The sequence below is a fragment of the Trichomycterus rosablanca genome, chromosome 5 (genome assembly GCF_030014385.1).
Source record: "Trichomycterus rosablanca isolate fTriRos1 chromosome 5, fTriRos1.hap1, whole genome shotgun sequence".
Lineage (NCBI taxonomy): Eukaryota > Metazoa > Chordata > Actinopteri > Siluriformes > Trichomycteridae > Trichomycterus > Trichomycterus rosablanca.
This window is the reverse complement of record NC_085992.1, coordinates 50,898,495-50,970,583: the sequence shown is the minus strand read 5'-3', so window position 1 is coordinate 50,970,583 and position 72,089 is coordinate 50,898,495.

Sequence of the window (72,089 nt, the reverse complement as noted above, 5' to 3'; positions counted from 1 at the left end):
TAGGAAACTGATCATACAAACTGTTGCATTTGAGAAATTACAATTTTTATTCCGGCCTGTTATGGCAGTCAAACAGAGAGTCTCAGAGAGAAGCAGCACTTTTTCTATGTTTATGAATTCAAAAATAGTAAGTAATACATGGGGAACATTAAAAACGCTTTGCTTTTGCTGGATTTCTATGTGTATCTCCTGGTCCTGGGTCAGGTCTCTATTTCCTCTGATTTAAGCATCTCAACATCACCTTGTTGTAAATTTTCAACAATGGTGTGATAATCAGACTGAAATTGCTGGTAGAAACCAAAATTGGACCCAAAACACAATAAAATGAAACCAATTTGTCATTTATTACATAACATACAGTAAATACTAACATAGGAACGAAAGTAAACAACACTATAAGCAAAGTTGTAAAAATGATATTAAAAGCTTTCTTCTTTTGCTGATTTTCTTCCTCTTGACCTGTCGGTCTATTGCCGTGTTTATCTCCTGGTCCTGTTTTTTTCAGAGCACACAGTACAGACACACAGCAAAATATAATTGCAATCACAGCTATGAAGTAAATAGAGTCGAAAATGGGTTCAGGAAAATTCCAGTAGGTGATCTCATATACACCATAACCAGAGGAAATCAGGTAAACCATTACTACTGCTGCAAGCTTGTACTTCATAGCTTTATATTTCAGAAACGTGACTGGATGGATCACTGCAACGTACCGTTCAATACAAATACAGGTTTGTATCAGCGGCCGTCCGGTCCAAGACACACCAAAGATTAAATTATTCACGATATACATAGTTTTATTTTTAAAAACAAATTCATTCAATATTTGAACAGCATTTCCAACACATGCGATGAGCTCTATTATAATGTGATGGACAAGAAACATCTGGTTTGCTTTGATTCTCCAGCCGCCACGTAGATACAACCAGAGACACCACGAATGGGCCGGAGTTCCAACCAGGAAGCAAAGTGACATGATGCTGTAGAGGTAAATAACTCCATAATCTGTATCTGCAAAGCATTCTTTATAGGCATAACCAAAAGAAGTGGAAACATTAGACTGGTTAGTCACAATTATTTTTACCATTGTGGAATCTCTGTTCTGCAAAGAGACAATAAGACAAAGTGTAAATGATAAATATAAAAATTATAATGCTTTTCTTCATTTTATCAAAGTAAATTATTACACGCATTTGCATTTTATTTAGAAACGTTAGTAATATTAAAACAACTCAAAACAAATTTACTGCATAACTGAAACATGACAAATACAGAATAAAGGCATTTTTTACGAATAAGCAGCACTGTGTTGCTACAAACGCTACTAGTTTGTTAAATTGGCTAATTGAGTAAGTAAGAAGGTATTTTTTATTTCTGATGCAAAACTGAATTTGACCAGGACTGTCCACAGGCTGAAGCTTAGCTAGTAACATTTTAAAAGTATCTTTAATAAGGATTATTGGTAAAAGAGATATAATAATCATTGTCTCTTACCTGTAGAATAATGGAAGGCTTTGAACTGCTAATCATTTCTGCTAAATAGCCATATTTCAATGACAGTGGGTCCCATTTGTTATTCAAATAGTGCTTTTTTAAAATAAACATTCTGTTTTTGTTTTGAACAGGTACAATTTAACACCCCATACAAATAAAATAATAAAAATGCAAATTGCTATGAGCTGATTTATTTAGCAAATATCCAAGAGCTAACACCCAGTACGTGTGAACACAATGAAAACACTGAGGTATGAACGTACACGTTTATCTGTTCACATTTAGATTTAGAACATTCAGAGTGACTTACAGAAGTGTTTCTTCAGTAAATATTTTCTTAGTCTTGTACAAAATTCAAACACAAAACATCCTGAAATTCATAATTATTTTAATACTGACGATTTAATGTGAATTAAATTAAATGTCAAATTACTGATATGTTTCAGAAACAGATATTGAACGTTTTATAATGAGACCTCAGCTGTCTTAAATAAATACAGCCTCTGATTTCTAACAAAGGATGTTTTAATTTTTGACCCACTAGGAAGTCGATGGAATTTAGATTAGTTATTATTAGAAAAAATAATTAATTAAGTAAGGCTTGAGGTGTGTCTTGGGCAATTTAGCATCTGTAGCTTTAATTGATTCATTTTTTTTTTCACTTGCTTTCTTTAGGCCAACCAGTCGGGGTGACGGTCACACTTTGAGATTCAGGTAGGCCTGTAATAAAGTTTAGTGAGATGTGGGACCAAGAATGCCCAGGGACAGGGAGGGTCTGCAACAGGCCTGCAGGGGACTGGTGAGAGACCTTGCTTTGAGCACATGTATGGCACGTGGCCACAAACTCCCTTGTGTCCACTTCCAGCAAAGGCCACCAGAACTGTCGTCTCAGGGAGTCTGTTTGGTTGGCCCCTGGGTGGCAGGCAAATTTGGAGCAATGGGCCCCCTTAAGAACAGGTTAACTCACTGCTGTGGGTACAAAGAGGCTGTTGTGGGGTCCATTCCCAAGGTCCGGTTCTCGTTGCTGGGCTTCCTGTATGGTCTTTTTGATCTCCCTGGTGACACTGGCTATGGCATGATCGGAAAGCAGGACTGGGTCAGAGGAGAAAGGGGAGTCCTCAGAGGACGGCTGGTGAGAGAGTGCATTTGGCTTGGGGACTGAGGCTGGGTGGATGGCACCAGAACCAGAGATGCAAATCCGGAGTCCAGGTGAGCCCCACCAGGGATGTGGGGAGTGGTGCTTGGGGCAGAGGCAGGGATGGGTTGTACGGAGGTCAGGGTGGCTACCTGTCTGGAGACGTTCCCCAGCTGAAGACCAGTTGGCGATTACTTTTGTTCAGGGACTTCAGCAGCCGATCATGCTGGTCCAGCTGGGTGGCTTGGTGGTAAAGGATGGTCTCCAGGGACCTCTGATCTTTTGTGGGTGAGTTTGCGGGTTCCATGTGGCCAGATCATACTGTTAAGAGTGGCACTAAGCCAATATGAGTTTTTTTGGAACGACAAAGCAAACACCACACGGAGGACTGAGAATTACTTTAACAGGTTTTTAACACTTATATTAACAGGTTTATTAAAAACAACAAAACAAAAGACTCAGGGCAGGAATAACAGAGGAGGTGCAATGAAGGTACCAGGAGGCTGGGCTAAAGGCAGGTGGAACTGGTGGGAACAATGGACACTGAAGAGGAGGATGGAGGCGTGGAAATGGAGATCCAGGTGAGGGGAAGAAGCTTGGCGTCCACGAAAAAAAGAGGAAGTTTTGTGTTCAGGGAAAAAAAAGGAAAAACTTGGCGCTCAGGAATTAAGAGAGCTGATCTCTGTTGGTAGTGGTGTCAATGGACAATCTGGAGAACCAGAGGCTTTTAAATGTTATGTGATGAGGTGAAGATTAGTGATAGCTCAGTGGTTAAGGTACTGGACTAGTAAACAGAAGGTTGCTGGTTCAAGCCCCGCCACCACCAAGTTGCCACTGTTGGGTCCCTGAGCAAGGCCCTTAACCCTCAATTGCTCATCGTGTTCTGCTCACTGTGTAAGTCGCTTTGGATAAAAGCGTCTGCTAAAATGCTGAAAATGAAAATGTAAGATTAGAAGCAGGTGTGCAGGATCAGCAACACAGAAAATCTATTGGTTATTATTCAGGTTAAATAGGGGCAAATCCCTTCAAAAGCTTCCCTGAGCAGAGCAGAATGAACACACATACACAGATGGGGCTCCTGACAGAGTTGAGTGTGAAAGTGAAATCTGTGCTAAAAACACTTTTGGATTTATATTTTTGATAAAATAAAAATAAACATAAAAAAATCAGAACATCAGCTGGTTTGTTTCTAAAATGTATAAATATTTTAAGATATTTGAATACTATTGATTTAATTAATTAAACAAATTACATTAAAGGTCAAAGCATTGATACGTTTCACAAATATATAATGTACGTTTCATAATGAGACCTCAGCTGTCTGAAATAAATACAACTTCTGATTTCTAACAAAGGATGTTTAATTTTAGACCCACTAAGAAATTGTTGTGTTTAGCATCTGTAGCATTTTTGTAGATTTAATAGTCCTTTTTCTTAATTTGGGGGGGGGGGGGGGGGTGGTCAAATGTTCCAGAGTAGACATATGTAATTGTGAAATGCATTTAAAATCTCCCTGTTATACCAGCCCTTGCTGGCCCAGGACGGCTGGAGGCGTGAGTCTTCTTATTCACTTGCTGCTGTTTCTTTGCACTAGATAGCTACAGATTCTTGTAGAGAAATCTAACATGCACACACACCAGGATCTCTGTTTTCACCCACTGCGGTTATTTAATGTATTTTGTAACGTAATCTGTTCTTTTTGACTGTATTTGTAAATGTTATTTGTTTCTGACTGCATTGTCTGTCACCTTTTCCATATCAGCCTATATAAATTGTTTTTCACATATTGACTCAGATGTTACTTATAAACCTTGTTTTCACATATTTGTATGGTCAAGTGCGCTTTGGACAAATGGCCACATGTCATTACTTTGTACAATAAGGAGATGTGTCTGCATCAATAGGGTGGGGGCAGCTGACCAGCACAACGTTTTTGCTGGCGTGGACACCGAGGTTGGTATTAAAGTAGGGTCTCTTCTTGACTTGGCAGAAGCTTATCTGGGAGCGAATGTGCGGCCCAGGATCAGTTGAGCTCTTGGCAAGATGGTAGTGGCTTCCCAGTCTAAGAGGTGGTGGCACAGCAGGTTGTCTCTCAGGACTCTGTCTGTAATGATTCTGACATTTTGAGCATGTGTGGGTGTGTTCGAAAACCTAGTGATCTCTCTACATAGACACATTTTACGTCAGCCTATGCGTGCTCCCGAGAAGGAGGTTGTTTGAAATCCTAGATGCCTTAAAATGTTGTCTATTAAGGCAACTAGGGCAGCTGTAACCTAGTGGTTAAGGTACTGGACTAGTAATCAGAGGGTTGCCGGTTCAAGCCTCACCTCTGCCAGGTTGCAACTGTTGTGGCAAGGCCCCTAACCCTCAATTGCTTAGACTGTATACCGTCGCTTTGGATAAAAGTGTCTGCTAAATGCTGAAAATGTAAACTAAGGTATCTTAAAATATCAATGTTATTTTGACTCAAGAACATCTGATGCTTTCTTAAAGGCCAAGGCAATCCCAGCATTCAATGCGGCACATTGAATCTCACAGAAAAATAAAAAACATGGCAGACGGTGCGGAGAAATTAACGGAGTTATTTTCAAATGTAAATAAATTATTATTGATCTTTAATTCGTATAAACGTGTACAAGTGTATTTATTTGTCAGCAAATTTAACCGTTTTCGGTACACAGAGGGAGATGTTATTTGACATGCTAGTGCATTGTGCCACCTCATCCCATTGGTTTGAATGGCATGATGCTAACTGTGTTAGCTTAGTAAGCAAAACCCGAGGTTATCGCTGTCTACGTAGTGCCTTATAAGTCAATGGGTGTGTTCGAAAATAGGGTCTACATAGGCAGCATTTTACGTCATCCTATGCGTGCTCCAGAGAAGGAGGCTGTTCGAAATCCTAGATGCCTTAAAATCCACACTACTGAGGCATCTTAACATTTCAATGTTATTTTGACTCAAGAACGAGTGAGCATCCGACGCTGCCTTAGTGATCAAGGCAATCCCAGAATTCATTGCGGGTCGGGTGCTCTTCTCTCACAGAAAAATAAACATGGCTGACGGGGCAGAGAAACGAAGTTTTTTTCAAACGTAAATAAAATATTACTGATTTTTAACTTGTATAAACTTGTACAGAGTAATGTAACCGTTATCGGTACATGAAAGGAGGCTATATTGACATGTTAGCGTGCTGTGCTACCTCAATCCATTGGTTTTAATGGCAAGATGCTAAATGCGAAACCCGATGTTATCGCTGTCTAAGTAGTGCGTTCGAATAACCTGCCTTATAAATCAATGACTTATTAGAATCCTCTCTACTGAGGCAACTGCCTATGTAGGCAGTAAGACAGCAAAGCAGCTCACTAGGTTTTCGAACAGACCCTGTGTTTACTAAAGATACAGAAATAAGTAAAGTCCACATTGTAAAGAAGCATTATGTTTTATTTTAATAAAGTCTTCAGAAAAGCACAGCTCTGTTAAACTGTTAGTATTTTACTGCTTACATTATATTATTCATTATTACAATTTGCTTATCATACAATTTTAGAACAAGTACATAAGACATTTTTTATATATATACAACTTATATACAAAAAAGTTAAGAGTAAGAACAGTAAAAAAATCTAAATTTAGAACAGCCATGCCCCTTGAACAGTACAGCACAAGCAATGTTTACAATACAAGCTACCTTATCTATGTCTTTTACCTTGGTCTTTAGTTCTTTACTTATGCCTCTTGTTTAATTGTGTTAAGAGGTTTGAAATTGGAACCACAATGCGAACTCAACCACAGAGACTGAAACAGGGTTTAAATGGTTTATTAAGAATCGCAGTCCAAACAGAGAACCAGGGAACGCGGGTGAAGGCGAGGGTACCAGCGGCAGTTTAGAGGGTTGAAGGGTGACAGGAACCCCAGGTGGCAGGTGGATGAGGGATCCAGGGACCAGGCAGAGAAGGCAGGAACACAGGAACAGAGAGCCGGCGGGGGATCCAGGAACCAGGCAGAGAAGGCAGGAACACAGGAACAGAGAGCCGGCGAGGGATCCAGGAACCAGGCAGAGAAGGCAGGAACACAGGAACAGAGAGCCGGCGGGGGATCCAGGAACCAGCCAGAGAAGGCAGGAACACAGGAACAGAGAGCCGGCGGGGGATCCAGGAACCAGGCAGAGAAGGCAGGAACACAGGAACAGAGAGCAGGTGCAAAGGGAACCAGGCAGTGTGCAGAGCAAACAGCAACTGACAATCTGGTGGTGACTGGGAAGAAACCAAGGGTTTAAAACAGTAGGCTGATGAGGAGTAGATTGGAGACAGGTGTGCCTAATTAGGCAGAGGAGAGATCTATTGGCTGGAAAATGGAGGTGAAGTGCCTCCAGCCACCACCAGATGTCGCCAAAACTGCCCACAAAGGGAGTCTAGGGAACAACAGCCCCTGAGAAACTCCTAACAGTACCCCCCCCTTTAACGGGCGCCTCTAGGCGACCTACCCGGCTTGTCAGGGTTGTCCCGGTGAAAGTCCTGGATGAGGTGGGGGTCCAAAATGGCAGAGCGGGGAACCCAGGACCGTTCCTCTGGACCGTAACCCTCCCAGTCCACCAGGTATTGGAGGCCCCGGCCCCGGTGCCTGGAATCCAGGAGACGGCGGACTGTGGAGGCCGGGTGTCCTTCGATGAGTCGGGCGGGTGGAGGGGGTTCGGACGGAGGGCACAGGTCGGAAAGGTGGACAGGTTTCAACTGAGAGACGTGGAAAGTGGGGTGAATGCGCATATGTCGGGGCAGGTTGAGTCGGACTGCAGTGGGGCTGATGATACCTTGTACGGTGTAGGGGCCAATATAACGGGGCGCCAGCTTTCGGGATTCAGAGCGTAGGGGGATGTTTTTGGAGGACAACCAAACCGACTGACCAAGAAGGTATTGAGGACTGGGTTTCCGGTGGCGGTTGGCCGAACGTTGGGCGGCGGTCTGAGATCTAAGTAAAGCGGCCCTTACGAATTTCCAGACCTTCTTGCAGCGGCGGATGTGGTGGTCGACTGAGGGTACTGCCAACTCAACCTCTTGTTCAGACAACAGTGGTGGTAGGTAGCCCAGGGAGGCCTCGAACGGGGATCGACCAGTAGCCGAGCAGGTGAGGGTGTTGTGAGCGTATTCCGCCCAGGCGAGGTGAGTGCTCCAGAGAGAGGGGTCTTTGGCCGTCATACAGCGCAGGGCAGCCTCCACTTCTTGATTTGCCCTTTCAGCTTGTCCGTTGGACTGGGGGTGGAACCCGGACGAAAGGCTGACGGTAGCTCCCAGGGACTTACAAAAGGCACGCCAGACTTGAGACACAAACTGGGGACCGCGGTCTGAGACAATGTCCAAGGGAATTCCATGGATCTTAAAGACTTGGTCAAATAAAAGTTGAGCCGTCTCCAGGGCTGAGGGCAGCTTGGGTAGAGCAATCAGTCGGACAGCCTTGGAAAAACGGTCCACAACCGTCAGGATGACAGTCATACCCTTAGATTCTGGAAGACCAGTAATAAAGTCTAGGGCGATGTGGGACCAGGGACGACCAGGGATGGACAGGGGCTGTAGTAGGCCAGCTGAAGGCGCGTGGGTGGCTTTGTTACGGGCGCAGGTGGCGCAGGCAGCCACAAACTCCCTAGTGTCTGCCTCGAGGGAGGGCCACCAAAAATGACGTCTGAGGAGAGATTCGGTGCGGTTCGCTCCGGGGTGACCAGCGAAATTGGAACTGTGGGACCACTTGAGGACAGCAGGCCTTACAGCGGTCGGGACGAACAGACGGTTGGGGGGTCCATCCCCAGGGTCAGGTTCCTGTTCTTGGGCTTCTCTTATAGCTTCCTGGATCTCCCAGGTAACTCCAGCTAGCACACAATTAGAGGGCAAGATGGAATCGGAGGAGGGTGGAGAGTCCTCTGCACTGAACTGACGTGAAAGCGCATCGGGTTTGGTGTTGCGGGTGCCTGGGCGGTACGTCAGCGTGAAGTTGAATCGGCTGAAGAATAAGGCCCATCTGGCCTGACGGGAATTCAGTCGTTTAGCCGTCTGGACATAGGAAAGGTTCTTGTGATCTGTCCAAACCACGAATGGCTGGCTAGCGCCCTCCAGCCAGTGCCTCCACTCTTCAAGGGCTAATTTGACAGCCAAGAGCTCTCGATTACCTACGTCGTAATTGGCTTCCGAAGGGGTGAGCCGTCGGGAGAAAAAGGCACAGGGATGGAGCCTATTGTCAGAGCTGGAGCGTTGGGAGAGGACCGCTCCGACTCCACTAGAAGACGCATCCACCTCCACGAAGAACTGCCTTGAGGGGTCTGGTTGAGAGAGAACAGGTGCCGAGGTGAATAGGGCCTTAAGACGGTCGAAAGCGGCCTGAGCCTCTAGGGACCAAGAGAAGGGGACTTTGGTGGACGTCAGACTGGTGAGGGGGGCCGCTACCTTGCTGTAGTTGCGGATGAATATCCTGTAGAAGTTGGCAAACCCCAGGAAGCGCTGCAATGCCTTACGGCAGGATGGGGTCGGCCACTCCTTCACAGCTCGAAGCTTCTCGAGGTCAGCCCTAATTTGTCCAGGCTGGATGACGAAACCTAGAAAGGCGATGGTGCGAGCATGGAATTCACATTTTTCGGCTTTAACGTATAGTCGGTTTTCCAACAGGCGGGTAAGAACCCGCCGGACGTGAACAACATGCTCCTCAGAAGACCGGGAAAAGATCAGGATGTCATCCAGGTAAACAAAGACAAAACGGTAAAGGAAATCTCGTAGAACATCATTTGCCAGGGCCTGGAAGACGGCGGGGGCGTTGGTCAGGCCAAAGGGCATCACCTGATATTCGAAATGACCTAGGGGAGTGTTGAAGGCCGTCTTCCACTCATCACCTTCACGGATACGCACCAGGTGATAGGCATTGCGGAGGTCAAGTTTGCTAAAGATAGAAGCACCTTGCAACGACTCGAACACGGAAGACGAGAGGGGAAGGGGATACTTGTTCCTGACAGTGATCTGGTTCAGCCCTCGGTAGTCTATGCAGGGCCTCAAGGACTTATCCTTCTTTTCCACAAAAAAGAACCCTGCACCAAGGGGAGAGGAGGAAGGACGGATGAGACCCGTTTCAAGACTCTCAGAGATATAATTTTCCATGGCTTCACGCTCAGGACGAGACAGATGGTAAAGGCGGCTGGTGGGAAGTGCGGCCCCGGGGAGGAGATCAATAACGCAGTCGTAGGGCCGGTGTGGAGGAAGAGATCGAGCTCGGTCCTTACTAAATACTTCCCTGAGATCATGATACTCGGAGGGGACCTGGGAGAGGTCAACATGGTCAGGAGAGGTTGAGGGAGGAGGGTCGGCACGAGGGCTAGAGGGATGGACTGCAGACTGTAAACACCGGGAGTGGCAAAGATCACTCCAAGCAGTGATCTTTCCTAGCTGCCAATCAAGATGGGGATTATGGGTGGAGAGCCATGGGAAACCCAAAACCAGAGGGGACTTGGGGGTCTTGACAACCGAGAAACGGAGGGACTCGCGATGATTGCCAGAAAGAACGAGGGTCACTGGAGCAGTGCGGTGAGTAATGCGAGCGAGCATGCGCCCATCCAGAGCGAAAGCGGTTACGGGGGTGTCGAGAGCCTCCAAGACGCACCCCTTCTTGGTGGCAAAACCCTCATCGATGAGATTGTCTTCTGACCCAGAATCGATGAGTGCCAGGAGGGACACTGGATTCCCAGGGAAGCATAGGGTAGCAGGGACCTGGAGGCGAGGACGAAGAGGTGGGGTTGTGGGTCTTGAGCTCGTCAGAGTCCCCACTCCTACTGGCGAGCTCCACCTTTTGGGCGTATGGGGCATGAAGCGAGAAGGTGCCCGGTTTGGCCACAATAGAGGCATTCGCCCGAACGCAATCTTCTGAGACGTTCTTCCGGGGCGAGCCGGGCTCGTCCAAGCTGCATGGGTTCGGCACCCTCCGCAGTGGGGAAAGCTAGACACGGAACAGGCGTTTCATGAAGAGAGGATCTAGGAAAAACTGGTTTCGGGGTCGGAGCAGGGCGTGACGACCGCTCCCGGCGGCGCTCCCGGAGCCGGCCGTCCAGACGGATAGCCAGGTCAATGAGACCCTGAAGACTAGAAGGTTCATCCCGGGCTGCCAACTCATCTTTAAGGCATTCTTCTAGGCCACGACGGAAAGCTCCCCGGAGGGCGGCGTCATTCCAGCCGGCATCAGCCGCAAGCGTCCAGAACTCCACGGCGTACTCAGCAACAGACCGGGAGCCCTGGTGTAGCCCCAACAGTCGACTGGCCGCATCCCCGGCATGATCAGGGTGATCAAACACCGCCTGAAACTGGCAGAGGAAGTCCTCATAATTACCCGCCTGTGGACCCACAGAAGACTGGGCAGCTTCGGCCCAAGTTAAGGCTCTTCCCCTGAGAAGTCCAATCATATAGACTATCTTGCTGGCGTCGGTGGCAAAGGTGATGGGTCGCTGGCTAAAGACCAGGCCGCACTGGTACAGGAAACCCCGGCACTTATCCAACTCACCATGGTAAGGTTCCGGATGGGTGGTGAGTCCCTCAGCCATGGACGGCGCAGGGGGACCCAACTCGGCAACAGGAACGTGTGGCACGGCGCTGGGGTTCGGGGACGAGATAGGTTGGGCGAAGGTAAGGGCTTCAACTTGCCGGAAGACCTGGCCTAATTGCTGCACAAGCTGGCGGTTGCTCTCAATGAGAGACCTGAGCAATTGGTCGTGCTGAATCAGCTGAGTGGCTTGGCGGCTCAGCAGGGACTCAATGGACTCCTGCCCATCTGTGGAGGGGTTCGCGGGTTCCATGGTAGACCAGATTGTACTGTTAAGAGGTTTGAAATTGGAACCACAATGCGAACTCAACCACAGAGACTGAAACAGGGTTTAAATGGTTTATTAAGAATCGCAGTCCAAACAGAGAACCAGGGAACGAGGGTGAAGGCGAGGGTACCAGCGGCAGTTTAGAGGGTTGAAGGGTGACAGGAACCCCAGGTGGCAGGTGGATGAGGGATCCAGGGACCAGGCAGAGAAGGCAGGAACACAGGAACAGAGAGCCGGCGGGGGATCCAGGAACCAGGCAGAGAAGGCAGGAACACAGGAACAGAGAGCCGGCGAGGGATCCAGGAACCAGGCAGAGAAGGCAGGAACACAGGAACAGAGAGCCGGCGGGGGATCCAGGAACCAGGCAGAGAAGGCAGGAACACAGGAACAGAGAGCCGGCGGGGGATCCAGGAACCAGGCAGAGAAGGCAGGAACACAGGAACAGAGAGCAGGTGCAAAGGGAACCAGGCAGTGTGCAGAGCAAACAGCAACTGACAATCTGGTGGTGACTGGGAAGAAACCAAGGGTTTAAAACAGTAGGCTGATGAGGAGTAGATTGGAGACAGGTGTGCCTAATTAGGCAGAGGAGAGATCTATTGGCTGGAAAATGGAGGTGAAGTGCCTCCAGCCACCACCAGATGTCGCCAAAACTGCCCACAAAGGGAGTCTAGGGAACAACAGCCCCTGAGAAACTCCTAACAAATTGTGCTTATAGTTTTAGAACATCAAAGTAAGCGCTAGTTTTAGAACATCAATTAATCTTGGTGCTCAGATCTTCTACTCCAGCGTCATTTGCTGCTATGAGTCTGAGAGAAAGAGTCCTGCACACAGGAAGAAACTTATCACACAAAGTCAGATTAAACTTCAGTTTTATTACAGGGAGGATGGAGTTTATATAGAGGAGATAACTATGGAATAGTCGAATTTTACTGAAATTAGCACCGCTGTTACCAAAGGTTTATGGACACCTTGATATTTTAACTAACAATAAGAACTTCATTGTACAGTTTAACTGCCTGTTTACTGTTCATATGACAATAAAACATCTAAATTAATCTCAGCAATAATTTGCAAATCCCTTTGGGCTTAAATCAGCTAAACAGTTTAAAGACAAAATGTTTGAAATAAACACTTTATTTTGTTTTCTATGATCGTTTTATGGCTTTTGCTTTGTGTTGTAGTAATAAACTGCATCTTGTAGATGCTGAGATTAACTTTTAGTACTGATAAGAGTTCATAAGAGTTTGATTTCACAGCTCATGTGGTTATATTTAGTACAGACGCCTGCCGATTTATAATGCTGAAAAACAATACATTTCTTAGGATAATTAAGTTTTATTTGAATCTGTGTTGTACTTTGTAAATTGTGTAATGTAAACAAAAACTTTATAATAAATGACCTCAAACCTAAATCTCTGTTTGGTGATCTTTTGCCTATTATTTGTAATATTAAAATTCTTTGTAGAAAATGATTAAAAGCTCGCATGAGTTCTCGTACATTTTTCTTTGATAGTATGTGACCCTCCTTAATTTTTTTACAGAGGTTCAACCATCACAGCAGCACTGTTTAAGAAAGGTTAAAAATGGAACAGTATTACAATCCAGCATTTTTTTTAGACATTTATAATTTAAAAATGCGTTAGTAACATAATTAAACACGTTTATCTGTCTACATTTATATTTAAAACATTCAGAGTGACTTACAGACGTGTTTCTTTAGGAAATATTAAATAAATATTGTATGATTGCATTTATTTAAGATAAGAGGGTTTAATATTTCCGACATTTGCAACTGTATTTTGTAATGGTTGCTGTTCAAACTAGTCCTGTTGAACTGGACAAAAAGTCATTATTTTACTCATTAAGTATTAATTTAATGTTAAAAATTAGAATTTAAGTTAAAGCTCTAAAGTTAATTGTAGAATGTTTTTACAATTCTAAATAAGTAATCTAAGTTGGTGTATGGACTTATGATGGATGTATGATTTTAATGCAGATTTTGCCATATTTTTTAGAATATTCACAATAAACTTTTTACAATTTTTCATCGAAAAAATCAGAAATCATTGAAATCCAAAGACACAAGTGTATGAAAACATTAAACTTTATTAATAAAGTAAATGAAGACAATTTCATGTCAGATACATGCAGATTGCAGGTTTAATAAAAGGATTGGTTTATAGTAATCGAAACAGTAATGAAATTTAGCAAATGCTTCTTTAAATTTAAAGCAGCTTATAGTTGTAACCAACTATAATTCAAGCACTTGGGGGGTAAGGGCCTTGATCAAGGTCACAAAAATGTTAAACTGGATGTAGTTAATCTTAAACCAGTAATGTTCTGATTACTAGTCCAGTACCTCAACACCACACCAACACCATCACTTCTCATTTTGCTCTCGTGGAAGACGGTCGCACTTCTCCCTCCTCCCTTGTCTTTCCTGCTTGGCTTCTCCTGTATCGTCTTGTCTCATCTACTCTACTCTACAGAGATTCTCTTAGCACTGCTCTTCAAAGAACAAATTATGGAATTGGTTAAATGGTCTCTGAATGCTATTGACACCATCTTCTCATCGAGAAGTTCGGGTTCGGGGGAACCCACATGCCCCGGCGGAACGCAGATGGTGGGACATGCGATGGACTCGTGGGAGAAGTGGAGGGTCGTGTGCCTGGCACCTCTTTCGTTAGAGGACATAGAGGATGTTTACCTATTCGGAACTTTGATTGTGGGGTTTTTGCTGATTGGATTAGGCTTTACCCTGCTGTATCGGGAAATTAAAAGAGTTGGGTCAGTTGTCAAAGGTCCCAGAAACTGCCCAATTTGAATTTGATTTGATTGATATGATGGGCAGAGCCGTTGGAACTCAGACTGTGACTATAAATCGCAATATGGAATCCATCTTGGAGAAACTAACGGACATGAAAAATGGTTTGAACCAGAGACTGACTCAATCTGAGAGCATGTGTTAAGAAATTTTACTCGTGCTCAGATTAAAAAACAAGTCATTTCTGCTCTTTGGCTTCCCCTGTTATCAGCATCGGCCTTGCTGTTAAGGAACTTCCTCCAGAAGATCTGTTTCTATGGGTCATCTCGTCCCTACCCTTCCCTGCTCTCCTGATATTGCTGGCTGTTTTTCATTCTGGGTAGCAACTGCTGTAATCGCCATCTTATCGCGAACTTTGTACAGACGCCGGTATATGGCTGCGAACCGCGGGATGGCTGCTTGTCGTAGTTGGTTACTTTTCATCAATCCCCACATCCCTAACCCGTGGCTGGTTGTGTGACTATGTTATGTTTTTATGTTTACATGTGCTTGTGTGCTGTAAGGGGCTTTTTTTCGTGTTACCATAGTGTGCTCCTCAAGGGAGCACAATCTGGTTGCAGGGTTTTTTTTTTATCTCCTACTCTCTCAATGTGTTCATTATTTCTTGTTTCTTATCCTGTCTTCCTGTCCTGTCTCCCCCCCTTGTCATATTGAATGTTTTGGACGGGTTGATGGCTAATTTCACTGTAATTGTACCTGTTGCAATTTATAGTGACAATAAAGTTCTACTAGACTTTTTGTAGCTCTTCTATTTTCTGTATTTTCACAGTAGTTCTTTCCACCTCTGCTGCTCCTTCTCGTATCATTTTATTTGTCTTCTATTATATTTATGAGAATGTGTCTCCACATCATTTTAGATAAGGTGCACACAAGGAGAGATAACCAGTATCAAAATTTACATTTAAACATCATGTTCAAACAAATCAGTGTTTAATCAGTGCATCTCGTCTGAGGATGACGTATGGTAGAACGTTCATGACTCTCCTGACACTTTCCATTCGTCTCTTTTGGCTCCCTAATTCCTCTGGTTTAAGCATCTCAGATAAGCCTCTTTGTAAATATTCAACAGTGGTGTGATTATCAGACTGAAAATGCTTATAGAGCCCAAAATGGGACCCAAAACACAATAAAACAAAACCCAGTCGTTCTTTATTACATAACACGCAGTGAGTACTAACATAGGAATGTAATTCAACAACATTATAAGAAAATTTGTAAAAATGATATTAAAAGCTTTCTTCTTTTGCTGATTTGCTTCCTCTTGACCTGTCTGTCTATTGCCATGTTTATCTCCTGGTCCCATTTTATTTAGAGCACAAAGTACAGACACACAGCAAAATAACATTACAATCACAGCTAAAAAGTAAACAGAGTTAAAAACAGGATCAGGAAAATCGTAATAATTGATCTCATACAGACCATAACCAGAGGAAATCAGATAAATCATTGCTAACCCTGCAAGCTTGTACTTTAAATCTTTATATTTTAAAAATGTGAGTGGATAAATCACTGCAACGTACTGTTCAATACAAATACAGGTTTGAATCAGCGGCCTTCCGGTCCAGGACGCGCCAAACATGAAATTGTCCACGTAAAACACAGTTTCATCTTGGAAGACAAATTCATTCAATATTTGAATAGCGTTTTTGATGCACCCGATGAGCTCTATTATAATATGATGGACGAGAAACATCTGGTTCGCTTTGATCCTCTAGCCACCACGTAGATAGAACCAGAGACACCACGAATGGGCCGGAGTTCCAACCAGGAAGCAAAGTGACATGATGCTGTAGAAGAAAATAATTCCATAATCTGCAGTTGCAAAGCAATGCGCACTACTAAGGTATCTTAATATTCCAATGTTATTTTGACTCAAGAACGAGTGAGCACCCGACGCTGCCTCAGCGGTGGAGGCAATCCCAGCATTCAATGCAACATAACTTTTCTGATGAAAACGGACAAGTATGGCGGACAGGAGTGAAACAGCGAGCAGTACGGCCAGTGAAGTTATTTTTAAATGTAAGTAATTCTCATTCATTTTTAATTTTCAAAATGTGTACAGGTGTATTTTATTTGCAGTTTTGTGTTTGTTAGTGAATTTAACCGTGTTCGGTACACGGAGATGTTAGTTGGCATGCCGCCTCGTCCCGTTGGTTTGAATGACCTAATGCTATCTCTGTTAGCTTAGTTAGCGAGTGATATAGGTTTTTTCCTTTAACATAACAGTTATAACCACAGTTATAAGGTTTTTAAAACTTAACTACTTTACTTTCAGGGAACAGATCAGCCATCGAAGCCTTTATTAGGGCTCGAATTGAAAAAGAGCCTCTGTTCACAGGAAGGAAAAACTCTGCTGTGTCAGCTTGGAAGTAAGATAGTGGTCCATTTACCAGATAAACAGTCATTTATAGTACAAAGTGATATTTAAAGAAGTGTTATTTATTACAGTATCATATTTATTACAGTATTTCTTTATATTTTATTTGTAATTTAAGAATATTCCTAATCTGATTTAAACTTCACATAATTTCATATTCAAATAACACTGAGGGAACTTTTTTGTTTATTTGTTTGTTCTTAGAACTATTCTTATAGAACTGGGGCTGGAGGACAAGGTGTCCCCACAGCAAGCCCGCAAAAAGTGGGACAATCTGAAAAAGAAATACAAAGTTCCAAAACAGACATTTAATAGATTACTTGAGAAAGTACTGATTAATAGTATTTGTTTGAGTGTTAAACTGACTGAAGCTTAAGTTTAATTACATTTTTATTGACTTTAGGAACTAAAGTGTCCACCATGAGGGAGTGGAACAGACAACAGGGAAGTCACTGCAGCAACATGGCCCTGGTTCAGTCTCATGGATGAAGCCCTAGGTAGCCGCCCATCTATTTCACCTCCTGTGCTAATTGCTTCTTCTACTGAGGAAGAACCAGGGCCATCTTCTGCTGTGACTTCCCAGCTGTCTGAGGAGAGAGGAAGGAAGAGGCAGGCAAGTTTGTTAGAACTCCTTAGAGAGGACATGGAGAGGGAGAGAGAGAGAGAAGACAGGATAGAACAGGCAGAACAGGAGCGGTCTGAACGCTTGTTCAGTCTTCTTGAAAGACTTGTCAATAAAATAAATTAGATTTGTTATTGAAATAAAGGTTTTTTTAAAAGTAAAACTGTACTCTGGTTTTGTTGACAGAAAATGCTTGTTATCTTAAATTTAATCTATGCAATAGTTCAGTTTTCTAGTTTTAAATAGCTATATAACATTTTCTTTGATAAAAGTCACTGTTGTCTTTAAAATAATTTTATTTAGTTTTGGAATATCACAACGACAGAACAAAACTTAAATAATTTCAATAGCAGAACTACACAACTGCATTAGTATATACATACAACATATTCAATATATACAATTTGTTTAATATTTACAATTTATTTAGGTTCCTGGACCATCAGCAATGGTGGCACAAAGTTGCTTCGTTAACTGACGACCACTTGTTGCTTCTGTGCTTGTGCTGTCTTCATCCTGAGCATCCTCTTCCTCTTCAACATCTGCTTCCCCATCAGGCTGAACAATATCCCCTGCTCTCATACAGATATTGTGCAGAGTAACGCAGGCAGCAATCACCTCTGGCACAAAACTTGGGTGGACTTCGAGAGCATGTAGAAAGATGGACCTCCACCTGGTCTTCAGCATCCCAAAAGCACGTTCATTTACACAGCGTGCTTTTGCATGATGCCTGTTGAAGGCTACATGCTCCTTAATTCTTACAGGCTTTTTAAAGGGTGTTGTAAGGGCAATAGGGTGTGTGATACAGGGGTATCCACCATCACCAAGAATCATGTAGCCTCTTGGTGGGAATATAGCCTGCTGGTAAAGAGTGCTTTGTCAAAGCACCCGTGCATCATGCACTGACCCAGGAAAACCAATAAAAACATCTAAAAACTTGCCTTGGTGGTCACACACAGCTTGCAGGTGTATAGATGTATAGAGCTTCCGGTTCCTGTAGCACTGTGCATATGGTTCTCCTGGAGCTTTGATTCTAATGTGGCACCCATCTATGGCACCAACTACAGATCGAAAAGCTACATGATTGGCCAGTTTTACAAATCCCTTGGCGATTCTCTGTAAGTCCTCTTGTTTTGGGTAGCAAATGATTTGGGGAAGATTTCGCCTTATTTCTCTGGCCACCCGGTGAATCACGTCATGGACTGTAGTACAGGGCATGGAAAATGCACGGGAAACAACAAGATATGATGTGCCACATGCCAGCCAAAATAAAAAACCCAAAACTTCAATGGTTTTCCCCCAGCAATGAGTGCTTTCATTATGGACCAGCTGGAAAAGCACTTTCAGGGATTCTCTGTTTAGACAGAAGTCAGGCTTGATGTCTTGTGCATCATCAAAAAATAACTTTAACAGAGGCAAGTTTACAGCCAGAGGGCAGTTTTTAGTTGGCCTTTCTCCCTGTGAGAAATAGAAGTTGAACATACAGGGGTTGGACAAAATAACTGAAACACCTGGTTTTAGACCACAATAATTTATTAGTATGGTGTAGGGCCTCCTTTTGCGGCCAATACAGCGTCAATTCGTCTTGGAAATGACATATACAAGTCCTGCACAGTGGTCAGAGGGATTTTAAGCCATTCTTCTTGCAGGATAGTGGCCAGGTCACTACGTGATGCTGGTGGAGGAAAACGTTTCCTGACTCGCTTCTCCAAAACACCCCAAAGTGGCTCAATAATATTTAGATCTGGTGACTGTGCAGGCCATGGGAGATGTTCAACTTCACTTTCATGTTCATCAAACCAATCTTTCACCAGTCTTGCTGTGTGTATTGGTGCATTGTCATCCTGATACACGGCACCGCCATTGGATGCACATGGTCCTCCAGAATGGTTCGGTAGTCCTTGGCAGTGACGCGCCCATCTAGCACAAGTATTGGGCCAAGGGAATGCCATGATATGGCAGCCCAAACCATCACTGATCCACCCCCATGCTTCACTCTGGGCATGCAACAGTCTGGGTGGTACGCTTCTTTGGGGCTTCTCCACACCGTAACTCTCCCGGATGTGGGGAAAACAGTAAAGGTGGACTCATCAGAGAACAATACATGTTTCACATTGTCCACAGCCCAAGATTTGCGCTCCTTGCACCATTGAAACCGACGTTTGGCATTGGCACGAGTGACCAAAGGTTTGGCTATAGCAGCTCGGCCGTGTATATTGACCCTGTGGAGCTCCCGACGGACAGTTCTGGTGGAAACAGGAGAGTTGAGGTGCACATTTAATTCTGCCGTGATTTGGGCAGCCGTGGTTTTATGTTTTTTGGATACATCCCTTTCAGACAGCTTCCTCTTGCGTCCACAGTTAATCCTGTTGGATGTGGTTTGTCCTTCTTGGTGGTATGCTGACATTACCCTGGATACCGTGGCTCTTGATACATCACAAAGACTTGCTGTCTTGGTCACAGATGCGCCAGCAAGACGTGCACCAACAATTTGTCCTCTTTTGAACTTTGGTATGTCACCCATAATGTTATGTGCATTGCAATATTTTGAGCAAAACTGTGCTCTTACCCTGCTAATTGAACCTTCACACTCTGCTCTTACTGGTGCAATGTGCACATAATGTGCCAATAGATTGGCCACCAGACTGGTCCAATTTAGCCATGAAACCTCCCACACTAAAATGACAGGTGTTTCAGTTATTTTTGTCCAACCCCTGTAGGTAAAGCAATATAAATGAATTACATGTACGTAAATAGTTGTATATAAGTAAATGTAAATAAATGCATAATAGTTTACTGCATGCCATTTGTAATTATTTAAATTGTCAATACTTAAAGTGTGAATGTTATAGTCTGTTTAGAGTTTGTTGAGGAATAAATCTTATTTGAATTGACTGTAGTTGTTTTATTAAGGTTATATTAAGTGTATATGGGTTTTATAATACTGAATAATTTGTATGAATAGTTTGTGTAACATCTTTCATTCATAAATCTGTAATATAAAATTACTAAGAAATTATTATTAATTACTTCTCAAACTTTAAACTATTTGAAGTTATGTAGAAAGTGTTTACTGTTTGTAACTTTTAAAGGGTTTTTTTCCCCTCAGAAAATCTGTGTGGAAATCTTACCCGTTCAAGATCAGCAATTAGAGCCCATCTTCTTAAATTTATTCGTCTGACAGCAGCACGTCGGAAAATTCGTTTTCTATGCTGTTCTTTCAAAGCTAGTATTATTAAAACAGCTACAAAAGCAGTAAGTGCAGCATCCATGGTGAAATAACGGTATAAGCGCTCAAGAAACTGAAGCAGAGGACTCGCTGAGGTAAAGCTACACCAGTGGGTGGGGACGGTCGATGACGTAATCGCTGTCTAAGTAGTGCGTTCGAATAACATGACTTATAAGTCAATGACTTATTAGAATCCTCTCTACTAAGGAAGCTGCCTATGTAGGCAGTAAGACAGCAAGGCAGCTCCCTAGGTTTTCGAACACACCCTCTGTTTTTGTTTTGAACAGGTAAAATTTAACACCCCATACAAATTAAAAGATAAATATGCAAATTGCTATAAGCTAATTTATTTAGCAAATGTCCAAAAGCTACTGACACCCAGTTCATGTGAACACAATGAAAACACTGAGGTATGGACGTGTGTAAAATATTTAAACACGTTTATCTGTCTACATTTAGATTTAGAACATTCAGAGTGACTTACAGACGTGTTTCTTTGAAAAATATTTTCCTTGTTGTGTTATATGTGAAACATAAAACATCCGAAAATGCAGTTGTTTTTTTCTAGAATCTATAATTATTTTAATACTGATGATTTAATGTGAATTAAATTAAAAGGTCAAATTACTGATATGTTTCAGAAATAGATACTGAACCTTTTATAATAAGTCCTCAGCTGTCTAAAATAAATACAGCCTCTGTTTTCTAATTTTGGACCCACTAGAAAGTCGGTGGACTTTAGAATCTGTAGCTTTAATTGATTAATTTTTCTTAATTTGTGGGGGGTAAAATGTTTCCAAATTACTTCAGCGTCATTTGCTGCTATGAGTCTGAGAGAAACAGCCCTGCAAAACCTAAGTGCACATGGAAAGAAACTCATCACACACAGTCAGATTAAACTTCAGTTTTATTACATTGAGGATGGAGTTTATATAGAGGAGATAACATGTGTACGTGAGAATGTAAGTCTATGTCCAGGCTTAGTGGAATTTTACTAAATTGAACACCGCTAACAAGTTACCAAAGGTTTATGGACAACTTGATATTTTACCTAACAGTTAGAACTACATTGTACAGTGTAACAGCCTGTTTATCTTTAATGTCAGCAATGATTTGCAAATCCCTTTCGTCTTAGATTACGCTCAAGCAGTACACTCATCAGGCCACCGTACATTTCTATTTTTCACCACAGATGAGCCAGGCAAAGTTGGTGATCATTTTACATTTATAGTTTCTGCTATATGTGGTAGTATTAAACTGCATCTTGTAGATGCAGTGATGAACTTTTATCACAAATAAGAGGTTGTTGGGGAAAAAATGTTAGCAATTAATTAATTAATTATATAATTAACAGTTAATAATCAATTACGGGGCACCACTGGCATTTTTAAGAACAAATACCATGAAAACCAAATTTATAACAGATCAGGCATTTTCTGTTGGAGTAAAGTTCTTTATTTCTCCCACCCAGGTAATCAAACTCACAGCGCTAAGTTCTGAATTGTTATAATGTTTATTTAACTAAAAAACATAACACATGTAATGACAGTTAATAATTTAAAAAATTTAACCAAGTGGTAATTATATAAAAAATAAATCTGTAGGTAAACTATTACTGGGAAATAATATATGATTATCTGTAGTGGATCGAATAGTGGGTAGAACCAGAAGGTTTAGAACCTGATTTAAGCGTATCAAAACCAATCACTTCACCTGTGAGCATCTGTGGATTGTGTCTCTCAGCTGATAAAGAAAGACTCTGCAGGGAGAGGCCCATAGTCAAATCACTTCACGCCTGTTGGTTCTTTGCTCTGGGCCTGTTCAGTGGAGAAGTGGGGCTTTCTGTGCCGGCAACACTTTGCTCAGGTGCCTCAAACCGAACAACTGTTGATTCTGAGGTGTTTAATCGAACTGAATCCGCTTTTCTTCATCTTCAAAGATGTACAGATGTGGAGCACAAAGATCAGCATGGGCTGTGCAGTTTGGTGAAGAGGTTGGATTCTCTACACGCAGCCGAAGAGGAAATTTACCTTGACTGTAGGTGAAGTTCAGAAACAGACAATTCAAGTCAAATCCAAACTTGCAAAAACACGAACGGTGAACTGAACAACCGAGCCGATTCGTGTGTCGGCATCAGCTGTGTGAACTCTTTAACTCTTCTAAGTGAGCTGCATGCTGCATCACCTGTGGATGACGTGAACTTTTGGAAGAGCTCAAAAACTTTCAAAATTCTTCTTCTCAAAAAACTTTCAAAGAAACTAAACGCTTAATGATCATGCCGCCTCTCTTCAACTCACTTAGAGAGGTGTGGCGTGCAGTAGATGTAGCCAATGGAAGATGAACTTTCCTTAAGATCACGTGACAAAATAGGTGCTGCCCACCATGGAAGTTAACCACTTGTGGTCAGTACGTGATGCTAAAAGCTTAGTTTTTCCACAAAAAAACATTCTATGTTGGCTCACAAAGGAAACTTAATACTCTTAATATCACTAACATAATAAAAGAACAAAATCTAAATACCAGTGAAATAGACATCGTTACATATGTGATTTAAGCATGCAGTACAAATGTTCTTTAGCCCTGTATACAGGATATTGGTATAACATAATTCCTAACATTATCTTTTGAGTCAAAGACAGAAAGCAAAATACAAAGGACACATAAAAGTTTACTTTTGGGCTGAATATGTCTCAGGATGTTGTCCCTAGGCATTGCGACAATTGTTGGATTGTCTTTGGTAGAATTACCTTGGCTTAGTTCTTTTCCAAATCAGATCCCGATTTAGGATTATTTATTTATTAGGATTTTAACATCATGTTTTACTCTTTGGTTACCTTCATGACAGAAACTGTATTTACTCATTACACAAGATTCATAAGTTCACAAGATTTTATAATCAAACACAGTCATGGACAATTTTGTATCTCCAATTTACCTCACTTGCACGTCTTTGGACTTTGGAGGGAAACTGAAGATTCCGTAGGAAACCCCATGCAGACACAGGTAGAACATCCACACAGAGGACCTGGACAACCCCACCTGGGGATCAAACCCAGGAGTCTCTTGCTGTAAAGCGACAGCTCCACCCACTGAGCCACCGTGCTGCCCCCGATTCAGGTCACTAGATTTCAAGATGAGTGTATGTGTGTGTTTGTTTGATTAAGGGGAGTTAATTGTCTTTGGCCTTTGAAAGTTCCTGGGATTCAGTACAAGGGAGGAAGTAGATTGGGGGTTTATTCCGTTTTGTACCTTATCTCAGAGAGGTTGTAAAAGAAGTTATCACTTGAGATGAAAGAACAGAGTTGTTCTGAGCTGTGACACATCTATGTGCATCTTCTGGTCCTGGGTCAGTTCTCTAATTCCTCTGGTTTAAGCATCTTAGATAACCCTCTTTGTAAATTTTCAACAATGGTGTGATAATCAGACTAAAATTGCTGGTAGTGCCCAAAATTGGATTCAAAATACAATAAAACAAAAACGAGTCGTTGTTTATTGCATAACATACAGTGAGTGCTAAAATAGGAACGAAAGTAAACAACATTATAAGCAAAGTTGTAAAAATGATATTAAAAGCTTTCTTCTTTTGCTGATTTTCTTTCTCTTGACCTGTTGGTCTATTGCCGTGTTTATCTCCTGGTCCTGTTTTTTTCAGAGCCCACAGTACAGACACACAGCAATACAAAACTGTGATCACTACTAAAAAGTATATAGAGTCGAAAATGGAATCAGGAAATTTCTGGTAGGTGATCTGATATAAACCATAACCAGAGGAAATCAGGTAAACCATTACTACTGCTGCAAGCTTGTACTTCATAGCTTTATATTTTAGAAACGTGACTGGGTGAAGCACTGCAACGTACCGTTCAATACAAATACAGGTTTGTATCAGCGGCCTCCCGGTCCACAATGCACCAAAAATGAAATTATTCACAATATACAAAGTTTCATTTTGAAAGAAAAAAACATTGAATATGTCAGGAGCATTTCTGACACATGCGATGAGCTCTATTATAATGTGATGGACAAGAAACATCTGGTTTGCTTTGATTCTCCAGCTGCCATGTAGATAGAACCAGAGACACCACAAATAGGCCGGAATTCCAACAAGCAAGGACAGTGACATGATGCAGTAGCTAAAAATCAGCCCATAAGATGTAACTGCAAAGCATTCGCCATAAAAATAATCAAAAGAAGTGGAATCATTCAACTGTTTAGTCACAATTATTTTCACCATTCTGGAATCTCTGTCCTGCAAAGAGACAATAAGACAAAATGTAACTGATAAATATAAAAATGGTAATGCTTTTCTTCATTTTATCAAAGTAAATGGTTACATGCATTTGCATTTTATTTAGACATGTCAGTAATATTAAAACAAGCATAAACACTACAACATGGCAAATAAAGGTCATTTTTACAAATGAGCAGTTAAATTGCCTAATTGAGTAACCAACTTGGGTATTTTTTTTTATTTCTGATGCAATTTGTCTAGGACTGTCCTCAGACTGAAGTTTAGCTAATAAAATATTTGAAGCATCTCTTGCTGCTCAGGATTAGTAGTAACAGACAAATAATAATCATGGTCACTTACCTGTAGAATGATTGAAGGCTCTGAACTGCTAACCGTTTCTGCTAAATAGCTTTATTTCAATGACGATGGGTCCCATTTGTTATTCAAATAGTGCTTTTTACAGATGAATTTTATACCCCCATACAAATCAAAAGATAAATAATACAGATTGATATGAGCTGATTTATTTAGCAAATATTCAAGAGCTACTGACACCCAGTACGTGTGAACACAATAAAAACACTGAGGTATGAACGTACGTAAAATATTTACACACGTTTATCTGTCTACATTGTTGTTTTCAAAGAAAACAACTTAAAATAAGAAGCAGTGTAAAAGTGTGCATGAGTTGAGTGTAAAAATAAAATCACTGTTAAAACAGTTCTGGAGTTTTCACATTTATGTCAAACATAAAACATCCTGGAAATCAGCTGGTTTGTTTCTGGAATGTATACAATTATAATAATTCAATACTATTGATTTAATAAATTAAACAAATTAAATCAAAGATCAAATGACTGATGTTTCATAAATAAATATAGTACGTTTCATAATGAGACCTCAGCTGTCTGAATTAAATACAGCCTTTGTTTTCTAACAAAGGGTGTTTTAATTTTAGACCCACCAGAAAATCTGTGAAGTTTAGCATCTGTAGCTATTTTTATTTTTAATTGACTATTTTTTCTTAATTCGTGTGTGTGTGTGTGTGTGTGTGTGTGTGTGTGTGACTTGGCAGAAGCTCATCTGGGAGCGAATGCGCTGCCCAGGATTTTTCATGATCAGTTGAACTCCTGCCAGAACTGTACGGATTTCCGATTCTGACATTTTGATCATGTGTGTTTACTAAAGATACAGAAATGAATAAAGTCCACATTGTAAAAACAATATGCTTTTTTTTATTTTATTTTATTTATCTATCAAACTAGAGTTGTGTGGCTCCGTTCCTGGGAGTTTGTGGTCTGGGCCATCTGGTGCTCTCATGTTTGTGTTGGCTTCTGGCTGCGCCTGATCTCTGGCCCCTGACCAGAGCTGCCCGCCCTGATTATAATCAAAGGAGCAGGAGCTGGGGGGTTCTAGGTCATAGAAACTTGTAGTGATCAGGGATGTTGGGGCGCTCTCATTCTGCCTCTCTTGTCCGATCACTCAGGTTTGATGATGGTGGGGAGATGGGCGCTGATGTCCTGTGAAAACCTTCATGACTTATTTACCTGCTCGCTCTCACTTTTAGTTATGCTGTAATAATTAGAGGTGCCAGAGTTCAAAGCTATTTTTAAGGGAGTTTTTCCTTGCCACTGTCGCCCTCGGCTGCTCAACAGGGGATTTTGGTCTGTTGGTCCTGGAGTCTGTAAAGTTGCTTTGAGACAATGTCCATTGTAAAAAGCCCTATACAAATAAAATTGACTTGATTTAACTTTTATTTGAGTGACTTACAGAAGTGTTTCTTTAGTAAATATTTTCTTTCTTTAGTACAAGAAACTTACATTTTTTAAAAGTTGCTGTTTTCGAAGGAAACTACTTAAATAAGAAGCAGTGTAAAAGTGTGCATCAGTTGATCCTAAAAGTCAGCTGGTTTGTTTTTAAAATGTATACAAATTAATTTTTTTTTCATACTAACGATTTAATTAATTAAATTAAATTAAAGTCTGACATTTTGATCATGTGTATTTACTAAAGATACAGAAATAAGTGAAGTCCACATTGTAAAGAAACAATATGTTTTATTTTAATAAAGTCTTCAGAAGAGCACAGCTCTGTTAAAATGACTGCTTACATGCCATTATTCATTATTACAATTTGCTCATCATACAATTTTAGAACAATACATAAGAAGTTTTTTTAAAGAAATATATACAACTTTAATTCCAAGAAATGTTGGGACAGTAAGAACATCTCTGAATAAAAAAACGGCCATGCTCTTTGCACAATACCACACAAGCAATATTTACAATACAAGCTAACTATTATATCTATATCTTTTACCTTGGTCTTTAGTTCTTTAATTATGCCTCTTGTCTAATTGTGCTTATAATTTTAGAACATCAAAGTAGGTGCTAGAACAACAAATTGTCTGTTGTGCATCTCCTGGTCCTTGGTCAATTCTCTAATTCCTCTGGTTTAGGCATCTTAGATAACCCTCTTTGTAAATTTTCAACAATGGTGTAATAATCAGACTGAAATAGCTGGTAGAGCCCAAAATAGGATTTAAAATACAATAAAACAAAAACCAGTCGCTGTTCATTACATAACATACAGTGAGTACTAACATAGGAACGTAAGTCAACAACATTATAAGCAAAGTTGTAAAAATGATATTAAAAGCTTTCTTCTTTTGCTGATTTTCTTCCTCTTGACCTGTCGGTCTATTGCCGTGTTTATCTCCTGGTCCTGTTTTTTTCAGAGCACACAGTACAGACACACAGCAAAATATAATTGTAATCACAGCTAAAGAGTAAATAGAGATGAAAATGGGTTCAGGAAATTTCTGGTAGGTGATCTGATACAGACTGTAGCCCAAGGAAATCAGGTAAACCGTTACTACTGCTGCAAGCTTGTACTTCATAGCTTTATATTTTAGAAACGTGACTGGGTGAAGCACTGCAACGTAACGTTCAATACAAATACAGGTTTGTATCAGTGGCCGTCTGGTCCAGGTTGCACGGTGGATGAAATTATTCACAATAAACATGGTTTTATTTTGAAAGAAAAAAACAGTAAATATTAGAAAAGCATTTTCAACTGACCCGATGAGCTCTATTATAATGTGATGGACAAGAAACATCTGTTTTGCTTTGATTCTCCAGCCGCCGCGTAGATAGAACCAGAGACACCACGAATGGGCCGGAGTTCTAACGAGGAAGCAAATTGACATGATGCCGTAGTAGTAAATCAACCCATTAGATGTAGCTGCAATGCATTCTTTATAGGCATAACCAAATGAAGTGGAAACATTTGACTGTGTAGTCTCAATTATTTTCACCATTCTGGAATCTCTGTCCTGCAAGAAGAAAATAAGTCAAAGTGTAACTGATAAATATAAAAATGATAATGCTTTCCTTCATTTTATCAAAGTAAATTATTTAATGCATTTGCATTTTATTTAGACATGTTAGTAATATTAAAACAAGCAACATGGCAAATAAATGTTTACCATGTTAACTATTTTACAAATGAACAGTTAAATTGGCTAATTAAGTAAACAAGGCAGTTATTATTTTTTTTTTCTGATGCAAAATTTTATTTGTCTAGGACTGTCCTCAGACTGTAGCCTAGTTAATAACATTTTTAAAGTATCTCTCGCTGCTCAGGACTAGTGGTAAAAGAAAAATAATAATCATGGTCTCTTACCTTAAAGGAATTGCTAACTCTGAACTGCTAACCAGTTCTGCTAAATAGCCATATTTCAATGATGATGGGTCCCATTTGTTATTCAAATAGCGCTTTTACAGGTGAATTTTATACCATCATACAAATCAAAAGATAAACAATACAAATTGCTATAAGCTGATTGTCCAAAATGTCCAAAAGCTACCCAGTACGTGTGAACACAATGAAAACACTTAGGTATGAATGAACATAATATATTTAAACACGTTTATCTGTCTACATTTACATTTAGAACATTCAGAGTGACTTACAGACGTGTTTCTTTAGGAAATATTTTCTAGTACAAGAAACTTACATTTTTAAATACATTTCTTAAATAGTTGTGTGCGTGAGTTGACCGTGAAAGTGAAATCAGTGTTAAAAACAGTTCTGGAGTTTTATTTGCGGTAAAATAAAAATACTAACGATGTAATAAATTAAACAAATTACATTAAAGGTCAAATTACTGTCTGACTCTGACATTTTGATCATGTGTGTTTACTAAAGATACAGAAATAAGTGAAGTCCACATTGTAAAGAAGTCTTCAGAAATGCACAGCTCTTTTAAAATGACTGCTTACGTGCCATTATTCATTATTACAATTTTCTCGTCATATAATTTTAGTACATAAGAAGTTTTTTTTTAAGAAATATACTGTATACAACTTCAATTCCAAAAAAAGTTGGGGCAATAAGAAAAACTCCAACAATGATAAAAAAACTGTCATGCTCTTTGCACAATACAGCACAAGCAATGTTTACAATACAAGCTAACTATGATATCTATGTCTTTTACCTTGGTCTTTTGTTCTTTACTTATGCCTCTTAATTAAGCACCTAATTGTGCTTATAGTTTTAGAACATCAAAATAGGTCCTAGAACATTAAGAAATCTTGGTGCTCAGACCTTCTACTCCAGCATCATTTGCTGCTATGAGTCTGAGAGAAAGAGTCCTGCAAAACCTGAGTGCACATGGAAAGAAACTCATCACACAGTCAAAGTAAACTTCAGTTTTATTACAGGGAGGATGGAGTTTATATCGAGGAGATAACATGTGTACATGAGAATGTGAGCCTATGTTCAAGCTTAGTGGAATTTTACTGAAATTATCTGTTGTAACACAGAGGTCAGAAAAGAAGGACAGGTTACCAAAGGTTTATGGACACCTTGATATTTTATTTAACAGTAAGAACTTCATTGTACAAATTGTACAGTTTAACTGTCTGTTTACTGTGCAGATGAAAATAAAACTATTAAATTATTCTTAGCAATGATTTGCAAATTCCTTTTGTCTTAAACTGTTCAAAGACAAGATGTTTAAAATAAACACTTTATACTGTTTTTATATGCTTAGGGGTGGCACGGTGGCTTAGTGGGTAGCACTGTCGCCTCACAACAAGAAGGTCCTGGGTCGATCCCCAGGTGGGGCGGTCCGGGTCCTTTCTGTGCGGAGTTTGCATGTTCTCCCCGTGTCCGCGTGGGTTTCCTCCAGGTGCTCCGGTTTCCTCCCACAGTCCAAAAACATGCCACCAGGCTAATTGGAAACACTGAATTGTCCTATAGATACCAGCCACTAGATGCACAAACCAGTGCACTGTAGTGCCAGTCCCAAGCCCAGATAAAATAGGGAGGATTGTGTCAGAAAGGGCATCCGGCGTAAAAAATTGTGCCAAATCGATGCGCGGATCGTGATCCTCCGAGAGCCGACCTCGCAACCAAACGGGACAAAAGGCCAAGGAAAAGAAGAAGAAGATTCTGTTTTTATATGCTTATTGTAACTTCTATGGCTGCAACATGAGAAGTGCTTTAAAGATAATATAATAATATAATAATAAAAGTGTTGTAAAAGTTGTAAAAATGATATTGAAAGCTTTCTTCTTTTGCTGATTTTCTTCCTCTTGACCTGTCGGTCCTGTTTTTTTCAGAGCACACAGTACAGACACACAGCAAAATATTATTACAATCACAGCTAAAAAGTAAATCGAGTTGAAAATAGGATCAGGAAACTTCTGGTAGGTCATCTGATAAAGACCGTAGCCCAAGGAAATCAGATAAACCATTGTTACTGCTGCAAGCTTGTACTTCATAGCTTTATATTTTATAAATGTGACTGGATGAAGCACTGCAACATACTGTTCAATACAAATACAGGTTTGTATCAGTGGCCTTCCGGTCCAGGACACACCAAAGATAAAATCATTTACAATAAACATAGTTTCTTTTTGGAAAACAAATTCATTGAGTATTTCAACAGCATTTGACACATGCGATGAGCTCTATTGTAATGTGATGGACGAGAAACATCTGGTTTGCTTTGATTCTCCAGCCGCCACGTAGATAGAACCAGAGACACCACAAATGGGCCGGAGTGCCAACTAGAAAGCAAAGTGACATGATGCTGTAGAGGTAAATAACTCCATAATCTGTAGTTGCAAAGCAATCTTTATAAACATAACCAAAAGAAGTGGAAACATTTGACAGTTTGGTCATAATTATTTTCACCATTCTGGAATCTCTGTCCTGCAAAGAGACAATATGACAAAGTGTAACTGATAAATATAAAAAATGATCATGTTTTTCATGCATTTGCATTTTATTCGGACGTTAATCATTTAAAACAAGCATAAACCTAAAAAAAAAAAAAATACAATTTTTTCTACCATGCAAGGCATTTTTACAAATAAGCAGTGCTGTGTTGCTACAAAAGCTATTACTTTGTTAAATTGGTTAATTGAGTAACAAAGGCAGGTATTTTTTATTTCTGATGCAAAATTGAATGCGACCAGGACTGTCCTCAGACTGTAGCTAAGCTAATATTTTTTAAAGCTCCCGCTGCTCAGGACTAGTGGTAAAAGAAATATAATAATCATGGTCACTTACCTGTAGAATGATTAAAGGCTCTGAACTGCTAATGATTCTGCTAAATAGCTTTATTTCAATGACGATGGGTCCCATTTGTTATTCAAATAATGCTTTTTGCAGGTGAATTTTATACCATCATACAAATCAAAAGATAAAATATACAAATTGATATGAGCTGATTTATTTAGCAAATATCTAAGAGCTACTGACACCCAGTACATGTGAACACAATGAAAACACGGATATTTTCTACAGAAGGTACACCAGACCTGGGGGCCTTGGTCTGAATAAATGTCCAGGGAAATTCCATAGATTCTAAATACCTGGTTGATTAGGAGTTGAGCTGTCTTGAAAGCAGAGACAGGGAGCTTTGGTACTGCAAGAAGGCCACCTTGGAGAACCAGTCCAATACTGTCAGGGTGACCATCATACCTTGAGATTCAGGTAGGCCTGTAACAAAGTTTAGTGAGATGTGGGACCAAGGATGCCCAGGGACAGGCAGGGGCTGCAGCAGGCCTGCAGGGGACTGATGAGAGGCCTTGCTTTCAGCACATGTAGGGCAGGTGGCCACAAACTCCCTCATGTCCGCTTCCAGCAAAGGCCACCAGAACTGTCTTCTCGGGAAGTCCGTTTGGTTGGCCCCAGTGTGGCAGGCAAATTTGGAGCAGTGGGCCCACTTAAGAACAGGGTATCTTACTGTTGTGGGTACAAAGAGTCTCTTGGGGGGTCCGGTTCTCATTCCTGGGCTTCTTGTATGGCCCTTTTGATCTTCCTGGTGACACTGGCTATGACACGGTCAGAAAGCAGGATCGGGTCAGAGGAGGAAGGGGAGTCCTCAACTCCAAGCAACGAGTGGCTATGGGCCTGGTTAAGGCTGGTCTCCTGGAAACACCCGTCCAACCGCATGGCCAGATCTATCAGCGGGCTGCCAGTTCATCTTTAAGTCAGCAGCTAATGTCCAGAACTCCATGGCAAAGACGGTGACCGACCAGGAGCCCTGACGTGGCCCTAATAATCGACTTGCAGCATCCCTTGCATGGTTTGGGTGGTCGAACACAACACAGAACCTGCAGAGGAAGTCTGCGTATGAGCCCACCTGGGGGCGGACGATAGACAGAGTGGCCTCATCCCAAGTCAACACTTTCCTCCTAAGAAGCCCTATAATATAAGTGATCTTACTGGCATCTGTGGCAAACGTGACTGACCAAAAAGCAGTACAAGAAACCTCAGCATTTATCCAATCTACTGTGATATGGCTCAGGATGGGTGTTGAGTCCTTTTGCTGGGGACTGAGGCGAGGTGGATGGCACCGGAGGTGCAAATCCGGAGTCCGGGTGAACCTCACCAGGCACGTGGGGAGTGGTGCTGGGGCAGAGGGTTGTAAGGAGGTCAGGGTGGCGACCTGTCTGTAGACGTTCCCCAGCTGCTGGACCAGTTGGCTGGGTGGCTTGGGGGTAAAGGATGTTCTCCAGGGACCTCTGATCTTTTGTGGGCGGGTTCCATGTGACCAGATCATACAGTTAAGAGTGGCACTAAGCCAATAAGAGTTTTTTTGGCACCACAAAGTGAACACCACATGGAGATCTCAGAAGTTGATTTTAACAGGTTTATTAAGAACAACAAAATCAAAAGACAAAGGAACCAGAAGGCTGGGATGAAGGCAGGTGGAACCGGCGGGAACAATGGAGACTGGAGAGGAGGATGGAGGCATGGAAACGGAGATCCAGGTGAGGAGAAGAAGCTTGGCATCCACAAAAAAAAGAGGAAGTTTGGCATTCAGGGAAAATAAAGGAAAAACCAAGAACACAAATCTGCTGAAACCCCTTTTTTTTGCAAAGGAAATGAATAAGTGCGTAAGTAAGTGAGTAAGTAAGTACAGGTCAGCTTAAGTGTTTAGTAAAGAGGTGATGAAGGTTTTTAATAGTTTTTTAAAGACTCAGATGTTCGGACAGACAAGGGAAGTTTGTTCCACCACTTGGGTGCAAGTGCAGAGAAGAACCTTGATGCTCGTCTTCCTCGAGTCCTGGGTGGAGGATAAAGTTGAGCGAGACTAGTGGCTCGTAGGTTGCTCGGTACAGAGCAGGGTTTGATTAGACTAGATTAGATTTAACTGAGTGATTATTATTAATTTGTGGGGGTAAAATGTTCCAGATTAGACATATGTAATTGTGAACTGCATTTACAAGCACCGCCACATGCCGGCCCTCGCTGGCCCAGGACGGCCCGGAAACATGAGTCTTCTCATTTACTAACTGCTGTTTCTTTGCACTAGACACACACCAAGCTCTCTGTTTCACCCACTTCTGTTATTTAGATAGCTGGCACAGCAGGTTGTCTCTCAGGACTGTAATGAGTCTGACATTTTGATCATGTGTGTTTACTAAAGATACAGAAATGAGTGAAGTCCACATTGTAAAAAAACAATATGCTTTATTTTAATAAAGTCTTCAGAAAAACACAGTTTACATGCCGTTATTCATTGTTTCAATTTGCTTATCATACAATTTTAGAACAAATACATAAACATTTTTTTCTAGGTAATATGTACAACCCCAATTCTAAAAAAAGTTGGGACAGTAAGAAAAACTCTTTGCATAATACAGCACAAGCAATGTTTACAATACAAGCTACCTATGATATCTATGTCTTTTATATATTTTGATCTTTAGTTCTTTACTTATGCTTCTGGTTTAATTGTGCTTATAGGTTAAGAACATCAAGAAATCTTGGTGCTCAGACTTTCTACTTCAGCGTCAGAGTCTGAGAGAAAGAGTCCTGCAAAACCTGAGATCAGATTAAACTTCAGTTTTATTACAGGGAGGATGGAGTTTATATAGAGGAGATAACATGTGTACATGAGAATGCGAGCCTACATCCAGGCTTAGTGGAATTTTACTAAAATGAACACCACTGTTGTAACACAGAGGTCAGAGGAGAAGCACACGTTACCAAAGGTTTATGGACACCTTGATATTTTAACTAACAGAAAGAACTTCATTGTACACATTGTACAGTGTAACTACCTGTTTACTGTGCAGATGACAATAACACTCTTATATCTTTAATCTCAGCAATGATTTGCAAATCACTTTCGACTTAAATTCAGCTCAACAGTTTGAAAATAAGATGTTTGAAATAAACAATTTATGCTGCACAGAAAGAATAAATAATTAGAAGTCACCAAAAGAGTAATTACATTTTTAATACTCTTCAGGTGTTATTGTCCCCAATCACCACTAGGTGGGAGCAGCATATTGTTGCAGTGAAAAAAAAGCTCAGGATTCACACTGATTTTCCATCCAATAATTATTCTATTTTAAATCCTCCCGCCGCCGCCGGTCCCTGAAATTATATCTTATATGAAACCGGTCCGTGGTGCAAAAAAGGTTGGGGACTGCTGGTCTAGATGACAGCACATGTTGCTTTAAAATACAGTGTGCGCGGCATACAGATATGTAATTTAGCAGCATGTGAAATATTTACAAAACAGTAAAGTGCACAACATGTAGGATGAGTACTACAGTGTAGTCGATTGGCAGCAGATGAATATTGTTATGCTTAGTGGGAAGAAACTGCTCTTGAATCTGGAAGTTTTAGTGTTAATTGACCTGTAGCGCCTGCTAGAGGGGAGGGGTTGAATGAAGTAATGGCCAGGGTGTGAGGAGTCAGTAATAATTTTCTCAGTAACTACCGTTCCTGTCATGAATGTAACCAAAGTGTAAAACATGACAATCTAACAATCCTAATAAACAATAAACAAATAAAGACAGTGTTTATGCCCCCCTCAGCACCAGCGTTGCCTTCACAGATGAGCCCGTGCTATCGACATTAATACACTTTCCTTTTCGGGGCTGGAGAAAACAGCATCCATAATTTTCAAAAGCAATTTGACTCATCAGGCCACCGTACATTTCCATTTCTCAATTTTCATCAAAGATGAGCCTGGCAAAGTTGGTGATCATTTTAAATTTATGGGTTCTGCTTTGTGTAGTAGTATTAGACTGTATCTTGTAAATGCAGCAATTAACCTTCATCAAGAGTTCTTAAAGTATTCCTGAACCCATGTGCTTGTATTTAGTACAGAAACATGCCGATTTTTTTATGCTGAAAAACATAACTAACACATTCACTAATACAACCCCAAATCAGAAAAAGTTGGGACAGCATGGAAAATGCAAATAAAATAAAAACACAGAGTTCCTTACATTTACTTTGACTTTTATTTGATGTCAGACAGGATGAACCTAAGATATTTCATCTTTTATCTGCTCAACTTCATTTCATTTATTAATAATCATCCATTCCTGCATTTCAGACCTGCAACACATTCCAAAAATAGTTTGGGATGGGTGCAGTTTAGGGTTAATAATGAGGTAAAAAGACTAAATAATGATTTGATGTTAAACAGGTGATGTGAACAGGTGATTGTAATCATGGTTTGGTACAAAAGCAGCATCCAAGAAAGGCTGAGAGTCTCTGATGAGTAAAGATGATCAGAGGATCCAGTTTGTCCACAAATGTGTGAGAAAATGATTAAAATGTTTAAAAACAATGAACCTCAAAGAAAGATTGGAAGGGATTTGCATGTTCTCCCTCTACAGTGCAGAACATCATTAAACCATTCAAGGAGTCAGGAGGAATTTCAGTGTGTAAGGTCGAGGGTGCGAGATTAATCTGAACGCTCGTGATCTTCCATCCCTCAGACGGCGCCGCATCAAGAACCTCCACTCAACACTAGCTGATATAACCACATGGGTGAGGGATTAGTTTATCAAACCTTTATTAAGCTCTACAATACAGTACAACTTCTCTGGGCTCAGAGGCATCTAGGACGGACCATCACACAGTGGAAACGTGTATTGTGGTCAGATAAATCAGCATTCCAGGTCTTTTTTGGAAACACGGTGTGCTCCAGACCAAAGACGAAAAGGATCCAGACTGTTATCAGCAACAAGTCCAAAAGCCAGAGTCTGTCATGGTATGGGGGTGTGTCAGTACCAGGGTGTGTCATGGTATGGGGGTGTGTCAGTACCAGGGTGTGTCATGGTATGGGGGTGTGTCAGTACCAGGGTCTGTCATGGTATGGGGGTGTGTCAGTACCAGGGTGTGTCATGGTATGGGGGTGTGTCAGTACCAGGGTCTGTCATGGTATGAGGCGTGTCAGTACCAGGGTCTGTCATGGTATGGGGGTATATCAGTGCCCTTGGTAAAGGTCATTTACACTCTGTGATGCAGCATTAATACAGAAAAGTACGTTGAGATCTTAGAGCAAAATGTGCTGCCTTCAAGACGTCGTGTTTTCCAGGGACGTCCAGCATTTTTCAACAAGACGATGCAAACCCACCTGCTGCACACATGACAAAGGCGTGGTTGTGGAAGAAGAGGGTACGGGTACTGGACTGGCCTGCCTGCAGTCCTGACCTGTCCCCAATACAGAACATGTGGAGAATTTTGAAACGACGACGACCCCCTGTACTGCTGCACATCTTAAGACGTGTTTGCAGGAAGAACGAGACAAAATAAAAGCTGAAACACTAAATCACTTGGTCTCCTCGGTGCTGAAACATCTTTTAAGTGGTGAAAAGGAACGCCAACATTACAAAGCGGTAAATGCTTTACTGTCCCAACTTTTTTTGGAATGTGTTGCAGGCCTGAGATGCAGGAATGGATGTTTACTAATAAATGAAATGAAGTTGAGCAGATAAAACACGAAATATCTCAGGTTTATCCTGTCTGACATCAAATAAAAGTCAATGTAAGAAACTCGAAAGAAAAAAGGTTTTTTTTTTTTATTATTTGCATTTTCCATGCTGTCCCAACTTTTTCTGATTTGGGGTTGTACATTTATTTATACAATTGTGTAATCAGAACAACAACCATAATAAATGCCCTCAAACTTAAATCTCTGCTCAGCACTTTTTTGCTTATTATTTCTAATATCAGAATTTTTTGTTTTTTATCTTCATGAATTCAGAAATATTGAGTTATACCGGACAAAGGTAGCTCAACAAGATAATTAAAAAAAATAGGTTCTTTAAAGATCATTTTAAAAGTTCCAGAGTCTCTTTTGCTGCTTGGGTCAGTTCTCTAATTCCTCTGGTTTAAGCATCTTAGATAACCCTCTTTGTAAATCTTCAACAACGGTGTGATCATCAGACTGAAAGTGCTTATAGAGCTTAAAATAGGATCTAAAATACAATAATACAAAACCCAGTCGCAGTTCACTACATAACATACAGTGAGTACTAACATAGGAACATAAGTAAACAACATTATGAGCAAAGTTGTAAAAATGATATTAAAAGCTTTCTTCTTTTGCTGATTTTCTTCCTCTTGACCAGTTGGTCTATTGCCGTGTTTATCTCCTGGTCCTGTTTTTTTCAGAGCACACAGTACAGACACACAGCAAAATAACATTACAATCACTACCATAAAGTAAACAGAGTCGAAAATGGAATCAGGAACTTCCCAGTAGGTGATCTCATATACACCGTTGCATGAGGAAATCAGATAAACCATTGCTACTGCTGCAAGCTTGTATTTCATAGCTTTATATTTTAGAAATGTGACTGGATGAATCACCGCAACATACCGTTCAATACAAATACAGGTTTGTATCAGTGGCCTTCCAGCCCAGGACATACCAAAGATGAAATTATTCATGATAAACACAGTTTCATTTTTAAAGATAAACTCATTGAATATATCAGTAGCATTTTCGACACATGCGATGAGCTCTATTATAATGTTATTGATGAGGAACATCTGGTTCAGTTTGTTTCTCCAGCTGCTGCGTAGGAAGAACCAGAGACACCACGAATGGGCCGGAGTTCCAACGAGGAAGCAAAGTGACATGATGCTGTAGAGGTAAATCAGCCCATAATATGAAGTTGCCAAACATTCGTCATAAGAATAACCAAATGAAGTGGAATAATTTGACTGTTTAGTCACAAGTAATTTCACCATTCTGGAATCTCTGTCCTGCAAAGAGACAAGACCACGTGTAACTGATAAATATAAAAATGATAATTTATCAAAGTAAATTAAGTAATATTAAAACAAGCATAAACCTATAAACCTACATGAAAAATACAGAATTTGTAGACGTTTTTACTAAAATGCACTGCTGTGTTGAGCAGTAGAGTCGACTCTGAACCGACTCAGAACTCTGTTAGTTTGTAAAATTGGCTAATTGAGTAACCAAGTGCAATTCCCAATGTTTAGATTGTTTTGGCCACCCCTTGACATTAGGCAATCGTGTCCATTGCAGATTCCTGACCGGCTGATAGCACCACTGACATTTGAATTCAGCCACCAAAAAAAACCAAATAAACATTTGTTATATTACATAATAATAATAATAATTCAGTGATTTGAAACTTGAAATAAATGTATCTTTATTTAATAATAATGTCATGCTATTGCTTGATATGAGTGCATGCATGTATCTCTAAAGTAATATATAATAAATAATAATATATACAGTGTATCACAAAAGTAAGTACACCCCTCACATTTCTGCAAATATTTCATTATATCTTTTCATGGGACAACACTATAGACATGAAACTTGGATATAACTTAGAGTAGTCAGTGTACAGCTTGTATAGCAGTGTAGATTTACTGTCTTCTGAAAATAACTCAACACACAGCCATTAATGTCTAAATAGCTGGCAACATAAGTGAGTACACCCCACAGTGAACATGTCCAAATTGTGCCCAAATGTGTCGTTGTCCCTCCCTGGTGTCATGTGTCAAGGTCCCAGGTGTAAATGGGGAGCAGGGCTGTTAAATTTGGTGTTTTGGGTACAATTCTCTCATACTGGCCACTGGATATTCAACATGGCACCTCATGGCAAAGAACTCTCTGAGGATGTAAGAAATAGAATTGTTGCTCTCCACAAAGATGGCCTGGGCTATAAGAAGATTGCTAACACCCTGAAACTGAGCTACAGCATGGTGGCCAAGGTCATACAGCGGTTTTCCAGGACAGGTTCCACTCGGAACAGGCTTCGCCAGGGTCGACCAAAGAAGTTGAGTTCACGTGTTCGGCGTCATATCCAGAGGTTGGCTTTAAAAAATAGACACATGAGTGCTGCCAGCATTGCTGCAGAGGTTGAAGACGTGGGAGGTCAGTCTGTCAGTGCTCAGACCATACGCCGCACACTGCATCAACTTGGTCTGCATGGTCGTCATCCCAGAAGGAAGCTGACGCACAAGAAAGCCCGCAAACAGTTTGCTGAAGACAAGCAGTCCAAGAACATGGATTACTGGAATGCCCTGTGGTCTGACGAGACCAAGATAAACTTGTTTGGCTCAGATGGTGTCCAGCATGTGTGGCGGCGCCCTGGTGAGAAGTACCAAGACAACTGTATCTTGCCTACAGTCAAGCATGGTGGTGGTAGCATCATGGTCTTGGGCTGCATGAGTGTTGCTGGCACTGGGGAGCTGCAGTTCATTGAGGGAAACATGAATTCCAACATGTACTGTGACATTCTGAAACAGAGCATGATCCCCTCCCTTCGAAAACTGGGCCTCATGGCAGTTTTCCAACAGGATAATGACCCCAAACACAACCTCCAAGATGACAACTGCCTTGCTGAGGAAGCTGAAGGTAAAGGTGATGGACTAAACCCAATTGAGCACCTGTGGCACATCCTCAAGTGGAAGGTGGAAGAGTTCAAGGTGTCTAACATCCACCAGCTCCGTGATGTCATCGTGGAGGAGTGGAAGAGGATTCCAGTAGCAACCTGTGCAGCTCTGGTGAATTCCATGCCCAGGAGGGTTAAGGCAGTGCTGGATAATAATGGTGGTCACACAAAATATTGACACTTTGGGCACAATTTGGACATGTTCACTGTGGGGTGTACTCACTTATGTTGCCAGCCATTTAGACATTAATGGCTGTGTGTTGAGTTATTTTCAGAAGACAGTAAATCTGCACTGCTATACAAGTTGTACACTGACTACTCTAAGTTATATCCAAGTTTTATTTCTATAGTGTTGTCCCATGAAAAGATATAATAAAATATTTGCAGAAATGTGAGGGGTATACTCACTTTTGTGATACACTGTAAATAAAATATCCAGAAATATATATTATATTGTGAAATCCTTTTTAAATTTTGTTAAATTTCATGTTTTTTAAGTAAAATAAATCAGGAAACAAACTTAATTTTACTTAATTTGTAAATTATTTATACTAAATGGTATCTAAAGGAATATTAAAAGAATTTTAAAATGTACCTGAGGGATTCAACCAATTTTTTGTTACTTGCCATTTTTACTTCTAAACACCTCAAATTTTATATTTAAATAATAAATTGTACAAAATAGCTCATTTAAAACAAAATCTCTGTTTATATTGCATGGTAAAGGATCATATAACATTTTGCTTCAGTGAATTTCTGCATCAGAGCTTCACTGTATGCTAATGTAAGTATGTATTGCTGTAGCAGCTTATTTGTTTACATTTCTCCAGCGTTACATTACATTTATTTGTATTTGATTGCTGTGTGAATTTGTTTTACATTTTAGGTATCAAATGAACTTCAACAGACCCACACTTCAGTCGAACAAGAGGTGAAGATTATGAATAAATAAAGAAACACATTTTTAAGTGGTTGTTTTCAAAGGAAACAAGTTAAAATAAAAAGCAGGGTAAAGATGTGCATGAGTTTAGAGTGAAAGTGAAATCAGTGTTCAGTTCAGTTCTGAAGTACTGCTACCCTGTCCGATGGAAAGCTTTACTGTAGAAAATGCTGGACACTGCTTGTTAAATGTCTTGTTTTCTAAATAAAAATTATTATTTATTGCACAATTATTGTTTGTTTGTGCTAACATCATGGGATATAAGTTTGTAAAAGATAAGAAGCCACTTTAAACTTAGTTTTCTGTAAAAATGTAACAAGTAACAAAGCATCGAATTTGACCAGGGTTGTCCTGAGACTGTAGCTAAGCTAATAACATTTTAAAGTATCTTTCACCGCACAGCATTAGTGATATAATTATTATTATAGAAATATAATAATCAGGGTCTCTTACCTGTAGTATAATGGAAGGCTCTGAACTGCTGACAATTTCTGCTTACCAGTTTCAATGACAGCAGGTCCCATTTGCTATACAAATGGATCTTTTTTATTTATTTTTTTGTTTTGAACAGAAAAATTTAACACCCCATACAAATCAAAAGATAAACAATGCCAAATGCCATGAGATGATTCATTTAGCGAATTTCCAAAAGCGACTGTACGTGCACCACAATAAAAACAATTAGTTATATTTAAACATGTCTGTCTATGTTTTGATTTAAAGCATTCAGCAGATGCTTGTATCCAGAGTGACTTACAGACGTTTCTCTTAAATACTTCCATACTCTTGTACAAGCTACATTTAAGATTTTAAAATTTTCTTCTTCTTTTTTTTTTTTTTTTAAATAAAATGTCTTTTTTGGAACACTTTGCTAGAGGTTTATTTTGAGCAGCCAAACAATTCACCTTGTTGTATCTGATGTAGAAATCAGTGGTGTATAAAGTACCTGAAGGCCAGACTTGAGTAAAAGTCACCTTTGAGAAGAAGTATAAAAGTATCTGATGTTTAATGTACTTAGGAATCAAAAGTAATTTTCTGATATTAAATGTAAAAAAATGTCTGAAATTTGTACCAATGCATGATTATAATCAGCTGTTGACATCACATATTTGAAATCACATCATTATTTAGTTTTTTTTTTTACCTTATTACTAGCCCTAAATCGCCCTGTTCCACCTTTTTTAGAATGTGTTGTAAGCTTAAAATGCATGTATGTGTATGTATATGTTTGTGTATTTCAATGTTGAGAATTGTAATGAAGTTGACCAGACAAAACATGAAATATTTTGGGTTCATATAAGATGAAATAAGAGTCGATGTAAATGTAAGAAACACTGTGTCTATTTTATTTGCATTTTCTATACTGTCCCATTATTTTGATTTGGGTTGTACATTCAAGTCGTAGATACAGTATATATCAACAACCTATAACCACTGAATTTTGGCAGAATTAATTTAAAGCAAAACTCAAGAGCTTTTAACCCTTTAATAATCTGCTCAACCATTAGTTTAAATCGAAATATTTGGGTAAAAATAAGCTGTATTTAAATAATCTGGTTTGGGGTGGCACGGTGGCTTAGTGGGTAGCACTGTCACCTCACAGCAAGAAGGTCCTGGGTTCGATGCCCAGGTGGGGAGATCCAGGTCCTTTCTGTGCATGTTTGCATGTTCTCACCGTGTCCACGTGGGTTTCCTCCGGGTGCTCCAGTTTCCTCCCACAGTCCAAAAACATGCAGTCAGGCTAATTGGAAACATTGAATTGTCCTACAGGTGTAAGGGTGCCTGCGGCGTCGGGTGATCTTACCTCTGGTTCCTGGTGTCACAGGAATTACAGAGCCATTGGAACTGAGACCTTAAATCAGTGGCCTCCTAATTAAGGCTGACAACCTGCAGCTGTGCCTGCTTATTTAAGCAGGTACTGTGCAGCCACAGGTTGTCGTGCCTTCAGTTTGGTTCTGTTTGGTTCGGTTTCATTTAATTTAAGTTTTTTTTTTTTTTTGTTATTTACAGATCGGTTCCTCTCCAGCAGTAGCGAAGCGCTGCTGGTGAGATGTCCATCTGATTTTCCAAACTGCGCTTATGCGAGTTCGGTCTCTCTTTATTGTTCTCCACAGATCAGTTCCTCCCCAGCGTCAGCAAAGCGTGGCTGGTGAGACGTCCATCTGATTCCCCAGACTGCGCTCATGCGAGTTCGGTTTCTCTTTATTGTGCTTTACAGATCGCCTCCTCCCCAGCACAACCGCGCCTCGCAGCTGGTGACATGGCCCATCTGGAATAGATCGGCTCCTTCCCAGCAATAGCGGCCTGCGGCGGGTGACCTGGCCATCTAATTCCCTGAACCTCGCACATGCGAGCTCGGTTTTTCTCTTGTTCTCTACAGGTCGGCTCCTTCCCAGCGACAGCAATGTGCGGCTGGTGACATAGCCATTTGGTTCCCCAAACTGCGCTGAGGCGAGTTCGGCTTTTCTCTCTCTCATTTTCCGGAGATCAGCTCCTTCCCAGCTGCGGCGAAGCGCGGCTGGTGACAAAGCCATCTCATCACCCGAACTTCGCACACGCAAGTTCGGTTTCTCTCTTGTTCTTTACAGATTGGCTCCTTCCCTGCAGTGCTGAGCGTGACGGCCTCGCAAGCTGGCGATAGGGGTTCGCGGATCAGCTGGGTTTGTTTTTGTTAAGTTTAATATCTTTTGTTATCATTTGTTTTTTGTTAATAAAATATTTTGTTAAATTATCTCTGCATCTTGGGTCCTGATTTCTTCCCCATATAACAATAGGTACCTGGCCTCTAGATGAAATAGGGAGGGTCATGTCAGAAAGGGCATCCAGTGTAAAAATTTTGCAAAATCAATGCGGATCATGATCCTCTGAGAGCTGACACCACAACCGAACGGGACAATGGCCAAGGAAGAAGAAGATGAACTCAAAAAATATTGGTATTCTTATCTTAGGAAAACACAATTTCTTATATGTCTTATATGTCAACTTGAAGCAGCAGCTGAAAAATCATCCATGAAAAGTTGGAAAAGTTGAAAACTAGAAAAAGCAAAGACATATTTTTTAAACATTATGTTCTTATTGAGATCATTAAAGGGTTAAAGACGTGCATTTCCCTCAACACCATGAATCTTTCCTCTGCCGGTGTAATACAGAAGTTATCTGAAGAAATATTTGTCGGTAGGTGAGTTTTTGAGTCTTCATGAGTTTTGCACTGAATGAATTCCAAACAAATGTAGTGAAACATTTTATTTGTGGTTACAATGTAATAGAAAATGTTAGCTGGATATCTGAACAATGTTAATGCTGATATAGGAAATAAAAACTATGATGCTGCAGCTTTACTTTGTTAATCATTCTCAACTTACATCAGTGTGTTGGACGGGGAGGTTCTGAAATGCCGATATTTCCGTGAATGACGCGCTTCACTCAGATCGCTTTTAGAGAACGTTTGTTTGCACTTGCACGTTAATGTGCTTAACCGCTGATCTAACTTACAAGTGCAGATTCGCCAAACCTGTGTGCAGTCGGTCACACATCTCACATCATTTAGCTAAAAAAAAATCTAGTTTTATTTTCTAGTAACATGTAACGAATTTGCATACGGCAAATGTATCATGTAAAAGTTGCTGAAAATGTCCAGTAAAGTACAGATACTCCAAAAAACTACTTAAGTACTGTAACAAAGTATTATTACTTCGTTACTATACACCACTGGTAGAACTGCTGGCAAAAAAATATGGAATAACCACACATAGAGGATGTTCACTCAAACATTTTATTTTGTAGCAAGTAATCAAATCACAGATACGACTCAAAATATTTTTAGTTTAATAGCTGATCATTCTGGCCTAGTAAAACATACATAAAAAAATAAATACATTTTCAATAATGGCATATTTTTTAAGATCACAAAAGAAAAGAAATATGGACACGCAACATAAAAAATTTGATTGCATTTCTAAAACAAACAATTGTTTACATTTTTTTCTTTCCATCAATAAAAAATAGGTTTGGTGAAGGAATCTGGAGGAATATTAAAGGAATATTAAATTGTGTCTGAGGGATTCAGAATTTTGTCGTTTTAGCAAGTGGTGCCGTCAACCTTTTCCTCAAATTTTTCTTCCCATCAAGTCATATCGAATAATAGTATTTCGCATAGCTGTTACTACTACATGCCCCCTTTGACTGCTTTTTCCCCCTGCTCCAGGTGGGTTCATACAGAGATCTGTATCACACAGAGCGTCATGCACCGATCCCCGTTATCCCCCGTCTCTGTGCAGCGCCATCAATCAGCCAACAGGGGTCATAACTGCAGCAGTTTTGAGGAATCCCTACAGCTCTCAGACTCGGATGAGCCAATCATGCTAGTGTGCTAGCATGTTTTGCCGCTGTGACACTAGGTTAATGCTCCTTTTTATATCGAATTATGACAGCATCATCTGATCTTTTAAGCTGACTTTTTAATGTGTTGCTGGCTTCAAACTAGGGGCAATTTTAAAATGAATAACTTAACTAATATTAGTATACTTGAGTTTTCTTTGCATGCGAGTTGTAATCTGCAATTGAAATCAAACTTTATCTCTTGTCTGGTTTTCTCCTGGTCCTGGGTCATGGGTCAGGTCTCTAATTCCTCTGGTTTCAGCATCTTAGATAACCCTCTTTGTAAATTTTTAACAATGGTGTGATAATCAGACTAAAAGTGCTTATAGAGCCCAACACAGTACCCAAAATACAATAAAGCAAAACCCAGTCGTCCTTTATTACATAACATGCAGTGAGTACTAACATAGGAACATAAGTAAACAACATTATAAGCAAAGTTGTAAAAATGATATTGAAAGCTTTCTTCTTTTGCTGATTTTCTTCCTTTTGACCTGTTGGTCTATTGCCGTGTTTATCTCCTGGTCCTGTTTTTTTTAGAGCACACAGTACAGACACACAGCAAAATGAAATTGTAATCACAGTTAAAAAGTAAGTCGAGTTGAAAACGGGATCAGGAAATTCACAATTATTGATCTCGTACAGACCGTAGCATGATGAAATCAGGTAAACCATTGCTACTGCTGCAAGTTTGTACTTCATAGCTTTATACTTTAGAAATGTGACTGGATGAATCACTGCAACATACTGTTCAATACAAATACAGGTTTGTATCAGCGGCCTTCCGGTCCAGGTCACACCGTAGATAAAATCATTCAGGAAAAACACAGTTTTGTTTTTGAAGATAAATTCATTGAATATCTCAGTAGCATTTTCAACACATGCGATGAGCTCTATTATAATGTGATGGACGAGAAACATCTGGTTTGCTTTGATTCTCCAGCCGCCGCGAAGATAGAACCAGAGACACCACGAATGGGCCGGAGTTCCAACGAGGAAGCAAAGAGACATGATGCAGTAGAGGTAAATCAACCCATAAGGTGTAGCTGCAAAGCATTCTTTATAGACATAACCAACTGAAGTGGAAACATTTGACTGTGTAGGCAGAAATGTTTTCACCATTTTGGAATCTTTGTTCTGCAAAGAGACAAGACCACATGTAACTGTAAATGAATACATGCATTTATATTTTATTCAGACATGTTAGTAATATTAAAACAAGCATAATCTTTCCTTAAAAATGCAACATGACAAATACTGTAATGGGGTGAACTTCCCCATTTAGTTTATTGCAGCAGGCACACCTTTGTGATCAGTGTGGTCAGGATTTTCCGTGTTCTGATCGCCCTCTAGTTCTGGTCCTTCTCCCACTCCATATGCCAGCAGCCAATTTCCTTCTACCCTAGGTAAACACTGCTCAGAGCCCCATTTGCCAACCCCAGATGGCTATAATGGGGAACCAGTGTGGGAAATTATTGCTGCACTGCTTGCTGGCATTTGAGCTCCAGCCGTCTAGTTTCCCCACTGAACTATTCTGAACTAAGTAGCTCATGTTATTGCTCTACTGTTGTTGACCCCCAATCGTCCAAGACACCTAACAAAACACTAGACGTGTCAGTGGTCCCCCGGAGTACCATGCCCTCAAAGAGGCATTTAGCAAGGGCCCAGATCCTACATTCCCATCGCCCCTTTGATTGTGCAAACAAGCTTCTCCCAGGAACAACACCCCATAGAGGGTAGTTATTTGCACTCTCAGAACCAGAACTGCAGATGATGGATGAATAGATATAGGAGGCTCTGGCTCTTTGGTTCATTAGACCATCCACCTCAACAACAGGGTCTGGTTTCTTTTTTGTGGACAAATAGCCAAATATCCTATGCCCCTGCATAGACTACCATGGTCTGAACTGCATTACTATTAAGAATCGCTATTCCCTTCCTCTGAACACAGCCTTTGAGTCACTGCAGCAGGCCTCAGTATTTACAAAACTGGACCTGCACATTGAATATGACCCCATCGGAATTAGACAAGAGAATGAATGGAAGAAGGCCTATATTACCCCGTTGGCCAACTAGGAATACGGAGTGAGGCCTCATGAATTTCCAACTGGACAACAATTTTGGCTATCATTCAAGAACTTGCCATTGCAAGTTCATTGCAATCAGTCTTAAAAGCTGAGCCAGAGATATGTGGGACTGTAAAGGGTGAACCCGGTATCTTATACACAATCCCTTCCCTGGAGGCCTTAAGCCATTGCTTTACAGCCCCTATAATCCCCATTCCAAAACCAAACCTTCCCCACCCTGGGTGATATCTGGGTCCCCAGCCTAGATGATTAAATGGTTGTTGGATGTGTGCCTGTTTTAATATGGATGATTCACACTTTCACTTTCAGGAGTCAGACAGCAGGCACGCTTGGTTTGTGATTATAACAGCTTTATTATAATGCATAATAGTTACATATACAATAAGTAATAATTCCCAACCTAAAACTACCTGCAAAGCATATATACACCCTGGATTAAGCGATCATCACCAACCTCTCATCAGCTGGGGAGTCCCTTCAGCTCTGGTAGGAGATCAACTTAACCCAGAAATGCCGGGCGATGCGCGCTGTCCCACGGCTGAGCTCCTGTCAGTGCCAGCAACTTTTCCCCGTTATATAATGATTCAGGCGCGGATAACTAAAAAGTTGGCCAGACTCTTCCCCTTTCTGGCTATTGTGCCAAGTTCATAACAATGTTTCAAGGTTGGGTGAGGCAAGGGTTTGAGCATTTCAGCTTCCCAGTTTAGAACTCTGTAAGTGAGTCAGGGTCGCAAACAAGGCCAAAACACACCATATCAAGGTTGATCCATTTCAGATCTCAGTAAGGCTGCGTTCTTTGCATACTGCCCCATAAGAGGAATGCTTAGTCAGGGCTGTAACCGAGACAAAAACACATTACTAACTGCATTCTCTGCGTACCGCCCAGCATCCAGGGCCATAGGGGCCTCATGCCTTCTGTAAGAATTGGAATTTTAAATAAATGTATCTTTATTTAATAATATTAATTACATGCTATCATTTTATTAGAGTACATGAAAGTACATTTAATATGAAGGTATTTGTTCTGGCTACCTTGTCTGATAGAAAGCTTAACTGTAGTTTAAATACATTTTCTGTAGACAAAAATTGTTTTTGAGAAATCATTTGATTAAATTTTTGACATCACCTGTCTAAAGGAATATTAACATGTGTCTGAAAGATTCACCCCATTTGCCATTTTTACGTCTAAACTTGATGACACACCTGCAGCTCCACCTTAAACTTGAAATCAAATTAATTCTACAAAAGACCTTGTTTTAAACAAGATCTCTGTATACACTGCACTATAAAAGAACACCGTATAACATTTTCTGTTTATGGATTTCTGCATCAGAGCTTCACTGTATGCTGTTGTAAACATGTATTGCTGTATTTGTTTATATTTCTCCACCATTTTAAACACTGAATTCATTTGCATTTGATTGATGCGTCGATTTGTTTTGCATATTGTTGAAAGAACATTTTAGTTAACAAATGCATTTTACATTTCTCACCCATCAGTCGTAAAAATGTGAAGATTATGTTAGCTGAATGTGACATACTCAGATAATCCAAAGGAACTGTGCAAACGTTATGACAAATAAGTTTGCAAAAGAGAAGAAATTAACAATTAACAAAACAAGTTCAAAGAAATCAAATTCAACCAAGATTGTCCAAACATTAGCTAATACCATTTTAAAAGTATCTTTCACTACATACGATTAAAAGAGATATAATAATCATGGTCTCTTACCTGTTGTATGAAGGAAGGCTCTGAACTGCTTATTGTTTCTGCTAAATAGCCTTATTTCAATGTCAGTGGGTCCCATTTGTTATTCAAATAGTGCTTTTTAAATAAACACTCATTTTATTGTTTTGTTTTGAACAGGTAAACTTTAACACCCTCATACAAATGAAGTGATAGAAATGCAAATTGCTATTAGTTGATTTATTAAGTAAATTATCAAAAAGGTACAGACACAATTATTCCAGGAAATATATTTAACCAAGCACCTTACACTATACCCACACAAGCAATGTTTAGAATATAAACTAACTATTATATATACGTCATTTACCTAGGCCTTTACTTTTGTCTTTTGTTTAATTATGCTTATAGTTTTTTACTTGTCATATAGGTTTTTTTTTTTACGTATGCCCTCAAAACCTCTGTTCGGCAATCTTTTGCCTATTATTTGTAATGTAAGAATTTTTGTAGAAAATGACATAGCACTCATGAGTTTTTATTAGTTTCTCTTTGATAGTATGTGACCCTCCTTATAAATTTTCAGCAGAGGTACAATCACTACACTAGCACTGTTTAAGGAGGCTAAAAACGGAACAATATTGCAATCCAGCAACTCTTTGTCTATTTTCATAGCTGTAAAACTGGTCAGTGATACCTGGGGAAGGTAGGTCAACAAGATAATGAGAAGTGCTTTAAAGATAATATTAAACGCGTTCCTTTTTTGCTTGTTTCTTGCATCTCTTGTCTGTTTTTTGTTACGTGTATCTCCCGGTCGGTCCTGGGTTTTTCAGAGCACACAGTACAGACACACAGCAGAATGAAATCACAGTCACTGCTATGAGGAGGATGCAGTCAATAATAGGATCAGGGAAATTCGGTGTAGATGTTTTATACCCACCATATGCAGTGGTAATAAACCAAGCATTTGCAGCTGCAGCAATCCTGTACTTCATTTTTTTTAAATCTTAAAAAAGTAACCGGATGAAGCACTGCCAAGTACTGTTCAACACAAATACAGATCTACATCAACGGCCTTCCAGCCCAGGACAAGCAGAGAAAGAAAAAAAGGCCTCTAAACAACCGGTCACTGTGGAAGATAAATGTGTTCAGCATTTCCACCAAACACTCCGCACAGTAGATCAGCTCCATCACAGTGTGATTCAAATGAAACACCTGAAGTTGTTTGACTTTCCACTCAAGACGAAGACACCACAAGTGAGCTGGAGCGCCCACAAGAATACAAAGCTACATGATGACGTTGGTGAAAAAAATTCCAAAATTCTTTTCTTTGAAGCAGGCGGCATAATAAGATGTCAAAGGAGAGTCTATAAAATCCTCAGACGTGTTAGCCATGCTGTATTATTTCTGTACTGCAAAGAGGAAAAAAACTAAATGTGAGAGTACATGTGAAGAATAAATATACTCTTTAAGTCAAAAGTTTACATGCACTCGTTTGGACATGTTTGTTTGTTTATTAGGGTTTTTTTAACGTCATGTTTTACACTTTCGGTTACATTCATGACAGGAAACGGTAGTTTATATTCACACAAGTTTCATCAGTTCACAAGGTTATATCAAACACAGTCTTGGACAATTTAGTGTCTCCAATTCACCTCACTTGCATGTTTTTGGACTGTGGGAGGAAACCGGAGGACATGTACATGTGACGTAGTGATCTCACAGAGCACTTTATTACTTTTAAGTACACCTATCTGACACGTTCATTTACTGACTAAAGTATAAGATATAATAACCAAGCAGACATACAGTGGAGATCAAAATTAGAGAACAATTTATGAACATCTGATTTTTTTCAGAAGTAATGTAATGTCATTGCTCAACATTTGAAGGAATATTTGTAGCGGCTATATCATGCTACCAAAACAGTGTTTTACAAAATAACCAAGGCACTTCAATTCAATTACAATTACAACTTCAATTACAACTACATTTTCTGAAGTTGTCAACAATTAGTAGGAAGTGTACAGGCCATTGTTTTGAATGACTTCAGCACATCTTTAAACGCAAGAAGTCACTAGTCTCTCAGACTGCTTTAGTGTGATTTTGGTCCACTCTTCTTCCAGTCTCTCACAGTTCAGTGACTGTAAGGGGTTTCTTGGCCATAACTTTGTTGCCAGCATAACTTTGTAACTTTGTTTTCCAGAGCTTTCCAGAGGACTTTACCCGTGACAGAGGGCATTGTCCTACATAAAAATTGCTGACTAATTGGGTGTTGAATGCAGGGAAGGAACCACATTTTGTGGAAGAAGGTTCTGATAAACATTTGCATTCACTCTGCCATGTAGCTGTATAAGAGGCTCAACTCCGGCCCAAACCATGACGCTTCCTCCTCCATCTTTCACTGACTTCTTTACACACTTCAGTTTTTCCTCAGTTTGATGATGAACATAATGTTTCCCATCAGACCCAAATAGATTAAACTGGCTTTCATCACTAAAGTGAACTTTAGACCACTTCTCCTCTGTCCACACAACATGCTCCTCAGCAAAGCTTAGTCTAACCTTTTGATTATTTCTGCTAATGATAGGTTTGGTCACTGCAGAGTGGGTTTTAAACCAAGTCCAAGTGCTTTTAAACGTCGAGACACTGTATGACAAGACAGATGCTTACCATGTTCAGTGCTGAACTGGCGAGTAAATCCAGCTACAGTGTTGAACCAATTGCCCATTGAGATTCTCTGCATTATCCTGTCCTCTCCTGCATTTGTTTTTCATGGACCAGCCCTCTTGGTGGACATGAATGAGTTTGTGACATTGTAAAGATGCAATATTCTAGAAATCACAGATTTGGAACAACCAACTTCTCTGATGGTGGCTGATAGGGTCATCCCTTTGGCCTTCATTTGGACAACCTGCTGCCGGAGGGTTTCAGTCACTTTAGAACGGCTGTCAGTCAGTGAAAAATTTAAAGTTAGGCTGGCAGTTAAATAGGGTTTATCAAAAAAATTAAGGTAATTAGCACCAGGTGCCAAATTAACACAAATAATTGGGAGGTGTCTGAAAGTGTTCTCTAATTTTAATCAGTGTTCTTTTTCAAATATCTCATTTAAGTATTTTAAAACTGTGCTTTAGAATATATGTAACTTAAAATGCTTAAAATACTGCTCTTTTACTCCTGTTGGATTATTTTAAATAGTACTACAGTGTATCACAAAAGTGAGTACACCCCTCACATTTCTGCAAATATTTTTATTATATCTTTTCATGGGACAACACTATAGAAATAAAACTTGGATATAACTTAGAGTAGTCAGTGTACAACTTGTATAGCAGTGTAGATTTACTGTCTTCTGAAAATAACTCAACACACAGCCATAAGTGAGTACACCCCACAGTGAACATGTCCAAATTGTGCCCAAAGTGTCAATATTTTGTGTGACCACCATTATTATCCAGCACTGCCTAAACCCTCCTGGGCATGGAATTCACCAGAGCTGCACAGGTTGCTACTGGAATCCTCTTCCACTCCTCCATGATGACATCACAGAGCTGGTGGATGTTAGACACCTTGAACTCCTCCACCTTCCACTTGAGGATGCGCCACAGGTGCTCAATTGGGTTTAGTCCATCACCTTTACCTTCAGCTTCCTCAGCAAGGCAGTTGTCATCTTGGAGGTTGTGTTTGGGGTCGTTATCCTGTTGGAAAACTGCCATGAGGCCCAGTTTTCGAAGGGAAAGGATCATGCTCTGTTTCAGAATGTCACAGTACATGTTGGAATTCATGTTTCCCTCAATGAACTGCAGCTCCCCAGTGCCGGCAACACTCATGCAGCCCAAGACCATGATGCTACCACCACCATGCTTGACTGTAGGCAAGATACAGTTGTCTTGGTACTTCTCACCAGGGCACCGCCACACATGCTGGACACCATCTGAGCCAAACAAGTTTATCTTGGTCTCGTCAGACCACAGGGCATTCCAGTAATCCATGTTCTTGGACTGCTTGTCTTCAGCAAACTGTTTGCGGGCTTTCTTGTGCGTCAGCTTCCTTCTGGGATGACGACCATGCAGACCGAGTTGATGCAGTGTGCGGCGTATGGTCTGAGCACTGACAGGCTGACCTCCCACGTCTTCAACCTCTGCAGCAATGCTGGCAGCACTCATGTGTCTATTTTTTAAAGCCAACCTCTGGATATGACGCTGAACACGTGGACTCAACTTCTTTGGTTGACCCTGGCGAAGCCTGTTCCGAGTGGAACCTGTCCTGGAAAACCGCTGTATGAACTTGGCCACTATGCTGTAGCTCAGTTTCAGGGTGTTAGCAATCTTCTTATAGCCCAGGCCATCTTTGTGGAGGGCAACAATTCTATTTCTCACATCCTCAGAGAGTTCTTTGCCATGAGGCGCCATGTTGAATATCCAGTGGCCAGTATGAGAGAATTGTACCCAAAACACCAAATTTAACAGCCCTGCTCCCCATTTACACCTGGGACCTTGACACATGACACCAGGGAGGGACAGCGACACATTTGGGCACAATTTGGACATGTTCACTGTGGGGTGTACTCACTTATGTTGCCAGCTATTTAGACATTAATGGCTGTGTGTTGAGTTATTTTCAGAAGACAGTAAATCTACACTGTTATACAAGCTACTCTAAGTTATATCCAGGTTTCATGTCTATAGTGTTGTCCCATGAAAAGATAGAATGAAATATTTGCAGAAATGTGAGGGGTGTACTCACTTTTGTGATACACTGTATGTTGTGACCTTGACATTTAGGAAATGTAGGTTGTTCTCTTATTTTGATCTCCACTGTAGATACTATAAATTATCTGTTGCTCTGTTCAGAAAATCTTTAGTCACTTTGTCACCCCGGTACCTATTTATCATTTAAAAGGAACTCCTACTGACCAGATAATTAGTAAAACCTGGTATGAACATGGCAGTGTGTTCTGCTGGTGTGCTGTGGAGTGTAACATTGTTTTGAATGAGTTTTTGAATGAAGTGTTTGTTTTGCAGAAATTAATGAGATCACCAGAATTCCATAGATAAATGTCACTCAAGTGTATATAAACTTTTGACTTCAACTCTACATCATATAAACAATTAAAGTAATAAAGCAAATTAAGACATGTTTCTGTCAAATGCATGTACAGGTTTGCAATAGCATAAGCAGTTTATACATGCTATATATCCTCCCTATGTTGTTGATTGTGTAATTTTTGTGTGATATGCTGCTGTCTTGGCCAGGGCTCACTTGTAAAAGAGATTTTTAATCTCAATGTGACTTCCCTGGTTAAATAAAGGTTAATAATAATAATAATAATATATACAGAGGAGGCCGGAAAATCTATACACACTTCAACAAAAGAAAGAAAAACAGACATCAAGAGATGGATATTAGTCACCTTTGAACATCATACTACACATTGCTACCATAACTTACCTCTATGCACTTAAGCTGAGAACTAACATGTACTTACTAACCTTTCTTACTTACTTCTATCAATAAAAAAGAGTGACCTACCTATTCTTTTGTTCTTTCATGGTTTCAGCAGATTTGTATCCTTCGATTGTCTACTTCAACTAGAGTAGGCGAATGTTTACTTTGGAGGCACTCCTGGATAAGAGTGTCTGCTAAATGCCGAAAATGTAAATGTATTAAAGGTTTTAAATAAAATCAGCTCGTCAGTACAAGCTCAATCAATTACGTATCAACATTATTTTGGTATAAATAAAATGGCGTCTAAAAGGTTTTTGGGGTCAGACAATGACGCATGCGATGACACCGCTTTTAAAATTTTCCAGCAAATGTCTCACGACGAGCAAGCAGCTTGTCTAAACCAACAGTATACAAGGGCTATAAATGTTATGCAAAATAATTCACAAAACAGTGCTAATAATAACGCTAGTAACAGCCGTGTTTTTTTTCAAAATACATTGGATACATGGTTAACAAACAGTAGTCAAACTTCACAAGAAACATCCGCAAAACGCTGTAGAATGGATAGTAGTTGTTAGCAAACGATAGATTTAACATGTAATGATACAAGTTTTTGAGGCCTTCCAACATATGTCTCATGACGAGCAAGCTGCGTGTCTAAACAACAAGTATAATTTGTCTATTGCTGAACTAGAAAGTAATCTGCAAAATAATACACAATACATAAACATAGAACAGACAAGAGGCGGGGTGCCGTCATATGGTCACACGCCCCTTGATACAACAGCTCCTAACTACGGCCTGTCGGAAAGCCATATAGCAATGTTAGTGAGGAATGGTGGCGTGGTGGGTGATTATACCGTAGTCCCCAGGGCATGGTTTAACAGTGTTGTACTACACAGGTCATTGAGTTTGCGTGATGCGCCAACCACTGACATGGCGTCATACACAGCATATGTACACAATACACTATCAGAAATTGTGGCGTTCTCCAGGGTGTTGGCTGGTGATGGTGGCGTTATTGACATTACTCTAAGAGGCGGCAGTTTAACATCTGATGTTAATACGGTGTTGTCTTCAAGAGACGGTTACAGTGTAGATAGATTTTCAGACGCTATTGAAAGAGTTATGCAGAGCAACCGTTGTATTAGAACAGACGATAGTTTGGTTTTGATTGTCTCGATAGCCATGTGTAAAAATGGTGGTGTTCGTCGTAAGGTTCGTGACCTAGCACATAACCAGGTGATTGAAAAAAACAGGTTGAATCTTTTCTGTCCAACAAATGCCTCAAATAACTTGTGTTTTGCAATTTGTATTGCTTCTTTTCTAAACCCGCACGCCCCACATAACACGTTAGAAACTATAGCCGGACAGTTGCAGACAGATGCTGGTTTTTCTCAGGATCATAGAGTAGGGTTTAATGACGTTGGTCATTTTGAATGTAAGTATGGTGTTAAGATAGTTGTTTTTCACAAGAGTATTTCAGGTGATTTAGAGAAGCATCAAACTAATGACAGACCGCATACCAAGACAGTGTTTTTGTACCTCCATGATGGTCATTACTACATGATAAAAAATTTGAAAGCGTTCATGGGTGTGTCGTATGTTTGTGCGTTTTGTTATAGGGGCTACACAAGTGCTCGAGATCATAGTTGTAAATATCGCTGTGATGTGTGTCAAGACACAATGTGTCATACACACCCCAAAGTTGTCAAATACTGTGACAGTTGCTCACGCTACTGTAAATCTCTATACTGTTATGAACAGCATAAAAAACTAAATCCGCAGCCCAACACTGGTGTAATGGCCTCCTCATGCGACCTCACAAAGTATTGTAAAAAATGTGGACGTCGTTATCATGTTAGTTTGACAAAGCCAAAACCCCACAGGTCAGAGGTGTGAAACTCAAGGCCCGCGGGCCAGATCCGGCCCGCCACGTCATTTGATCCGGCCCGCGAGAGCTTAAACGACTGTATGATTGTTGTGATGGTTCGAGTCGTTACAGAGACGCGCTTATAATTTAATGCGCTCCTGCGCCTTTAAATTCAACTGGTGACATCGTAGTCATGGCAACTAACTTTGACCTCGCTGAGTAGCCATGTGACTTTTACGGCAAAAGAACGCGGGGTAGCGTAGTCAGTAACGTAAACAATAATAAATAAATACAAATAATTATCTTGCAGTATAATACCCAAGCATCGTCTGTAAGTAGTGGCGTTTATATTCTCAGTTGTTTGTAAATGTTTAGTGAGTATATCGGCAGCGCTTAGTTACAAACTCGTTAGCACTATTTTACGTTTGGTTAAATCTCATATTGTACCAGATGTAACACTTGACTACAGCTGTGTGCTTTTACTGTATTAAGTTCTTTATTGTTTTTATTGTTTGTATTTTTACTTCATTTTGATGCACACAGTGTATCACACAGCTGGGAAGCAAATAAACCGACTGTATTCTGAAGGAAGCTGTCTGTCTGTCTGTCTGTCTGTCTGTCTGTCTGTCTGTCTAGCTGAGAAAGGGGGATAAACTATTAGTGAGGGCAGAACAATTGTCTTAAAAATACACTGTAAAATCCTACATTAACTGCATCTCTCAAAATGCATGATGATTTTGTGACCTGCAAAGTGACACATCCCGCCAGTAGATGATGTTACACATATTTAAACATGATCCTAAAATGTACAAGAAGATAAATAAGAAAATTAAGCATAAGGAGGTAATGTAATGAAAGTGAAAACAAGTTTGTGCTTCAGGAAGAGAAACCGGTGCATCTCTTGTGTTATGAGGCCGTGTCTGTGGTAAAGTAGGACAATATAAATGCAGAATTTAGCCTCCAAGAAAAACAGCAGACTGCATTCACAGCAGGATACGTTACAACCGGCCCTTTGAGGGTCACCATAATGCTGATGTGGCCCTCGGTGAAAATGAGTTTGACACCCCTGCTATAGGTGTTTGTCTGACCGCTGTATTCATTGTGGTGAAGATTTAATTTCAGACACCAAGCATGAGTGTTACATACAACCACTCAAATTAAAAGAACCCAGCGATTCGTACATCTTTTTCGACTTTGAGACACGATTTGAAAACGGTAAGCATGAAGCTAATTTTGTCTGCGCAATTACATTTGCATTTACATTTTCAGCATTTAGCAGACGCTTTTATCCAAGGCGACTTACACAGTGAGCAGAACACAATGAGCAATTGAGGGTTAAGGGCCTTGCTCAGGGACCCAACAGTGGCAACTTGGTGGTGGCGGGGCTTGAACCGGCAACCTTCTGTTTACTAGTCCAGTACCTTAACCACTGAGCTATCACTGGCCCCCGTCACCGTCATTTGATGGTGACGAATTCACAGCTGAGGGGTCTGACTGTATTGAGAGACTTGTCAAAAAGTTTAGACAGCCCAAATATCAGGGTTACACATGGTTAGCACACAACGGCGCAGGTTTTGACAATTTCCTGTTATTGGAATATTTTTCAAAAGTGGGGATAGCGTTAAAAATTACGATGATGGGGTGTAGATTGATCGCAATGTATGACGAAACATATAAACAACGTTACATAGACTCATACTCATTCATCCCTATGCGTCTGGCTAAAACAACATCGGCTCTAAATCTGACATGTGATGAGAAAGGATATTTTCCACACAAATTTAATTTAAAGCGTAATGAGGACTATGTAGGACCGTACCCTGAAAAAAGCTTTTATGGATATGACACAATGAATGACAAAGACAAACATGAGTTTGACGAATGGTACAACACAGTCTCTGGTGGTGTGTTTGACTTCAAAAAGGAGTTGTTTGTTTATGGAAGGAATGATGTCGTTTTACTGCGTGAAGCTTGTATCAAGTATCGTGACGAGTTTATTCGATGTACAAAGTTCAATTATACGACATTAGCATCGTGTTGCATGGCGGTGTACAAGACACATTTTCTACCAAAAGATACAATAGCACTGACACACAACAACGCGTACATTACTCAACACAAGACATTCTCGAATGTTTCGATCGAGTGGCTTGAATACATTAAACACACACGAGACGTCGATTTGCATCATGCACTAACTTATGTATATGGTTATTATGAAAAAGACGGAACACGAAAGATCTTAGAATTTAACGGATGTATGCACCATGGTCACGAATGTCGTTACAGACCGAATCAGGCACATCCGATGTCAAAAGTGTTGTATGGTGAATTGCGAAAACAGTTTGACACCAAGGTTGAGATACTTGTTAGGGCGTATGGTCTGGATGTGGAAGTTATGTGGGAATGTCAGTGGGTAAAGGCCAAGAGGTGTAATTCTGATGTCGCAGCATTATTATGTCTAATTACACCGTTCCTGAGCGACTCAAGCCAAGAGATGCTCTCTTTGGCGGTCGAACAAATGCTTACAAATTGTACTACAAAGCAAAAAATGGTGAAAAAATCAGGTATGTAGACTTCACCAGCTTGTACCCCTCCTGTCAGGCCAAGAAAATATATCCGACAGGGCACCCTCAGATAATTTTTAAAGATTTCCGCCCTCTTGATGAATATTACGGCCTAGTCAAAGCAACCGTACAACCCCCAAGAAAACTCTTACACCCTGTTTTGCCATACCGTTGTAATGGTAAATTAATGTTTCCGCTGTGTCGTACTTGTACTGAGTTGGAAAACCAGACACATACATGTGTGCATAGCGATGTTGATCGATCCATCACAGGTACTTGGGTCAGTATTGAATTGTTGAAGGCTATTGAGAAAGGATATGTGGTGACAAAAATCCATGAGGTTTGGCATTTTCCAGATCATTCCGACACATTATTCTGTGGGTATGTAAAGACATTCTTACAGTACAAACAGGAGGCTAGTGGTTATCCGGCGTATGCTGTCACAGAGGAAGATAGGGCCGAATACATCAGTGACTATTTTGAAAAAGAAAATATTCAGCTGAATCCAGACAAAATATGTCTTAACCAGGCACGTCGGTCTATTAATAAATTGTTATTGAATAGTCTGTGGGGTCGGTTTTCAATGAGGGAAAACTTGCCGGTCTCTGAACTGTTGGCAGATCCTGAACGATTTTCACAGCATATCTTTGGTGATGGTTATGATGTCAAACACTTTTCATTTGTGTCTGACACCACAGCATTGATACAGTGGTGCTACTCAGCTGGAGACAGTTGTCCAACACGTGACATTAATGTGTTTCTTGGTGCGTTCACAACAGCGCACGCCCGTTTAGAATTGTACAATTTAATGGATAGATTAGGTGACAGATTGTTGTATAGTGACACTGACAGCGTTATTTTTGTTTCTTGTGAAGGTGATTGGGACCCCCCACTGGGTCCATACTTAGGTGATTTGACAGATGAGATTGGTGGTGGCGATCACATTACGGAGTTTTGTTCAGGCGGTCCTAAGACATATGGTTACCTTACAGCTGGCGGTAAAACTTGTATGAAGGCAAAAGGAATCACACTTAATACTGAAAACTCAAAAGTCCTCAGACTCGACACACTCATTGATCTTGTTGATCATTATGTGACAAATCGCGATAGTAGTCGACACATACTCGCTCGGGCAGACGGTATAGCACGTAATAAAAAGAACCTCACACTGAAAAATAAGTCAGTAGTGAAGCGTTTCAAAGTCGTGTACAACAAACGCGTCCTGTTGTTTGATTTTTCAACGCTTCCCTATGGATACTAAAGACGTTCATGGCCATCGTGGTGTTATAGAGATTGATGGTTTTGATTTCAGATTACAACATCCGTTTTCATGTGTAATGAGCGGCCCATCAAATTCCGGAAAAACATTTTTGTTAAACAATTGATTGAGCATACTGATGAGTTGATTTCAAAGAAAATAGAGAACATTGTATATATTTATGACTGCTGGCAACCCCTTTATGATGAAATGTTAAAAATAAGAAATAGTAATTTTGTTCAAGGAATACCGACATCACTAAATGATGACACACTTCTACCACTTAACAGAAATAATTTGTTAATAATTGATGATGTTATGAAAGATGCTAGTAATAATACAGAGGTGGAAAAGGTTTTTACACAGTATGTACACCATAGAAATTTAAGTGCCATTTACCTAATGCAAAATTTGTTTTTTCAAGGAAAATCTAGTAGGACAATTAGTTTACATACAAACTATCTCATATTATTTAAAAATCCTAGAGACAACAATCAGATTTGTGTATTAGGTAGACAGATGTACCCTGGCAATACCAAATTTTTCATGGAAAGTTTTCAAAATGCTGTAAGTAAACCATTCAGCCACCTTTTGATTGATTATAAAGCGAAGACTCCTGAAAACTTTCGTCTCAGAACAGATCTGCTTTCAAACACGCCTGTTGTTTACATTCAGAAAAAATGCCGTTAGACCAACATGTCAGACAGACTATATAAAAACCTGCCGTTTCTTAAACTTTTATTTAAAGCTAAACCGGCGCAGAGACGTGTTATTTTACAAACAGCATCTAACGAGCTCATCTTAACTCTGTGCGAAGTAGCTCTTAATGTGCTTAACGGTACCATACCTCTCACGCCCAAACAATATCGTACGTTAAAAAAGAAAAAGACTGAAATTAAATTTTTCGCTGATAAAAAAAGTTTGTGTTTCACGGAAAAAGAAAGTAATTAATCAGAAAGGTGGTTCTCTACTACCATTATTAAGCGTTGCTTTACCATTTATAACAAGTTTGCTAACAGCCAAACTGTAAAGATGGAGTTTGCTGAAAAATTGTTTCTGGTACCACAACACCAGCTGGATAAGTTAAAGAACGACAACAACTGAGGGACTATCAGTAATTTTGTAGAAAATGACTTGAACGTGTCGATTAGAAATATTTTGGCTAGGAGTGATCTTGACCCCCATGAGAAGGCCAAGTTTTATACGGTTGTCTTGCAGAGATATTTAGCCATTGCTAAACACCGTGATATGGAGACCAAGACTTTAACACTGACGTTACCACCCGCGGATAATGTTAATAAGGAAGCAAATGTTACTGATCAGACCAATGATGAGAATTCTGTAATCAGCGATGTTCTTAGAAATGTACCAGCTCGAAGTAGGCGGAATGTTTAGTATGTTTTATATAAAATGTCTAAATCAAAAGATGTGTCTTCCTGGAATGAATCAGGAGAGTTTGTCTTAAATGGCCGCACGATCCCTGGGTCACATATTCTGGACTTGGTGAAAAGCATCGCTACCCCGCACCGGGTTAGCGATGATCGTAGACCTCTGGGGTGGGGTGTGTTTCTAGAGGCTTTTGCTGTTTTAAACATACCTCTTTCTACAATACCAAACAAGCATGTCAGACAAAAAATTTATTTGTTAAAAAATAAAATACCTGCTGATTATGCAACACCGTTGAGCGACATATCACCTGTTGAAACCCCCGGATTATTTGTCTCACCCCCTCTAGATGATAGTAAATGGTTAAACTTTTAATTTTTCTTTTTAAATGTTGTATATTTATTTGCTGTGTATATTGTTTACTTGGTTATGTATTATTATTATGTATGTAATATGATGTCACATTTGTCATATGGTATATTTGTAAATAAATAAGTCAAAGTTAAAAATATTTGCTTTGTTTGTTTTTATTTAACAATTTTACATTACACACACAGCGAGATGTTATACAATAAACATCTCTCCTTTTTGAACATGTTGTAAACATTTAAACAATCTGTTTTTACAAATACACGGATACATATGTTTCACAAAAGTTGACACCAAGTTGACAACACTTCTTCATAACTGTACCCTTTAACCATGTGGTATAGAAAAAACACACAGTGTTGACCACATGTGCTTGATGTGATGGCTTGTACTTGTCTGTTAGAATAATATTGTGTTATGCACGAGGTTTTAAGAAAATCACTAATCATTTTAGAAAACATTTCATAGTCTGGAGCATTTCCAAAACTGTCAAAAAAATACCCAACACGATCTTCGTTTATGTATACGGCTAGCCAGTGTTCGCCAGGAAGATCAGATGTGTGTGTATTAATAATCGTTATTGTTGGTAATTTCCTTATGACATTTGTAGGTAATTGGTCACATGCTAACACACCGAGAAAATGTATATTGATGGCCACTTTATCCATAACAGCTGTCAGTTCTAAAGTATTCATCAGTAAAAATCCACCAAAACTTGTCTTCGGTTAGACACTTCGATGATACTATCAAAAACGGCGTACACAATCAAATTTACGGTATGTGGGAGTGGTTGTCTGAAACGGGCCTCCAATCTAATATTACCCGATTTGACCAAGGACACATGTTGACCGCATTCTTCATCAGGTGTGACATTAAACACGTACAGTGTGTAGCCCTGTAAGAACTCCTGTCTATTAATAGATAAGGCTTGGTTTTTCAAATGTCTTCCTGACGCAAGGGCTAACTGGAAGAACTCTCGCACGGCTGAGCCGGATTGGAAATCAGGTTGATGTGGTTTAGCTGGAAATTGTTGTCCGTCTAAATAGACGGCTAGAAACTCCAAATCATAATGTTTAAATGCAAATGAGTTCCTATTATAAGCACCCGTAAAAGCCTGGTTTTCCACCATACACAAAATGATCGACTTTGGTAACGTTCCTAAAAATAAATTTTCATGATTAGAAACGCGTGTCCCAGCAGGTATTGAAATTTTTTTTAGACACACTCTATCAATAGGGTATTTAGCTGTTGTCGACAACAAGGCCTGTGCATGACCCAGCCTTACACCCGGTGACACAGACACTTTTTTAACAAATAATGATGCTGAGAGAATATTGACTTTGTATGCTAACGCATCATTCCGCATTAGGCAAAATTCATCCTTACAGCGTGTCATTCGAATTTTTATATCAACACCATTAAGCATCAATTTCTCCTGAAAAAATATGTCGCTATGAATTGGGGTCAACAGTTCCACCACATTGCTACCATCTGTAAATGCTGCCCTCTTTGTCAAGCCTTGGTTGTTCCCTGCAGGGTTTGTTTCGTCCATATGCCCGGCTGTGTCCTGATAAAATAGTCCCGCAGAAAAAACTGTTCCCAGGGTATCCTTCCCGTAGTTTGCTAGGCATTCTATTATGCTACGGTATGGGTATGTACTTGAACTCTGCGATATCAGCCTGTCGCCTAGTGACACATCGACCTGTGAAAATATCGTAGCCCCTGGATAGTTTATCAACCCCACAGCTGCACCATCATCGATGTCAGTTCCATCAGGTCTTGTGATTTTAAGACGAAGGTACAAGAGTGTGTTATTTAGATCCGTATAATCTTCGCCATGTCCGGCTATGAAAAACTCCAATGGAGCTGTGTCGGATATTGCTGACAACGGAGGGATTTCGACATAGGTACATTTCTCTATAGCTGTTTGTGTTAAAGGTACTGTAAACAAGTCCAGTTCTGATTTAATACACTCTTCAGACATACGATGAAGTAGAGCCATAATTAGAATATGGTATTCAAAGTCTTTCTACTGAATGGGGCCCGCGTCTGTTTACCCTTTCTCTTCCTTTTTGACACTGTGTTTTTTTGTCGTACGCTTGGTTTTCTTAGCAGGGCAGCCACGCCTCTTACCAGGAGGTCGTTTTACAGATTTTCGTGCCATCACCAACATGCCCGAACCATCTTGATTGTGTTTGTGTTCCATCACACGCGACAGACCATTGCTGACAACATCGCTTACAATGTTTTTAGCGGCTGTTTTTAGATGTGGTTTGGCTATACTAAACCCTCTCTTGAACAGCGGTATAGCCATTCTAAATAAATTTCTAAAAATCCCTCCAAAGCCTGCACCATACATTGCCGGACTACCTGTATAACACGGCATGAGACCTCCGGCCTGATTTTGATAGTAAGAAATGTAACGTTCAGGGTCCATGGCTTGTCTGTTGAAAGTATCCATTTTCAAAACCTAATTGTTTGTTTTACAGGTCTAAAATGTAGCTTTACAACCACTTTCCCGTAGCAAAAATTTACGTGTTGGTTCTGGTCAGTTTTCACTTCTATGGCAATATCGTTTATCTGTGTCTTTGCTATCGATACGTAGTGTGGATTGTTGCATCTAATAGTGACAGTATCATGGTTGTCCCCTGTTATATGTACACATCTTAACAAGAGTACAAAACTGTCGCCAACCATCTGGTAATCAATGATGTCTGTGTAAACAAACAACGCATAGAAACCACCATAGATGTTGGCCGGGTGTGGCGCGTACTGTTTCTGTTCGACATCTGAATCTTTCATTTTAACACTACACTCTAGTAAGACCCCAGGTGTAAAACCTAAAATGATGGCTAGCTTACCATAAAATTTCAACCCTATATCAGAACGCGTCTTAATAAAAACCTTGTGTCTTATTTGGTCATAACCAAGAACTATCGAATGTTCTGCTATATGAATGTTGATCTCGTCAACCAATGCTTGTATATTGTTATAATATCCAGTGGGTATCATTATTTTTGTTGTTTTACCCAATTTTTTGTCATTTACTCTAAATGTGGCATCTGTCTCGCAAAATGTATTCCATGTTCGTGGGTACTGAAACTCTAACACACCTACTTCCCAGTCACCTTTTAAATCGATGGGTTTACTTAGTTTTGTTCTATAATTAGAAATTTGGTTGTCAGGGTACACAGACCTAGACGAATTGCATGGCAAAGTGACGCAAAAACCGTTGTCATCCATGTTGTCCAAGCATGTAAATGAACTAGTTTGCGTAGTTACACATCTTTTAAAGTGTATATACATTTCTGGCCCCTACAGGGAACTAATAACTGCACATGTTAATACTGAATAACTATTTGTCACATTTTAAATATTACAAATATAATGAATATCCCTAACACAATAGTTATTGTGTAAACACAATAGTTATTGTGTAAACACAATAGTTACTGAATAAAATCTGATACGAATTTACATAAACATTCAAAATTTTTATTTATAGCATGAAAGTTGGAAAAGTAGTTCACCTGTGGAAAGATGCAAGGCTTTTACTTGTCTGTGCGTAACAGTGAAATATTAGAGCAATTCCAGCAGGTCACATTTGCTATTTAAATAGTGTTGCTTTCAAAATATTCATTTGTCATATGTCACCTTCACACCATTTATACTGGGTACATTATTACCGGAATGAAAAACTGCTGTGAATTATAAATTTCCATAAGATCTCACATGCATATCAAAATATGATTATCTCCTCTTCTGTATTAGCTGTTCTACAAATATAATGTGCCTCCTGTTTTTAGATACCAAAATAACACATACTTGGTCCTCTCTTGTTTCTAATAGCGCCAGCCATTCTTTCATACACTGATTAATCTGGTGGGTCTTAGGCCACACTGAAGGTGAGATAAAAATACACCATGAACATGGTACCAGTTTGTCAAGCCACGTCAAATGTATTTGTATAGCTCTTTTTACAGTGGACATTGTCTAACAGCAGCTTTACAGATTCCAGGACTAAACACCCCTGATGAAAAAGCATTACAAGGAAGAACCCTTCAGACAAACCAAACTCAATGGGGACCTCCTTCCTCCATCTGTTAAAATGGATTAGAATTAGATTACAGTTTTTCTCAGTCGTTTTGGTGCATTTCTCACATCACTATTAACATTTACACAACAGTAAGTGCATTTCTCAAAACAATTAGTACAAACTGCAAAACCTAGTTGATTACCTGCAAAGCGTGTCACTTGCTCAAAATGGATAGTTCATTTCTCAAAAGCAAGTATTCATGTCAATGAAAGTGTCAGTGTCATCAAAATAAAAAGTCCTGACACCATTGCTTATGAACAAGATAGTCAAATGGCGTTGTCATGTTTTCATTATGACAGTTCACTCTGTGTTTTCCAATGCAAAAAAGTCAGATCATGGTGACACTACCTGAAAATGCTCAAGACAGCACTATACACTATTAGCACACCCATTTGAAATCTACAGTTAAGTTACACATTACTGTATTTAGTGAGGTAAATGAGTACAAGACACTCAATACGTATGTTTCACATTTTTACTGCATATGCTCTTTGCAATTCTATTTTGTTCACAGCATTGTGCTAAAGCAAAGTACAAACTTATTTAAAAAAACATAAGAAACACCCTTTGGGTAGAGCTGTGCACAACTGTAAACGATATTGCAGTGCAAATTGGAACTGAATTGGAACATACAACATACTGATTTTGTCAACTAGTTCAACATTTTTGTATGTAATGATTTAAGCAATGAAATGAGGACTATTAGTTTCATAGGGAATGACTATTCAGCATTCATAAGTGTAGTTCATTTTGACTGACATGACATAAGCAAATGATAATGTTATAAAACAGCAGAGAATTGTATGGAAGCAATTGATGCATGAGTGGTCCAAAGTTATGTTCTCTGATGAAAGTAAATTTTGCATTAACTTTGGAAATCAAGGTCCCAGAGTCTGGAGGAAGAGAGGAGAGGCACAGAATCCACGTTGCTTGAGGTCCAGTGTAAAGTTTCCACAGTCAGTGATGGTTTGGAGTGCCATGTCATTTGCTGGTGTTGGTCCACTGTGTTTTGTGAGGTCCAAGGTCAACGCAGCCGTCTGCCAGGAAGTTTTAGAGCACTTCATGCTTCCTGCTGCTGACCAACTTTATGGAGATGCAGATTTCATTTTCCAACAGGACTTGGCACCTGCACACAGTGCCAAAGCTACCAGTACCTGGTTTAAGGACCATGGTATCCCTGTTCTTAATTGGCCAGCAAACTCGCCTGACCTTAACCCCATAGAAAATCTATGGTGTATTGTGAAGAGGAAGATGCGATACGCCAGACCCAACAATTCAGAAGAGCTGAAGGCCACTATCAGAGCAACCTGGACTGATGGACTCCATGCCACGCTGCATTGCTGCAGTAATCCAGGCAAAAGGAGCACCGACTAAGTATTGAGTTCTGTACATGCTCATACTTTTCATCTTTATACTTTTCAGTTGGCCAACATTTCTAAAAATCCTTTTTTTGTATTGGTCTTAAGTAATATTCTAATTTTCTGAGATACTGAATTTGGGGTTTTCATTAGTTGTCAGTTATAATCATCAACATTAAAAGAAATAAACATTTGAAATATATCAGTCTGCGGTAAGGGCTGGATAGGCAGCTTTTTGTTGTCTGTCTGTTGTGTGAATGTCTATGTGTATGAATAGATGTCTTAAAAATAACCATCTGGCGGCCCCGACACCCCTCCCTTGATACTTGCTGGCGCCACAACATATATATATATATATATATATATATATATATATATATATATATATATATATATATATATATATATATATATATATATATTAATACTTCTTTACATTCAACTTATAACTTTCTGCTTTCTTAGAACAATTAGCAGAGGTAGAAGAGACTTTTTGAAGGTTTCAGATATACAGATACAGTGTATCACAAAAGTGAGTACACCCCTCACATTTCTGCAAATATTTGATTATATCTTTTCATGGGACAACACTATAGACATGAAACTTGGATATAACTTAGAGTAGTCAGTGTACAGCTTGTATAGCAGTGTAGATTTACTGTCTTCTGAAAATAACTCAACACACAGCCATTAATGTCTAAATAGCTGCAACATAAGTGAGTACACCCCACAGTGAACATGTCCAAATTGTGCCCAAATGTGTCGTTGTCCCTCCCTGGTGTCATGTGTCAAGGTCCCAGGTGTAAATGGGGAGCAGGGCTGTTAAATTTGGTGTTTTGGGTACAATTCTCTCATACTGGCCACTGGATATTCAACATGGCACCTCATGGCAAAGAACTCTCTGAGGATGTGAGAAATAGAATTGTTGCTCTCCACAAAGATGGCCTGGGCTATAAGAAGATTGCTAACACCCTGAAACTGAGCTACAGCATGGTGGCCAAGGTCATACAGTGGTTTTCCAGGACAGGTTCCACTCGGAACAGGCTTCGCAGGGTCGACCAAAGAAGTTGAGTCCACGTGTTCGGCGTCATATCCAGAGCTTTAAAAAATAGACACATGAGTGCTGCCAGCATTGCTGCAGAGGTTGAAGACGTGGGAGGTCAGCCTGTCAGTGCTCAGACCATACGCCGCACACTGCATCAACTCAGTCTGCATGGTCGTCATCCCAGAAGGAAGCGGACGCACAAGAAAGCCCGCAAACAGTTTGCTGAAGACAAGCAGTCCAAGAACATGGATTACTGGAATGCCCTGTGGTCTGACGAGACCAAGATAAACTTGTTTGGCTCAGATGGTGTCCAGCATGTGTGGCGGCGCCCTGGTGAGAAGTACCAAGACAACTGTATCTTGCCTACAGTCAAGCATGGTGGTGGTAGCATCATGGTCTTGGGCTGCATGAGTGTTGCTGGCACTGGGGAGCTGCAGTTCATTGAGGGAAACATGAATTCCAACATGTACTGTGACATTCTGAAACAGAGCATGATCCCTCCCTTCGAAAACTGGGCCTCATGGCAGTTTTCCAACAGGATAACGACCCCAAACACAACCTCCAAGATGACAACTGCCTTGCTGAGGAAGCTGAAGGGGAGGGGGAGGGGTGCATTACAGCTGCAGGGACAGAATGTGAGAACGTTTTACACCCCAAACCACATACATATGTTATAAATAATCACTTTATAAAGTATAAATAATGCATTTTACACATTTAATCTGCAGTATAACCTGTTTATTTTGAGTTGGAAAGCTTTGGAGAGATTTGGAGAGCAGCCGGGTCTCATATTGTTCCAACTTCAATAACTCAAGATCAGAATGAGTTAGAGGCCTAAAATTTGAGTTGATGTTAGAAAACACCCTTGAGCACAACTCTATAGTGTTGGTTAGGTGATACACAGACCTGCAGTCCTACTTATACTCACTGAAACTTTGGATTTTCAAAAAAATAGTAAAAAGCGCCTACATTTTTGGGTTATTTTATAATCATTTGAGCATAATAAAATACCATTATGGCATTTGGCTGTGTTTTTCTGATACTTTAAAGGGTTTTCCATAACACTTAAGTATAATTTTTGTGTTATCTTATAAACTTTCTGAATGAGAAGCCTTAGAAACTAGGTATGTCTTTCAGGCGGAAAATGCACAAAAATAGGCCGGACTGCCAAGGGGTTTTAATTAAGTGTGGTTATTCCACGTGTTCTACATCAGATACAACCAGGTGAAATAATTTGGCTGTCCAACATAAACCTACAGCTACGTTTCCCAAAAATCTATTAAAATTGTAAGACTAATACATTTGCAAAATCAATCAATCTTTTTTTCTTAAAAGCAAGAAACTTTCAAGCTTTGTTAGTTTGGCAAGAGCTTCATAAATTTAACATGTACTAGAGTAAGAAAATATTTACTAAAGAAACACGTCTTTATGTCACTGGATAAAACCGTTTGCTTTATGCTTTAAATCTAAATGTAGACAGATAATGTGTTTAAATATTTAACACACGTTCAAACCTCAGTGTTTTCATTGTGTTCACACGTACTGGGTGTCAGTAGCTTTTGGACATTTGCTAAATAAATCAGCTCATTTGCCAATTTGCATTTTTATCACTTAATTTGTATGGGGTGTTAAATTTTACCTGTTCAAAACAAAAACAGAGAGTTTATTTAAAAAGCACTATTTGAATAACAAATGGGACCCACTGACATTGAAATATGGCTATTTAGCAGAAACGGATAGCAGTTCAGAGCCTTCAATTATCCTACAGGTAAGAGACCCTGATTATTATATTTCTTTTAATCATGTGTAGCAGAAAATACTTGTAAATGTTAATGTAGTTGTAGCTAAGCTGCATTGTGATGCTAAGGTTTGGACAATCCTGCTCAAATCTAATGTTGTGTTAATTGTTAATTTTCTACAGAAAACAAAGTTAAAATAGTTTCTTCTCTTTCGCAAACTTATTGTTATAACATTTGCACCGCACACGTTCCCTTTTAAATATTTTAGTATGTTACATTCAGCAAACAGTAACTGTGCAATAAGTAGTTAATAGTTATAATAAATAGAAAATGTAACCAAGCTACAGTAAAACGTTCTATCAGACGAGGTAGCAGCACTAAAGAACTGAACTTAACACTGATTTCACGCTCAGCTCATGCACACAAAACAACCACAGTTTCTCTTTTTCTGACTGATGAGTGAATGAATTTGCAGTTCATTTGTTAACTAAAATGTTCTTTCAACAATATGTAAAACAAATCAACACATCAATCAAATGCAAATCAATGTAATGTTTAAAATGGTGGAGAAATGTAAACAAATAAGCTGCTGCAGCAATACATGCTTACATCAGTATACAGTGAAGCTCTGATGCAGAAATCCAGAAAGATAGTGCAGCATATACATCTTCTTTTAAACAATATACTTCTTTTTTTTATAATGAATTTTACTTAAGGCTTGAGATGGAGCTGCGGTTGTGTCATCAAGTTTAGACATAAAAATTGCAAATGACAAAACTGATGAATCTTTTGGACACATTTTAATATTCCTTTAAATAAAATTTTGTATAAATTACAAAAAGAAAGAAATAGTTAGTTTTCAGAATCATTCTCACTTAGAAAACATGTCATTTAATAAGTGGTGTCTAAAATTTTTGGATTTCTAAAAAAAAAAAAACTCTCTACAGAAAATGTTACTAAGTTAGTTTATAGTTTATACTTGTTTTAATATTACCAACATTCTAAATTATGTTTATTGTAATGCTCTTCTACAATTATTGTAATTACAATTATTGTAATGCTCTTCTAACTGGATGCTCTGGTAGATCCTTAAACAAACTCCAGTTAGTTCAAAATGCAGCAGCTCGAGTGCTAACTAGAACTAAAAAATTTGATCATATCACTCCTGTTCTATCATCTCTACACTGGCTGCCAGTTAAATTTCGCATTGATTACAAAATACTTTTACTAACCTATAAAGCGCTACATGGTCTGGCTCCACAGTATCTGAGTGAGCTTATTAATTACTACAACCCAGCACGTCCACTTCGTTCACAAGATGCAGGGTTACTTATAGTTCCTAAAATTAAAAAGACCAAAGCTGGTGGAAGAGCATTTTCTTACAAAGCTCCACAACTCTGGAATAATCTTCCTGCCTCTGTTCGGTATTCGGACACAGTCTCAATGTTTAAGTCTAAACTGAAAACATATTTATTTTCTCAGGCTTTTGATTAGTATAGACAAAGGCGCAGAGCTTGGGGGTTCTTGGTCATAGAAACTTGTGGTGATCAGGGATGTTGGGTCGCTGTCGTTCTGCCTCTCTTGTCCAATCACTCTGGTTTGGGTAGGAGAGGTGGGCGCTGATGTCCTGTGAAAGCCTTCATGACCTTGTTACCTGCTCGCTCTCCCTTTTAGTTATGCTGTAATAATTAGGGCTGCCGGAGTCTAAAACTCTCTGTAAAACTGTTTGTCAACTAGCATTGTACATTATTAACTACATTCTCTGTTGTTTTACCCCGAGGGCATTCTGATGGAAACCTGTTTACCCGCCGAGGTTAAGGATTAAAGTCGAGACTGCCGGGACAACGATGCTGCTCCTGTCAGATGTGACGGGTCTGGAGTAATTGCAACGACAAGAAATCACTACAG